Consider the following 57,699-nt stretch of genomic DNA (forward strand, 5'->3'; position numbering starts at 1 on the left):
CGTTTTGATGTCTCCACGCCGCTGGAAGCTTCACGAAAAATGCGTGATTGTCGCACATTCTTGTTTTGCCTCCCCTATATTTTCTCGAATATTCTAGATTGAAATGTTTTATTATTTTTTCGTCCCACATACCAGATACGGGACCCACGCAACTGAAAACGACAGGATACAGAAAACGTCTGTAAACGCAAACCTCAAATATATTGTTTGGGATGGCGTGTTATGGAACAACGTCTTTCTTTTCGTCTTGATTAAATCAAATATTACAGACGTATTATTTGATATATGTACTTCTATATTATTGTTATGGTATACGTTCTCTTCGTCTTGGCTCAACTGCCGGCATGCAGTGTGTTTTCAACTGAATATGTAAACTGTAAAATGGTTAGCGTTTCATTTTTAAGTGTTCAGAAAAAAATGTTTTCTCAATGTCCAATATGCAGCAAGCGCAAAAAATCGACCAACTTCCGAAGAACAAGCAAACTATGTCTCAAAATTTGCTTGTGACCGTTTTGTCCGGGTTAGGGCATGGGACCATTTTGTCCGGGACCATTTTGCCCGGGACCATTTTGCCCGGGACCATTTTGTCCGGGACCATTTTGTCCGGGACCATTTTGTCCGAGACCACTCTGTCCGGATCCCGTGTGGAACACTAGAAAACGCTACAAATCGCCATTTCATTCAATTTTAGACCAGTGCAGGTCCGCAATGCCACCAGTTCCGGCAGAAATAATTCTATAGATGCATGCATTTGAGAAGATCATTCATGTCTACGTGCTCCCGTGACTTTCGAAGGGAATCTGCTGCCCGCTGCCATTTTTAGCGTTCGCGTGTATGCATGGCGCGTACTGGACCAAGATTGAATACTCTTCCGTAGATTTATAAACCTCGGAAACGGTGCATCAGACAGCTCAGTTGAAACCCAGGGCGTGAAGAGTCCCCGACATCTCATTATCTCCCTTCAGCCAATCAGACTGTGGTATTAGCCGATAACAATCGCCGAGCAACCAATCACGAAGCGAGAAATGTGAATCAACATAACAAATCACGCCCATCGTTTCTTATGACTATAGTAATTAACGTTTTCGCACTGCACTCGCAGTGAGACGATCAGGACTATATACCGTCTACATCGCTCAATTGTCTGCTTTCCGAAATGGCGTGTTAATTTTTTTTTCGGTTGATTTCGTAAAATTCGATCATTGTACACACATAAGAAGAGACGGATACAATCGAAATAAAGGGAGTGACCGCAATATCCGTGGTTCGAATGCCGGGTGCTAGGTTTCTCCTTGAACTCAGTGCCGTGCGACATTCGAAGCACAAATTTCGAGGTGACTCGCGTTCGAATCTGTATGCAGACTGTCTTTTGTATCATTAGGAAAAAGAAAAATCCGTTTTTGAGTGAGCGCTTTGGTTAGCACATGTCAATATGAAGCCTCTCTAGGGATGTGTGGAAGCTCTAGAAATGCTGTAGTCTAATACAAATTGTAATGTATGAAGCAAATTTTATGTATGAAAAAGATACACCCGTATACACCCGTGAGCAAGAAATCTGAACAAATTCCTTGCTCCTCCACCCGGCTTCGGGCTATATGTCACGGAAGAAGACCAGTATTCGGGAACATATATACCAGTATGAAGCTTAGCATTTACTCAGGAATCGAGACTGTTGAATGTGCCATCCAGGCCGCAAAACAGAGTTCGAGCGGGCCGGGCGGAAAACCGAAAAAGGGGCTCGTGAAAATGAAGATAATAGAACGAACAAGGCGCAAGCGATCTCATGTGAGCAAAAATTGCGTCGCATCGCACCGCCGCGCGGAGTAACTATAGACGCTTTTGCAACAGTCGAATCACTTCACTCCATGCAGGTTATAGATTCGACTGTGTCCTTCTTCCCAGTATGGGCCTTTGTGGAGGCTCCTCAGAGCCCGCTGCAGTGGCTTGGTATCTCGGTAAAAGAGAAGGTCAGCATTGTCATGGGTACGATTCTTGCTTACATGTGTTTCACGCTTACCTTGCGCTGTTCGGGTTGCGAGGTCCGGATGGGGTAACGAACTTTGTTGTGGTGGGAAGCTGGGTCGTTCTTTTCTGAGACGAAGTTGCTTTCCTTGGCCGTCGACGACTAACTCAGTTGAACTTGGGGGTTACTTTTCAATAAACAATTTAATACTTTCGTAGCGAATAAAAATACATAAGCGACGCAAAACTGCAAAAGGTAACTTCCCCCGTACGGGCTTGGGAAGGAGACGCTCGGGTGCTACCTGATCCAAGCTTGGGAGTTGACTGACTCGTGGGATTAAGTTCCGATTATTGTCGCTCGGAGTCCCTCGACTGGGCTCTACTCCGGAGCGTTAATTCTCGAGCTCCAGCAGCCATTTTTGCAACGGCGTGTCACCATCCTGCGCCTCTGGGCACTTCGAGGTGTTGCTCGCCGTTTCGGCTGTACTGGCGTGAGCTATATACTAACTGGTTTGTCTGTTATCACCGCACGACGGTTGTTTTTCTTACCTGTTAGCTGGTTGAGGTTGCGTGCTGTTCGGGGACGGCGGCAGGGGCTCGAATTGGGCGAGGAAGCTGTACAATTCCACGATGAATTGCAGGTTCTGTTCAATTTTGGAAGCAATCATGCCGAAAGTATATGCGTGGGCAGTGGTGGGAGCTTGCCTGGCGGCCAGCTATCTATCGGACCTATTTGAATTCTCGCGATCCCCGGCAATGTTCCTTGGAAGCTGGCCGTTTGTAGCAGTGGTAGTTGAGGTCTGGTTTCTTCCATGCCGAGGCCTTCCAGCGCAGTTGAAACGGTGAGACCACCCCGCCCGGGGTAATCTTTGGTCGGAACAACCTAGACCTCAAGTTAAGTCTTTTGAACGTTGCCCGTCCGTCCCTGGACTCAAAACTTCCATCCAAACTAAACTCACTTGCTGCGCTTCCACTCAAAATCACTCGTTGGTCCTTCCGCTTTAAGTGGACCGGTGAATCCTCGACGCGTCGTCAGACAGGCGTTTCCCACTAGCCGAAGGCAGGGGCTTCCCCAGGAATTGAATTTAGGGGAGGGGGGGGGGGGGGGGGGGGGGGCATTGAGAGTAAAGGAGTCATTTCGAATAAAGGATGCCTTCAGAAGAACAAGAAGGGGGGGGGGGGGGGGGGGTGTAGGGAAATCAATAGCCGAAGGGCCACAACCAATCGGCTCACTTTCTCACCATTGGGAAATTGCTTACATTCCCGCGTGAGACCGGTGATCTGCGTACATCTTACGGCCAAAACTCAGGCGGGTTCGGATGCAAGAAAACTATATATCTAGAACTCGCATGGCGAGTCAGACAGCCGACTCGCATTGGATAGCGCAGTCTGGGCTACCCCGTCATTCATTCTGCGCGGTCTGACGTTGCCGTTCTACCGTGCCCTCCAAGGGCCCGTTCACACACTTGCAACCGAGTAGGACCGATTGAGACAAGACCGGTTTTGAAACCTCTTGCGACGGGTTAGGACATGCTCCGTAGCAGCGCATCTGGTCTTAGTCGGTCCTTCTCGGTTGCAAGGGTGCGAGAAAGACCGATGTAAACAGTGCCAGCCAGCCAGAACCACTGTGTTGTGAAGGTCCGCACGTTCTGACTCTCTGGGCTGAAAACGCACGTTCCGAACCTCGAGTCGTAAAGTACGCCTGTCTCTCGAGGTCGGCCACAGCACGAAGGGTTTACGCCAACGCTTTCCTTCTAGCCAAGTCCCTCTGGTGCTAAAGGACCACCCGCGAAGCCTTCGATTTAAGATCATGTGAAGTAAGATTGTTCGAGCCGAAGATAGGTCGCGTTCAATGTCGCTTGCCAAAATGCGAACGTTCACATTCAAGCTGCTCAGGAGCAGTAAACCGTTTTTGGGGTGCTTATTCGACACTTGGAAAAGCTCTCACAACTTCGTACGCTTCAATCTGAAAAAGTAGGCTCACATATACCGTAAACACGTGTTATAACAAACGTTGTGAATAGTGCTGCTGCGAGCATTTGTAGATTTGAAAACTGATTCAGGGAAGCCAGCGTAAAACTTAACGAAGTCGTTCACTGCAAAATAATTCTTCATATCATCGTTCGTTTGGATATAAGCGTGCTCGGTATGGCAAAGGCTCTGGACTTGTACGAGGCTTTACCTAAATAAATTCTCGAAAATGTAATTGTCGTTCAAATATATCTGAAAAAAAAAAAAAAAATAGAACCCAGCTGAATTCTAACATGGGAAACGGTACTCAGCGCATGATGCCCATCAGCGCCACAACGCATTGAAGCGTGCACTTTCCCGGACAGAACCCCCCTCCCTACCCCCCCCCCCCCCCCCACACACACACACACATACACAGACTCCCCCCGTACACAAATAGTAGTTTACAAGTTATAACTTATAACTCATTTCCTTCATCTGATCTGCCGGCATAGGCAAGAACACCCTTATAAACTCTCTCTTTCTCTCTCTCTCTCTCTGTCCCCCCCCCCCCCGCCCCCCTGGCCTGACTAGACAACTATAGGGCCAGAAGTCTCGATGTTGATAACAAACGTTTTTTCATCACCACTCATAATCGAAAAAAAATACGTAACCCGCTTTACGGAGCTACAAGAGCGAGCGAGTCACTTTGAGCTGGTCTGTTATGCACGCGCGCTCGTGAAGTGAAAGCGTCGCTCAGAAGAGCATTCTAGTGCCTGTAGCATTGGCTTCGCTTGCGAAGAGCTATTGGCGACGTGAGCGATCGAAAGCGTCGCTGTGATGGTTTTCCACGATAGGCCGAATACTGACTATGACGTCAACAAACGATTTCCCCTCGACAGAAATAAGAGGAATGGAAGAACTTCAATTTTGAAGGTGTTGGCAGTGTTGGTTTGAGAGTGCTATGATTTCAAGCTTCCACCATGCTTTTTACAAACAATTTCAAACTTGTTGTTCACAAGGTAATGACGTCACGAAAGGTAACCATAAGAGGGCGCCACCAAAACCTCCTTATCTTGGAGCATCATGAGTATCCACTTCCATTGTAATTTTATTTAACATCGGTCATGCCAAGTCTCACACCTGATCAGGATCAGAGGGATCGTGCAGGGACCTCTCTCCGAGAAAGCAACTGCAATCTCTCCGCAAAACTAAAATGCCTCGAAATTCTCGTTTTTCTTTTCTATCAAACTGTGGTACTCAGCGTCCCGATATATGGAAGCCTGTGCCTGCGACAAGAACTGTTTAAATTGACAACGGCTACCAGCGGGGATTCTGTATGTAATCTATGATACGACGACATTACTTGCTGTTTTCCAGTGCATTACCCTGGTTCACAACGATTGCTGATTGATTATTTAATTGAAGTAAATAGAACCACTAATCCACAGGTTTCACACTTCAGAGTTAATATACGTCCGACTACACCATGCAGGTGTGCAACCAACAGTATTTTGTGGGCCAAGAGTTCTGGGGAGTGTGTTTGCGGGAGCATAGGGGGTGAAAATGGTGTGTGTGTGTGTGTGTGTGTGTGTGTGTGTGTGTGTGTGTGTGTGTGTGTGTGTGTGTGTGTGTGTGCGTGCGTGCCTGTGTGCGTGTGTGCGTGTGCGTGTGTGCGTGTGTGTGTGCGTGCGTGCGTGCGTGCGTGCGTGCGTGCGTGCGTGCGTGCGTGCGTGCGTGGGTGTGTGGGTGTGTGGGTGGGTGGGTGGGTGGGTGGGTGTGGGGGAGGGGGTACATTTAGCCCGCGGGCCCCCAGTTGCCGACCCCTCCTCTAACGTTTCCTTCACGTTCATTCCGCTGTTTTGTGGACAGTGGACACACATGGTGTAGAATGTGATGTGAGCGTCAGCTATCAAGCAGACGACGCATTCCTTCTTGGCGATGTCCTATTCGCAAAAGAACAAAGTTCCTCTGGAACGTTGAGTATACTGCATGGTGGTATAATTTCTACACTTATTTCTAACGTCATCTACAAGACGGACGACGCATTCCTTCTTGGCAATGTCTACTCGAAAAAGCACAGGGTTCCTCGGGAACGTTGAGAACGGCGCAATGGTGCAAAGTACCGGCGGAATAGTGCAAATTCGCCATGGTCAAGGCAGCGCTCGTGGCAGATGAAGAGCTGCAGTTTCGACACATTCGATCGCGCACGCGTCGCCTCACGACTCGCGGACAAGCTGCGACTCCAACCGACCTCAAATACGTGACGTTAAGAAAAAAGATGCTCGCGCCTGTCTAAACGTGCAGCGAAACCTTCCGCGGCTTTTAGCAGCGAAAACGCGAAAGCGTTGAACAAGGAAGAAATGCACACCGTTATTTGGAGTCGCAAAAAGCTTCCATGTATGATCAAGGACAGAGGAGGAGTGCCTTCCAAGGCTCTGACCTCGCGCCTTTAGTCTTCAGTGCGCTTCACGCTAAGGTAATTGGCGGAATGGTATTTCGCTCGTGGTTGCCGAATTTCGTGGCCAAGCAACATTAATTTTACTTTCATCGAGGACGGAACAGTGTTCATTGCCATAACTTTGTGGACGGTAACCACGTATCATCATCATCATTTATAGATGACCACAGATAACCATAGATCATCATCTCAATATCTGCGCCCCGTATCTTGCAGTCAGGACAACTACAGTCAGTCCTCGTTCATCGTCATAGCATTCTGTGTTTGGCAGGATTATAACACGACACGTACAATCTCCCACAGGACCCATTCGCCGAGGCAGTTTATCTGGCTGCTGCGCTAAGCCTACTTTGGTCAGAGGTACTTCATTCTTAAGAGAGAGAGACCACTATGAATTTCGTTTATTACCGCACCCCCAGGGCATGTGGGCCGGGCCCAAACGAATACTGCACAGCCGCCTAATGTGACATCGTCAAATGGGTTTTTCATAGTGGTCGAGGCTGTACACGCTGTAAAGGAGCTATAGGTGGCCTTTTGAACTAAGCCCCAAGTGGGGTTTCAGATCCCGCAAGTTTGCATGTTCGGGTTGCATACCCTGTAGGCTATAGGCTTAGTCAAATGGGAATTTCGTTTCCTCCCAAACGTGCCACTAAAAAGAAACAAAAAAAAACATATTTTTCTTATTTTTAATTTTGTTGAACATTTGTTTAAAAGCACAACGGGCAGCCGCCTATGCTCTTTCCTAATGACCTCTGGTTACTGCAGTCTGGAGCGTTTTAGAACGGCGCTGCTGAAAAATTGCCCGAATAAAACATCGTTTTTCATCCGGGCTAAGGACCACAATTCCCGAAAAAAAAAAATAATACAGTGAGAAAGGAATGGTCGGCAGCAGAAGACTCGGCGGCTTTTTAGTGGGCCATTAAATTCGCGCTGCGCGGAATATTAACAGTCTTTGACTGTTCTCTTCTCCTTGGTCGTCTGTCTTCATGGAAACTTAGTTTTCTTCCCGTGGCATCTCCACCGTGCGGGCGGGACTGGTGGACGGCAAAGATTGGCGTCAGCGGCCTGCTCGGAGAGCGTCTTTTGTGTTCGCTCTACAAGTAATGGATAGGGGGCGTGCGCAACGAGACTGCTTGAGCGAGGCAGCTGAATCACCGTGCTCCCGTGTCCAATGAAGGCCTGAAAGCACCTGCTTTTAGGCAGCCCAGCCAAAGTCGCTGATTCGCTTTGGTTAATGGGGGGCTACAAGCAGAAGCGTGTATCGACCTTACTAAGCATTTTTAACTAATAAAATAGCGACTAAATATTAATATTTTTTATATGTTTAGTATTATATGTATATTTTCTAGTATAATATCATTTATACCATCCTAATTCATTGTAAGTACATATGCCTTTATTGAGCGATCTTTAAATATGTAAGTTCGTGTGATTTCTGGGTGATTATGTTCACAATTCATTGCTTTAATATTTTTTTTTTAGGGTGCCCCTGCGCAAGAAGCTGATGTCTTGCTCTCCGCATATAGGTTCGTATTTTCTTGGCGCCGGGCAATGGTCACGACCCGATGACTCTACTCTAGAGGGACATGAAGGTACTTCGGTTGCCCTACCTCTAGCACCAGTCCACTGTTGTTATATAGTCCCCTCTGCGTGTGCAGCGGTTGTAGACGCGTGTGGAAAAGGACAACCTTCTTGTCGTTCAAAGGCTATCAGAGCGATAATGCCTGCCCATTGCCCAAGCCCGGGCCGGGCTTGGGCAATGGTGAAGAACGCTTTGTAAAACGTTGAGAGGAATATGCTAACGCAATGATCTTTTAGATCTGAAAGAAACGAAAAGGCCGAAGAGCAAACTCGCTACGACATTATTTTAATCCAGGAGAATGGGGGCAAGGAGGAGAGCGCAACGCAAATTTCCAAACGTATATACCGAACACGTATATATACTGAACATTTCGACTCCGTCGTGACTTCAATTCATAGTGTATTGCATAAAATCTGTGACTTGTATATGTACTGTACACTCTCAAAACTTTTCTTCGTCTTTTGAACAAGTGCTATTTAAATATTTTTTTATTGACATTCGCATTTTTATGTCGACACACAACGTCTTGACAGCGTCTTTGATGCAAATTAGGCTAGACGAACCAAATGCGTCAATGCCTTCCCAAAGCAGCTTTGAATTTAACCAGGGTGTCGAACCGGAACCGAACCGAACCGAAAACCGGAACCGAACCGAACCGAAAATCGGAACCGAACCGGTATTTTTTCCGGAACTGAACCCGAATCCGAACCGTTATATTGTTATCGCGATGAACCCGAACCGGAACTGAACCGGAAAAAAAAATAACGGTTACCGGCTCATGTCAAAACGGTTCGGCCACGCGCTGTTGACAATGAATGTGCTATCAATGCCATTTGTTTTTTAAGTGCCGTCAACTGACACACACCTCGCTTACATATTTTTCTTCTCCACTCAGTCTAAAGGCCGGTTCAGACACTTGCGTTTGAGTGCATTTGACTGCGTTGCGTCGAGAACTGAAAGCGAGTCACCGGCACATCTGTGATTCGTATGAAGCGTGCAATTCAATTCAAAGAATCATCTTAGCACGCGATATAAGTAGCAAGGATGTCCTGGCTTCTCGCTGCTGCAACGCAGTCAAACGCAGTCAAACGCAACTGTCTGAACCAGGCTTTAGGAATATAAACGCTGCATCCATGAATCTTGACAAACGCTGCATCCATGAATCTTGACATAGGAACCAGTATTGCGCTGGTCGCGGCTTGCACGGAAAGAAGAGAATTGGAAGGCTGTGCAAAAAAAAAAAAAAAGATCGCGTCACGGGATTTCATTTTCCTACAATCTCGTAAATCCTAAATGCTGCTGCGTGCTCATTTCATAACACGTTTCTAGAACGCGCGAGTTCTTGAAGCTTGCTTCCATCGGAATGAGAAAAGAAAAGGCTGTGGAGTTTGATAATAATGCATCCGGTTTCGCATAGGCACTTAGAAGCTAACATATTTGTGAGACAGCGAACTCTTCTATTTTATTATTTATCCTATTACGTCCTTCTGGCGTTGCGGTCGGTGTAGTGTTTTTCATATTCAGTATCTTGTTTAATGAAAACTTCTTTAAGGGTCTAATTTGAGTTACCGAAGGCTAGTTCCAATAAAGAAAGCTGTATTTTCTCCCCACTGTTCCTTCAGTTGCTTACACGCCGAGGTGGCGGGATAGTTAGCGAGTTCTACTTGTAAGTGGGTTTGTAAGGAGGTCGCGGATTTTACAGCTACCGCGTCGGACCCAATTAGATGAAGTCCGAATGCGTAAACGTCGGTGAGGTAATCTTTGAGTGCACATAAAGAAACCATTCCTGGTAGAAATCCCTGAGCCTTACACTACGATGTATCCCGTTTCGTATGTGCTGATTTCAGATGTTTTATTTGTAATTTATTTTGATGTTGCAATTTGTCATTTATAATTTCCGAACCGGTTCGCGAACCGGTTCGCGGATCGAATTAGTCGAACCGGAACTTAACCGGAACAAAATAAATTTACCTGAACCTGAACCCTAACCGAACCCGTATTTTTTTTTCGGTTCGACACACTGAATTTAACGGATGAGGCACGCCTTCGCCTCTCACCGGGCCGGGCCCGGGCCGGGCCCGGGCCGGGCCAGGCCTCAAAAAGTAGACCCGTGCAGTGCTCTAGCTGAGATCATCGAGTTTGAAAGCCAAGACAGCAATTAGCGTCCTAAAAAACATTTTCTTTTTGTTTGTTTTTTTGTGCGTTTCGCCTGAAAACGAATTCATCTATTAAATTGTAGCGCGCCAAAAGCACAGCGACAGAAATGTTGTCGAGACGAGAAGACATTCGGACCGCTGCCCTTTTTAAAGCGCTTAGTCCAGAGAATAAAGATATTTTGATTGGGAATCTGAAACATTAGTTAGCGTTGCAGGAAAGGTCTGCTGATGCATCCGCCTGAAAACGAATTTGACGTGCTGTCTATTGAACGGTGGAGTGCCGGTATCGGCGTAGTACATCAACCGGTTCCGTCTCGCGCTGCAAGACGGCACGAAACATCTGAGAAGTTTGACAGTTTCTTAATTCCGTCAACAAGCGGGTTGAAGAATGTTTTTTTCCGTTTACATCCGAACAGCGTGCATGGTCAATAAATAGACTAGTGAAGGGAACTTTCGGCATACGTGCTCGAAGCGAGTCTTCAAACTTTTCAGGAACGTCCGTAAAAACTTCCTAAAGTCACCGTTTGCTGTTCTGCATAGACCTTAATTATTTTTATCTTCAAAATAATGTCGGCTCCTCCCACCCGTATCCACGAGATGCCGGGTCCGTCATAACCGTGCGGTCGGAAGTGGCTCATGCGGCTCGTCGAAGTTTCGCTGTGTCGCGCATTCTGTGCGCTATAACGGACATAGCGGGCTCCTTGTAAGGTTGCGGTGTACCCGAATTGTGGGGTACGTTTTAAGAATCGAAAATAACGTTTTTCACCAAAACGATGAAGTCGTTTACAAAACGTTTTGGCACGAGCCTTTTAAAGCACGGAATGTTTTCAACGGAACCCTTGATAATAGAAATTTAATATTATACTAATAATAATTTTTTTTTCGCGATAGTACCGGTACTCTGGGTGGCTCGCAAGGCTAGACAAATAGACAGGGACCCGTACCGCATGAACATGGACATCCGTCCGTCCGTCAGTTCGTGCATTTCCTCACTAAATTTAGCGGGATGATTAACGTAACGTCACATCGGGTATCATGTGACACCACGACATGCATGACTCCGTGGTGTCACATGGCGGGACCACGCCGTGAGACGCCAGATCACGTGACCTGACATCAGAATACGGGCTGCAAGTTCGTCTGCTTTTTGTGCACCTTGTGCGTTTGTTTACCCCCCAAATGCGCATGGCGCATTTAGGGGGGGGGGGGGGGGGGGGTAGACAAAAGCACATATATGTGCTTTTGTTTTCCCCCGACCCCAACGAAAGATGCCTCGACATCGCGCGGTTCCTAAGCGTTCTAAATGTGCCTTCTGATTGGCATGCTCCTCCTTGCGTTCCGACGCGCGAAAGACGCATTTTAGAACATTTTCTCGCCGTTTTTACGTCGTATGGGGTCACGGGATACCACGACTGGCACAGGGACCTCGATGCCCCGCTAAATGTAGCGGGAAAACTGACGTCACGGGACCTAATGTCGCGTGAAGTAAATTTCCTCGTTAAATTTATCGGCGAGATTAATAAACGTAATATTCTTCACTCCCTGACCGAAATGACTCTTTAATAAACAGATTTAAACGAGTAGTAGGAAAAGCGTACACGATCGTACCAAGAACCGATCGATAAGTGTCGCTATCGTCGGTGATCAATATCGGTTGACCCTCGCTATGTCACAGACGCCGTCACGGCGTCACGTGGCCTCCGTGACGTCACGAGGGTCAAGCGATGACCTCGATCCGTCTTGACGTCAAGAGGGTCATCCGATATCGATCAACGATGATGCAATACTTATGGATTGGGTCTTTGTCCGATCGTGTACGCTTTCCCTACTACTTAAACGATCGCTTCTTAAATGCTCTATTTCACGCATTATAGTACTTTCAAAATAGAACCCGCTTGTAATTTTTACTTCTAAAAGTTTCGAGGCAGCGGTCACGCTCGCCACAAACGGTTGACGCGCACTTTTGTTGTTGTCGCGTTATTGTTATTGTCGTTGTTGTTGTTTTTCGTCCCACTGCTCCGTGCAAGTGTGAACTACCACTCACATTTGACTCTTAAGGCCGGTTCCGACACTTGCGTTTGAGTGCGTTTGACTGCGTTGCGTCGAGTACCGAAAGCGAGTCACCGGCACATCTGTGCTTCGTACGAAGCGTGGAATCCAATTCAAGGAATCATCTTGGCACGCGATACAAGCAGCAGGGATGTCCTGGTTTCTCGCAGCCGCAACGCAGTCAAACGCAGTCAAGCGCAACTATGTGAACCAGGCTTTGTCTTTCATCTCGAATAAAAAGTTCGAAAGTTCAGATTTAGCAGCTCCCTCGCCAACACATTCCGTATTTGTTGTTGTTGTTTTTCTCGTCCCATTACTCTGAGTCTGTGCACATCCTTCGGCCGACTGGCTGCCGACCGCTGGAGCCAAGCGAGCGAAGCGGAGAAGCGATACGCGTGCGGTGGCGTCATCGATCTGCCGCCGTTGCCCCGGAAACCACGCTTGCTCGGAACTTCGAGGCGCTGGAGAGCGGCAGAGGGAACCGAAGGAGAAAGGGAAGAAGCGAGCGTAGAGTCATCGGGCCGTGAACGAGGGTCAGCACGCGCTCTCGCGTAGCACGTGGAGCATCACGTCGGGCCAGACGTCTCCCCGACGGGGCTGAGTTGAAACACCGCGGCGCGAACCAGAGCAGTTCGGCGTGCTCCTCGCACCACGCTCCAGATATTCAGTATAAGGGAAGACGGAGGAGAGAAATGGGAAGGAGAAACACGTGACCGGACCACCGAATGAATCCCCGTCGTTGAAGATACATCAGAATGCATGCAACGGCTAAACCGCCTGTTTTCTTTTTTGTTTGTTAGTTTTTTTTTGTGTTTTGTAGCGGGAAGAGGAAGTTGTCAAAGGGGGTGTAGTATTAGCGCCGAATTTTTTGGGTGGTGCTTGTTTTGTGTTCAACGGTTTCAAGTTCCCAACCCCGCAAAGTTTGTTTGCACATGACGTCAATCCGCCATTTTGTTGTTAGTTTGTTTTTTCAAACAAATTTACTACTTTGAAGGATTACATCGCAACCGTTTGAGATGATGTCAGCGTGGTAAGACATAAGCTTATGTGCTCTACGAATTTGAGGGGTCATGTAAATCCTTGGAATGCTCGAGTTTGTCACACGCCATATAGCTCACAACAACAAAATGGTGGACGAAATTACGTCAGTGAAAACGCCCTATACGTATATATGGGCGTTTTATTTCCTAGAGTCACTGAAAGCTTAAGAAACATATAGGGCGTGGCGAATCTCGAGAATATTATTCTTTTCCGCAGTCATTGAAGACACCGAAGAACAAATCATGAAGCAACACGCGCGAACATAATCAGCCACCGCGGCCTTAGAGCATCCATCACCCGTGATCGATGGGTACCTGCTACCAATTCAAAACTCTCGCAGAGCGTTCATGCTTACTGCATCATCCCCTAGATAATTTGATTAATCTGGCCTTGGCTTCTGTGTTGCTCTTCCTCTTCTTACGTGGCAGCGATTTTTAGGCCGGGTGTGAAGCCGACGGCACGGCGTCGCATAGTGACGGACATGGCCGCTTCCACGGGTCCGGCACGCGCTCGCGAGCGTGGCGATTTTCGCGAATCCTTCGTTGATTTTTCGGGCTGGGATAACAACAGCCGGTCTGATGATGAAGCCCGATCATCATATTAACGTGAAACGTTCTTTGGCTATAGGCGTTCAGCATTTCGTGAAGCCCAACAGTGAAGCCAGGATAAAAGCGTGGCCCCGTGGCTCGACACTGAGTAGCCGATGGGTGGCAGAGGAAGGGTGGGGTGCTCCGCGCCGATTGGTTAACGGGGAGGTCATGTGACTAAGTGTGGACTGAGGAGGACAGGTAGGCAAGGTTGGAGAGGAGGAATGGGTTAGAAAGTTCTGGAGGATCACTAGGGTTATCATTTCAAGTGTACACATGCCACGCGTAAAGTTATCCGATGAAGAGTGCCGCGAACGTTGGCGTCTGCTGAGCAGACTGGACATGCTGCTAAACGATGATATGAACGTTTGTGATGCAATAAGGCTTCACGTATCCAACACAATTGTCTAGCAATCTGACATGCACTTTTTTTTTTCTGATGACCTGTACTTCACGACACTAAGAAACTGCTTAGCCCAAAATGAAAAGTCAGTCATGAATAGTTGATTTGATTTTTGTTGGATAAACATTTTTTTTTGAGCTAGAAATTAGTATTTTTATGTAAAAATGGGAAACATCTCGTAAATTTCAAATTGTTTTTGTCGCGTTTTTTTTTTCTTTCTTTCTTTCGAGATATAGTCATATCTTTTCCCGGCTTGAACCCGTCTTTGCAAAACAATTCTTTGGCAAATTAAATACTGCGTTAGAATTCAAGTAATACTTGCAATATTCAAAATCCAATTTATTGAGCGTAATTTGTATGTATGGCATCATATTGTAAACCTAATAGTTTCCCGAGGAAAAAAAATATGCAACAATAAGTCACACAAAACAGTCATTTTCCCCCATGATCAGGAATGAGTTAGCTGTCAGGTACTAGAGAATGAAAATATTGTTATTAAGCAAAATAGCACCTGAAGTGAGACAAAATATTGTTCAGATAATGTTGTCAGCCACGGCGGATGTCAAAAAGCGGTTGGATAAAATTTTATCAAATGTTGGTTTTATGCTTTAACCATCACATCCCAGTCAGAGATTTGTAACCCGTCGTCGAGAGAAACTTCAAAAGTTATTAGACTTGAAAAAAAAATGTTATAAAACAATATTTACCGGAAGTTGTACACTGACCCACAATATAAGAGACCCGTTCGCCGAGGCAAGCAGTTGATGCGACGGCTCCTTTATTTCCTCACCTCGAGCAACACGAACGTGGTCAAAACAAATCCAGCACAAACGCTTGAAACTGCAGCCTCGTCAAAATGGGTCTCTCGTATTGTTGGAGACTGTACACGCATCCAAGCAGCCCTATTTGCGTTGTTCCGCGGGGCAGGGGAGATATTAGGGAGTTTTCGTAGACCGCGCTGCCCCCTCCGCTAAGCGTTCCGCAACGAAGAAGTTGCTACTGCGCCTGCGCGCCGATAGCCTTGACTGTGGAGTTCCCGCTATCGTAGCGGGTTGCGGAGGGCCTTGCGGGACGGCGAAAACGATCTACGAAAACTCCCTGTTTTCGCGTGTCGAGGGTTAGCGTTGCGAACGCTATGCGGGTGGAAGCTGAGGGAGAGGAGGAGAATAGAGCGCAGAGCTCTGATTGGCAGCTAGCTTCGCGTCTATTCTCTAATCATTTCGTCACAACTCGCGTCTCTTGAGTTGTCGGTGACTGTAGCTTAAATTGGATCGAGTGAGAAAAAAACAAAAGAAAAGAAAAAGAAAGGCTCTGAATTGTAAAGTTTATGTTTCTCTTCCGGTGGTCCGGCACGTCCGAACCCCAGGAAAGAACTGCCTTTTGGCAGGCTCCCAACTATAGCACTTTGGCGTAGATTGGCCGCGAACCAGACTGCTGCTGCCGTCGGAAGCTTGTCGTCGCTTCCCGTAACTGGAGATCATTTCAAATACAAACCAACTGAATCCGGCGAAAAATAAATACTGTTAAAATAATTTTAAAAAAGGGGAAAACCTTACGAATTCTTTCTTATTTTTTTTTTCTCGTTTTTTATCGACTTCTTGTTTGAGAAGAGTAGGATTCGGTCCTCATGCACGAACGTGACATCGCGTCGCAGCCTCTCTCTTTTCTTTTTCTTATTCTGGTTAGATGTGACACCAGTTGCGCCGGACTGCCCAGGGTTGTATGATGGAGCAAGTAACAAATTTTCCTTTCGTTCAACGACTTCGTTCTAGTTTGTCCGACGTCGCCGACGGTCAAAGTGAAATTTGTCGTTAGTCGTTTAGACAGCGGCGTGAGTTAAGAAAACCGGGACAGACTTCGTTAAAGCCCTGCACTCTTTTCACTTTGGAAGAGGGAACGCTGGAGAAGACGCGAATGGACACGCTTCCTTTTTTAGCGTTCGCTTTGAGTGGTTGCGGCACGTTAATAAAAGAATATAGTAGACAATTTAATTTGAGTTTATTTTTTTTTGTGTGTGGTTTTATTTCTACGGTTGTGTATTCCCATGTTGGATGTGACGAGATGGGGAGTAAATTTTGTGGGTAAAATAAATGCGCATATCACCGCTTTCCTCATGAAGTCCCTATAGCATCTTATTATCGCTCCACAACGAATCAGACTGCGGCATTGGTGGATATATAAGGATTCGCCGAAGAGCGAATCACAAAGCAGAATGCACGAAGGTCATTAGCCCCACGCCCTGCTGACTAGTATATAGAAGCACATGTTTCGTGGTGTTTCATTCTGTGGCTCCGTGGAAAACCGCTGCATTTCCAACTTTTTTTTTTTCTTTCCTCGAGGTTTTCTTCTCGAATTTAATGACCGGGGTTTTCCTATATATAGAACTTGGGTTGCAAAAGACTACGCTCAGTCCGTATGTTCGTATGCGCGTGTACGGTTTATTATAGTATATTGCACTTGGTAATGCGCACATTTTCCAGCAAAAAAATAAAAAAAAAGAACTAAAATGTTGATTGAGTTACCGTTTTTTTTTTGTTTTTTTTTTTTCAACAGCTGTTTTTACGAGGCAGCTTTTACCGTCGCTTAGTAAACGCCTTTTCCGACACTCAAAAACGAGCGTGAGGCAAAGTTGTGTTTGGTGTTCATTTATCGGCGTCACAGCCACGGGGATTTTAAATTCGCGGTCCCACTGCTGTGACATCCTACAAAAGGCAGTCCTTAGACACCGTCTGAGGCGTGTTTTAGACTTGGGCTAGGTGGCGCAAGCTACCGCCGCTCACAAAGGGTATAGCCATTATTAACATACATCCATTCATCGATCCATCCATCCTTCCTTGTATATCACAGCCCCGTCACGTTGGTCGTACACAAACTCTCTTTACACACCTTCAAAGTATATGCATATATGTACAAAGAACAAACATGTCTGTAACATGCATAAGGCGTGGTCTACCGACAATTCTGTCCTCATTTATTATTTGTTTATTTAGATAAATAAGTAAAGAAATCGTGTCTGCGACGATCCCCGCGTCTCTTGCACGATCGAGCTGCAGTGTGACTTCGTCTTGACAAAACTGGTTTTGCGTTTGAATAACGATGCCCATGATACTTCACCGGTACCTTTGGTCATGCATCGTATACCATTATCAGATATCGTTATTAAAGCGCAAAAATAGAAGAGAAGAACGATCTATGCCGCGATTAACTCCCTAATGATCTCACGAAACCGATATACGATTCGACAACCAGTCTTTTATTTATTTTATGCCTGCCGCACATCTTTTCAATGTTGCTGGCAGGACGTTCCACAAGGGCGCAGCCATGTTGAATGTCGTCAGTTCTGGTATTCGGTAAAACATCGGTTTGATCGCTCCACGCCGCTGGAAGGTGCTCACGAAAAATGCGTGATTGTCATACATTCTTGTTTTGATCGAATGTTTTATTATTTTTTCGTTCCGCATAACAGATACGAAACCCACGTGACTGGGAACGACAGGAAGCAGAAAACGTCTGTACGTATTTGTTGGACCAGTCAACTGTCGGATCTTACACCACGCGATCACGCTTGATACGCGTAACCTCGCGGAGGGGTTGGGGTCAGGGCCTGGAGCCTTGACAGAGGCCTAGAGCGTGCTCATTACGTGGGGTCCGGACAGCTACTCACACACGCTCTGTCGGCTGTCATCGAGGCCTCCGAAGCCCTTGAAGTCGCGAAGGATACGAGGGCGACGAGGCGAAGCCTGTATGCGCGGTCGAGCCGAGCTTGAACGGCCGAACCTCGTCGACCTTCCTCCCGTAGCGACGCCGCGGCAGAACAGATGGACAGGCACTCCATCGGCCGGTAACGTGGGACGTCAAGTCTGACGAGCATTGACGTCGCAGAAAAGCAGAGGAGGCGAGGAGGAAAGCCGTGATGTTCGCGTGGTTGGTGCCAAAACAGAAGACGCACGGGGGGGGACCAACTTTCATTTCGTACGCCGGAGTTGCGTCGCTTGACGCGTTTTGATGTGCTCCGTTTGGACAGGCCTTCAGGCGATGATAGGCTCGCGAAGGAGTGGTCCGGCGAGCGCGTAGCTTCTTCCAGCGACCTGTCAACCCGCAGCAGTGAATGGCGCTATACGAAGAAGTTTGTGAGTTAACTTGCCCGCAGAACACGGAGGTCGCCAACCCCGGCGAGAGATAAAAGGATCCCAGCAAGTGCCGCGAAAAATGCGATGCGCGCAGGGACGTATTAACAAGTGAAACGTCATGCTCATTGTTCCTATGCTCATTCAACTTTCCTTCTTCTTCAAATCTTTTCCCGAGCTTCGTCATTCGCTGGGGTCCTTCTACTGTCGGCCGTAATTGACTCTCTCCGCGCTCTGCAAATAATAATAATAATAATAATAATATCGGTTCCTTTTTTTTACATTGAGCACATACTAGTTATACGACGAATTGATTATCGGATTCAACGTCGTACAGAGCCTTTGGTTATACAACGTTGAACACAACAGAAACACCACCTCCCCACGAAGACTTAAACCACCGAGAAAAAGCAATTAACGAGCGACCCCAATTAATTTTTTTTTCAAACTTCCGTTCTTGTTGGGGGCGGAAGAAATGCTATTGGTGGGCAGCACGCTCATTTCCTGCGCAATCCCCGCACGAACAAAGGATCCAACAAAAGAGGAGGGATTTGACTTCCACCATCAGAAACGCATGGCTGACATTTCACACTTTTCTTTTTACATAAATGCCTCAAAAGGGCGCTTTAGTTCCTGTTGATATTGGACCTAATGACATCTATTTTGTTACCATTGACCCCCTTCACAACGGTGGTGCAAAAAAAGTGCTGCAGGTACTGAAAACTAAAATGAAATAAATTGATAAATAAACGCCACAATGGTGGTGACGCGGTGCGCGCTGAGCAGACGGCAGATGCCTGCTGTCGTCGGGGCAACGGATATTGCAGCGTGCAGGCTAGTGCAGGTCGCCTAGCGACCGCGAACGGGTCGCAGATTGGGGGAAGGGGGGGGGGGGGGGGGTGCAGCGAGACGACGGGACTTGCCGAGAGGAAAGGCCCCTGTGACGCGGAGACGGAACATCTCTCCGCTTTCATTGATTCCTGGCGCCACAGCGAGTCGGGGTGGAGGAAGCACTGTACACCGTTCAAACTGACAGTGCGGTGGAAGTTACATGCTCGTTGGACCGGTAATATCTCCGTGTTTCGCCCAAGTCATCGCGCTACTGCCCTTACTCGCGCGAAGACAGCGGAGCAGGGGAGGAGGGGGTGGGGGGTTGATTGGTCCGGCAAAACGCGTAGCTCTCACCGCACTGTCAGCTTAGGGATGAAGGGAATATGGGAGCAAGAGAACGAGAGACATCCGAAAGGAAGAAATTATGGGACCCCCCGGAGGGGAATCTCCGTCGGAGTTTCAAGGTCAAAGTTGTTGCGTATACATGCTCATACAGCGGAAACTCGGCAAGGTTTGAAATATGACGTCTTCTGTCATCGTCAAGGAAGGATAAACGAGAACGGTTTCCGAGACACGATGCAAAATCTTCGCGTGTATCCGCCCCCCCCCCCCCCCCCCCCCCCCCCCCTTTCTCTTTCAATTGAGCAACAGGGAGAAGAACGGCACTGTGACTTTCATGTTTCGAATGATCGAAAAGTTCTATAAAATTCCGTTTTTTTTTGTTTTTTTTTTTGCAGTGTTTTGTTTTGTACTTTTTCGCGTTTCATTTTTTTTTTTTAACGTCGTTACATTAATGCAGTTTCCGAAGCGCGCGCTTAACTCTTTGCAATCGATTCGCTAAAACCGCAGGCGAGACGATGAACTTTTAACGCCTTGAAAACCCGAGACCGAAGAACAAAAACCGAACCGATTGACACGAACAGGTTTGTGTGCGTGCATGCATGCGTGCATGTGCCCTCGGTCGCGAGTTTTCAAGATGTCGCGTATCACTGATTACGATGGTCTTTACAATCCGACCGTGTCCGACGGGACACAGCCGCCTTGCGACGGAACCTAAAGCCACGGTAACACTCTGCGAATGCATCTTACAAAAGACACTCCCCAGACATTAGGGAGTTTTAGGGAACCGTCTTCGCACACTTGATACGGTACGGTGGGCCCTCCGGTACGAATTGCGCATGCGCAGTTCCTACCGGAGGGCCCATCGCATATTGTATCCGATGTGCAAAAACACTTCCCTAAAACTCCCTAATGTCTGGGGAGTGCTTCTTTCTTGTGTAACAGTCACAATGGTCGTACAAAAAAAAAAAAGTCTGCAGAAATGTTTGAAGCACATATATATGTGTGAAGCAAACATACTTGGAAGATGCGTGAAGCGTGCTGCGGAATGTCGTTACATGCATATGTTTTAGAGGTATATAGGGTTTCGTGTTTTCCGCATATATACCGATAAACCCCGAAAATTAACCCCCGGGTCGTTTCTTTTTTTTTTTTTTTTTGTAATCAGGAAAAAACAGGGAAAAAAATGCTCCGACTTGGGGCTGACCTTGAATATGAATAGACCATTTTCGTGACAAAGGACAGGCGATGGCTCCAGCCTTTGACGCCCCAGAGAGCTTCCGAAGACTGTATACAGGTGAACGCCTGTATACTCCAGGTGAACGCCAGAAGAACGAAGAAGCGGCGCGAGATCCGTTCACTTTTTGTTTCGAATATTCTCGTAAAGCAACTTGTCTCCTCCAAGACCTTAAAGAGTACAGCCGAAGGCCCTCGTTTAAATCTCCAACTTTGCGTTCCGTGTAGCATTTATGCCTTCTAGCACTGGTGATCAGCTCGTCAAGCTTACGAAGACGGAGCGAGGCTGCTCATTACTTAGTAGCATCGTGCCTTACCTTGTTTCCATCCCGTATCGGTTCGGGGACGTTTCCCAAGTATTCGAGTCACGGGTATGTATGTTCCTTCCAATCCGGGAAATCCCATGCCCGCATTTTATTTTTCTTCGACCTAAACTCCGACTTTTTTGTCCGACACCAAAAAATTGCCACCGAAAAACTCAAAATCTCTGGGTCTATAAAAATACACGCCGTGCCCTTCTAAGTTTTTTCTTTAAATAATTTTTTTTTTTTTTGGGGGGGGGGGGGGGGGGCAGTGTTGGATGGAAAGTGCCCTGACGACACAATCGATATGTGGAGGTGAAGAGGGGACAGCTCAAAAGGGGCGGTTCGGGCAGCAGGCAGAAGCGTACAACTCTACGAGCTCGCCGGTGAAGGTTCTACAACAATAGATCGACTGCATAAAAATAAAGCGAAATAAAAGTGAATTGAACGTTGGGAACGACGGCGGAAAGTCGATCTGCGTTGAGGAGAGAGGGGTAAGAGAGGGAGGGCGGAACACGGTGGCTTTTATGGCGTTCCCATAAAGAAGTGAAGCAGGGAAACGTTCATTTTTTGTATGTCTGAAAGGTTTATAACAGGAAAAAAAAAACAAAAAAAAAAACGCTCACCTAAACCTTAAAAAGAAACACAAACATCACAAAATACCAATCACTGCAAAAAACATTAAAGAATCTGGAACACTGCCTTTAAGCTTTTCTTCAAAAGCGACATCACGTGATTACGGATGTCACCGCTTTGTTAGCTTCGTCGAGGGAACCGAGCAACCAACCATTCACGTCGGGCCCCTCGAGCAACCGCCCGCAAATAATTGATGGGTCGTACGGCCTCGAAGAAACTGCCAACGAAGTTCCTTTTCTGGGAACCGAGTGCGAACAGACCCAACTTGGTGCGCCAAACGTGTACGTCCAGCCGGGTAGCACCAATACACCGTACCACCTTCGGGAAAAGGCCTGCGCCCATTTCCACTCCGAACGTCATGACTAGTGAATCCGGACGCTCAGACCGGTGCTGACGACTGGTCGTCAACGGAACGACCTTCTATTCCCCGAGAAGAAAATAGAAGGCCTGAAAACCGTCCGCGGGGACTTTTCGCCCGGTCCCTGGGCGATCGTTGAGAACGCTGCTCTTTTATTTATTCGTTTTATTTTTCGACCGCTTACTTTCTTCTTTTATGTATGGCTCTCGATCTCCTCCCTTAAGTTGCTCCAATTTGCGCCTGCGGTGATCGACACGAGTAAATGGTCCAGCTAAAAACAACTACATAAAACGGAGAAATCTAAAGTGTTTCGTGGTTACCGCGGTTGAGTCCAGGGATCTGTAATTATTCGGCGCTATATATCAAGTTTCTTTTCTCCTTCTTACTTATCTTTAGTTCTGACCATTCTTTTGGGCATTTGCGTTCCTTTTTTTTTATGCGAAGGAAGGAAAAAAATAAAACGTTTGACGACGATAGCCGGCGCGCTCCTCATGCTTGAAAGGGGAGACGAGTCGTTTTTAGGGCCTTCAAAATTGCTTAGCGTGCGAACGAACGTGTTCGCCCGTCGTACCTGCTTAATTTAAGCACACGCGGTGCCTGTTCGTGGGAGTGCGAACTCGTCCGAGTTCCGGTGCGCCCCATACGTATGTGTTCTCGGGATCTACGCATCGCGCGTATCCGCTATAAATGGCAAGTGCGTGTCCATCTCGATCAGCCGACTGGCGTGTTTGAGAGCACGTAGAAGTTCCACGCGTGTTCTGCCGTTCGCGCGCGACCGGATCGTCTCGATATGGTGCCATTGATGATGTTCCGACAACTCGGCGGTGTAGTTTTTCTTCGAAGAAACTTTTGGAGGTTACCCACGGGGGGCTACGTTTTACACCGGGCGCGGTTAAACTAAGACGTATTTTTTGTTCAGTAGGACGAGGCGCGTAACAGGGAATCGCATATCTCAGACTTATTGGGCGTTACTTTCTGACGCTATTTATTTCGTCGTCACCCATACATGAAAACAGTCTCGGCGGAATAGCATTAACGCGACTTCAATATAGCATGCCTACAAGCACTCCTCGCAAGAATATAAAAGTCTCGATGTTCGCCACGTACTAAATATTCACGTTCAGTACTGCCACTTCCTGGAACGCACTTTCGTGCTCCAATCTTGTTCTAAAAAATGGCTCGGTAAAAAAGTACAACGCTTCGTGAACAGCGCCTGCGCGTGTTCACCCATCTTTTTTTTGCACGCAGCTGTCTCTGCTTGAAATGAGAACAGGGAGACCCAGTGGGCGTAGATATGCTTCCACTCAGCGCTCACACGAGCGTTTCGCAACAGTGGGTGTCCATTACCGCTGACCTAACCAGTCGGTACAAAAAAACAACGCGTTTTTTTTTTGTTTTTTTTTTTATTCTTCGCTGCAGCGGAGCAGGCTTTCCAGTCGCCTGTTACATCGTACACCATTTTATTTTATTTTTCTTCCCCCAGACGGCCATATCCGCAGAGGACACACACACACACACGCGCGATAACCAAAAATAATAATAATAATTAAAAACAAAACGTATTAAAGAAGAACGTTACACCGGTCATGCCTCTAATCTTTTTATCTTTCTTTTTTTTTTCTGACTTTTCTGCTTGGCTGCGGTCGTTTTGGTTTACTGGCTGGCTCGTGCATTATTCTGGCAACGGGACTCGCCCTGATTGAGCGGTTGGCGGGTCAGTGATGCTGTTCTATTGTTCGCGCAATGCACATTTGTGAGTTTGTACGTGTGTGCGGAAGAAAAAGAGCGATGTTGTTGACAGGACAGACCTGGGGGGCGTGTGTATGTGTGTGCACCGGGGGGGGGGGGGGGGGGCGGTATGGGACGGAGCAAGGTGACGCTTCGATGGAAAAAGTCAGGCCTATGTTTACCAAGCCTTGACGTTCTCGCTTCCTCTTTTTTTTTTTTTTTTGTCGTTGGGTTGCTAGAGATTCGCTTATTTTTATTGAGAGAGCACACAACGAGCGTACCTCCTCTTTGTGCTCTTAGCTTTCGTCCACAGGTTTATTGTTTCATTTCCCAATGTCGTTAACCGTAATCACCGAGGGTTCGTAACGGATGCCGTGTGTGTGACGTTACTGTATCACGTCACGTCATGGCGTCACGTGACCTCACAGTGTCATGCGAACACTGTTCGTCCTCCCCCCTCCCTCCCCCCCCCCAAAAAAAAAAAAAAAAGAAAGAGGGGGGGAGTTATTTGTAACTGTTTTGATAGGCCACGTACGTGAAAAAAGCGAAATATAAGGGAGTTTTAGAATAGCGCACGCTAAAGCTTTGCGTACGCAAAGAATAGCGTCGTCGCCACTGCGCATGCTCCGAACGCAAACCAGGTTTTGCGCTTTGCGTGCGCAATTTTAGCGTGCGCTATTTCTCGGAAATAGCCCGCGTACGCAAAGAGTCTTTGCGCTTCTCCAAGGAGGATTCGTGATGAGAAGTTGGCTAAAGCCAAGACGAGCAGAGTTAAAAAAATAGCGGCTCCCAGTATTATGTCGGCGGCTGCTTTGGCGGCGTCGTGAGTGCGACGTCGGCGGAATCCTCGCGACTGCGATTTTCAATACGAGACGACATTATACTCGGTTTGGCAACGGTCACCGGCAGTTTGATGCTTCTGACGCGCGAACATTTCTCGGCAAGGGTTTACGTTGTGCGAAGGTCAGTACACGAGACCTCTCTTGCCGAGGCGACGCAAGCGGACACGACCGGTCAACCGCTCGGCGCTCGCGTATCATTCTCATGTTTAAACAAATCTAAAATGATACCCTGGACCAAAAAAAAACTTGTTTTCTTTTAAGTTACAGCATTTCGTGCAATTTCGTGTGTGAAATAAAAATTGTGACTGTATCTTGGTGCCGTCGCAAGCGCGAGATGCTTGGGCTAGCTTTTGCGTCGCGACGGAGAAACGCTATTCTAAAACTCTCTCGCGTCGCGTGCGGTAATACAAGAGCTAAATTTAGCGCTAGCGTGGGCTAAAATTGCGTAAGTTATTCTAAAACTCCCTATAATTAATGACCCCAACGTTTACACCGTAGGAAGCACTGTAAATTCGGAGCGATTTCGTCTGCGTGTGCTTGCCGCCTCCCCCCCCCCCCCCCCCCTCTTTTTTCAAAAAAAAAAAGAAAGAAATGAAACAAGAAGCTTTTATTTGGAAAGAAACGTTACAGTGACGTCAAAAGAGAAGTCATTTTGTGGGTCTCCCATAGGCTGAAAGAGGCGCGCACGGGAGAGGTAACCGCGTTGGTTCGCGCGTACCACGGCGCACTCTACTATACACGCTTTGAAAGGGCACCCTCTTCGTTAGAACCTTTGCGCATCATTCAACGTGACGCACTGTATAATTGCATCGTTTCCGTCAATCACGCACTTCGTATAAAACCAAAATAAATCGTTCAAAACTTTTTTTTTTTTTTTTGCTCGCGAATGAACAGTTCTGGCTAAACTCGTAAAAACATTGGCGCGTTTGTCGATAAGCTCTTTTATTTTTGTTCGTTAAAACCGTTATCTAGCGCATGAACTCTAGAAATATTGAACTGTCGGTGTCAGATGGACTTTTCTCTATACGGTGCATCGACCGCATAATTCAATTTCTTATTAAAAAAGAAAAAAGAAAAGAAAAGAAGTGCGATCTTTATTGCCGGCGGAGATAAAGACATTGGTTGGTGGTGCGCCAAAGCAGTTCGAGAATATTTATAATTCGAGCCGGTGCTCGCGAATGAAAGCGAATTTCACCTTCTCCGAAGCAAGGGGATTGGTGTCGCAGTCCTCTCTATGGAGAAAGTTTATTATAACGCCTCCATCCTTCCCCTGTAAAGCGTGCTTTGCCTGCCGAGCTCCGGTGCCGCGGGGAAAGCTCGACGCGCGTTCGGAATGGAAATACGTATTTCCAACGATCTCGCACTCACTATTCTCCTTCGAGGAGTGCAGAAACTCGAGTCGCGTACACCTCCTTGTACCTGCGTTGAGTTCTGTATGATCTTCAGAAATTTGGTCGCGCTTAAGTTTCATATGCGCAATATATATAAATATTTTTTTTTACTCTTTAATTTTTTTTGGTCTCGTATCGAAGACCTCCAGAAAATCAAAGAAGTCACTTTTATTGTAATCGCAGTAAAATTTTAGCGATTGAAATATTAGGGAAAATATTTTGTATGCGAATTATTCGTAAAGACCAGACCCGTTTCCCTCTTTTGTGCCTATCGCGTTTTCTTTTTTTTTTTTTCTTTCCTTTAAATATCGGTTTTTGTTTAATTACCGAGAACATTTCACCTGGAACACGTGCGCGAAAAACCAACCTAAGATCACAGGAAATCTGGAATACGATAAAATACTCCTACGCTTTAAATTTTCCTCTTTTTTTATTTATTTTTTTTTTATTCAAAAACGTACAGTACGATTTCTGATAGTTCTGAATTCCATGCGATTTTAGGTTTGTGGTGCGCCCCATGTGTTCTAGACTTCAGCTCGATTTATCGTAGCCACCCTAATTAACGGTGCACATGGAACTATAACGTGCCAGTCTGATCTTCGGGTTCCTTTTTTAAGAACAGCTAATCAGATTTAAAAAAAAAACACTAAAAATTATAAAAAGATCACGATATGCATTACACGTACCGCCTATGCGTCCTACTAAGTATCGTACGTTAAAGCCGGCATCGGCGCCTTTGGGGTGCGTAATTAGAAGTAGTTGCGAGGGTCCGGGGCCCATCGCGAGAAATATATTCTAATGACTGGATCGCAAGGCAGGTGGCGTCATTAACGATGAACTGGTCGCTCGAAGCGCTATAGAGAGAGAGAGAGAGAGAGAAAGAAAGAGAGAGATGAAGGACGGGCGAGTGCTCCATTAGCAACCCGATGCTCAGACACCGCCCCGGCGGATCTGGGTCATACAACAGCTGCAAGGGTGGGATTACGGCCAGGCCCACGGCTCGGACACCCCCGAAATTTATGCTTTCTAGTAATGCTGTAAAAACACACAAGAAAAGAAGAAAAAGTATCGTTCTTTTTTATATGTAAAAAGATATTTGAGAACAGCCTATTTTTGAAAAAAAAAATGTAAAGGAAACCTTGTCGCTCAACCCCACAGTGATGTGGGCAAGGATACGGGGAACTTTAATGGCCGTTTGGGAGATGGACATGATGAGAAAAACAGCGCACAATGACCAATACACACTCACTCATACACACACACAAAAAAAAACCCTAATTGGTAGTTTGGAAGAGAAAAGGAAAGAATAGACATATTTATTAAGATGATTCCACAACTAAACGGTGCCATGGAGCGAGTTTCCGTGTAGGGTTCGAAGCGCAAGTTCGTCTGCTTCTTTTGCAGCGGTTGTGGTGACGTCAGAACCCCGAGCTCTGATTGGCTCTAATCTGAAGCATTGGGGGGTAGACCTCATGGCGGCTAGCATTGAGGTCTGCCCACTATCCTTCAATCAGTGCCCGCAGTTCTGACGTCAGCACAGAACCCCTGTAAAAGAAGCAGACAAACTTGCGCTCCGCATAGGTATTGTGCCCCTACGTCGAAAGTGGTCCCGACGTGGCAACATATGACGTCACAAAAGCGGAAGTGTCATGCTGTCGGACGGCGCGACCGTGGCAGCTAAGCGTACAAATTGTAATAAAAAAAAAAAATAACTTCACGAGGAAACGCGAGTATCACTGGCGTCGCGGCGTCCCAACTCCCGGCTGCCGAAACTTCCGTGCACTGTCATACTGGAAAGCGACCTCCGGCGGAACAGGCGTCTGGCGCATCCACCACTGCTGCTGCGACGCTGCCAGGATCGCGGCCGACGACATCGTGACACTCGGATGACGTCATCAGACGGAAATCGAGGGACCGCTGTTTTGGACGCGGTAAACGCATTAGTCGGAGACGGGTGCCAGGCCCGCACCAGGACGTCGGGTAGTTTGAAGACAGCGATGTGTCAGTCAGCACCATCGATCTCTATTGGAGTAGGCTTAATCGCGGATCGAGGCTTGTCTCGCTTGCGTCGAGCGGCGCCGCCCACCAGCCATCGCTCGAAGCCAGCTAATGCCCTGGGACTGTACGGGAAAAAGACGAAACAGCTTCAATTTTTTTACTTTAGTAGGTTGTTCTCACTTTTATCGTGTTTTCTGGGAATGGCAGTTAATATTATTGGCGCAAATATTAGAAGCGTTAGAATACCAATCTGTGTTTTAAATAAATGTTGCGTAGTTGAGGGTCAAGAATTGCGAATTGGTTGGGCGTAAACTGTGATGCGGTTCACTGAGACAAGGGTTGTTGAGAGTCAAGGTGGAGTCGTTAATGATCTCGAAGTCATCGGAGCTTAGCAGACGATGAATTAGAAGGCCATCACTGGAAATCTTCGCATCGTTTCGAGCGCTTGTGCAGAGTACTTTCTGGTGCAAGTTCTCGCTTTGAATTGCAGTGAGGGCTTCTGTAACGAACTAAAACTCAGAGCCTGTTGTCCATTTGATGAATGCGTCATTTAATTAGCAACCGAAGCAGGCGACGCCAGAACAGTCAATGGTACTCCGGCACATTTCATTTTTGTTTTAATCGGCGTTCCAACATTTGAGAAATTTCGATTCCATTTCTAAACACCCGAGAAGCAATGATCGCAGCACATCATAAAATGCTCGCCTTCGAGCACCGCGTAGAAGCTTCAATGTACTTACTCTTGCGTGTTTCTCCCATAGACTCGCGTGTATTGCCTGGTGTCAAGCAATGGCCGCCGGTGGCGACACCGACGGGCTTCCGATCCTCAATCCCGCCTACTACAACCGACAAGTAGAAGGCTAGCTGCATTGCAATGAGCCGTCGGAGACGTGTTTCTTACTTTGACACATATAAATAGTGGAAGCTTTTAACACGTTAACGACGGAAAGCGGAAACGAAAACAGCGCGCGCGAAGGCGAATCAGCAAGCTCCAAAACTGCTACATAGTTTTTTTCTTCTTCTTCTTCATACTTTAAAAAGAGAAGAGAACGAATGGCGTATCGTTCCCTTCAGAGATCTCTACAAAAGGAAAAATAAGACGAACATAAAATAGTTTATGTGAAACCGGCTCACATCAGACCGCTGCTCTGATCGGCGTTCAACACTTCAAGCCCCCATTGGAGTGCGCGAGTGGTAATTCGAACTGCCTAGCTCCCCGTCATATAGAGTCTTGGCAGTGCTCGGGAAACCCACAAATATCGGCCCTCTTTGCAGTGCTGAAGCTATAGTGATGACGCTGCGAGGTTCGAATCGAAGCAGTGTTCGCACTCCCCTATAACCGATACCTAAATATAAACTCGCAATTTCGGCATTGGGAGAACCACAACCCCAAGATTGAGATCAGCGTTTCAAACCCCGAGGAGCGTATACGCGGCCTGCAAACGAAGCAGATTACAGGTTTTTGGAACGGCGAAGCTATACTGCGCATGCTTACTGCCCACCATCGTGCCGCTCGTTAGTAAACGGGCGGAGGGAATGAGCAGAATGTAATCTGCGAAGTGGAAGGCGACCGCGCGGCGGCTTGGCCAACGGTACATGAACTGCCGAAGCGTGGCACCGTCGCCCACCGCACACGCTCTAACAGCACGGACACACGGGCGATCGACAGGCGACGGTGCCACTTGCCGCGTTGCATATGCACGCCGTTGCTGCATGCGGTCGTGGACGGTATACCCTTCCGGAGGCCCGTGGCTTTTCACTCGCACTCAAAGGTTGGTCAAGGAAAAACGGTGTCGCTGTCTTCCTGGCGACTGAAACGTCGTGTACGAAGAGCGAGCGTTCCATAATGTGTCTTTGGCACATCGGGACGCGTGGAGAGCATCGCCAATCAGAGAGCAGCGTAAAGAACGCGCGATGACAAGAGGACAGGTACACCGCGCGCCGTTGTTGGTTACGATCGCGGGGAAACAAAAGCTCGCGGGCGCGTCTGGGGGGGGGCAAGCAAACGGACGAGGGGCGCAACGAGCAGACGAACTTACACACCGTATAGTCGGGGACAGATTAGTAAAGAACCAGTAGAAGCTCCGCCTCCGGCACGTGTTCGTTGCTTTCCGCGACGAAGTGCAATCAAAGGCAGAAAGTTTTCGCTCGACACGAGGCATAGCTCACAACCTGTCACTGCCTGGTGACAGATCTAGCTTTTATTCGAGAGTTTTAATTAATTTTCTGAAAATTTGAATGAGAAAATGGCGGCCGACGGAGCTCCCCAATACATGGAGCTCAATAACTCGTTACCAAAAACGGGCTTTATTATTTATTTTTTTTTGTCTAAATTTTTAGAAAATCACTTAAAACTTTTGAATAAGATGACGGCTAGTTCGGAAACTTTAGTACCTGGCTTGGACCCGCTAAATCTGGGCGGAGAATGAGCGTTCAGCGATGCACAATTTATTTTTGCGATAAAAAAATCAATTTACGACTATAGACCATTCCGATCATTGCCTTCTGCGCGCTGCCATCGGGCTGTGGAACGCGATCCGAGCACACGCAATATATATATATAGCTCCCTTTCATAGACTGTCAAACTCTGCACCCGCGTCCAAAAGCCCAGTGGCTCAGCATGTTTCCCCTAGACGCTGGCAAGGCGCATTGGTGGCGCCCATTTTTTGAGAATTACGCCTCAGCACCTCCCAACTGCATTACCGGTAAAACTGGTCGATAGGGAAGGCCGGCGTTCGAGACAGGTACATCTCTGTATACTATACCTTCTCAAGTAATCGTTTTTTTTGTTTTTTTGTTTTTTTTGGCTGAAGTTTCGTGGATTTTTCATGTACGTCAACAAAAAACTCGCACCGCCCTCTCCTTGTCGTCGTTCCAAGCACTTGCGTGCCTAGTTTCGTCCCGCTCTCCCGGGGTGGCGATAGTTCGTACCTTTGTTCAAAATTCTGTGTCACGTCTGTGTAGTGTGCTAAACAGCTTCGCTGGTCATTCACCTTCACAGAGGCGAATGGCTCGTGATTTCTTTTAAATAAATAAGGTATATTTAAAAAAAACAAAAAACACGTAAACACAATATTAAAAAAAAAAAGGCCCGCAAAATCACAGTTGTGCTCGTACATGTGAGGACGGTGGACACCAACAACACTGTTTACAAACAAGCCCTCCTTTGCCCACACCGCGGGTGTGGCGTTCACACTCCTCGCTTCGCGATTGTTTCTTGGATGTTTTTTTTATTGTTATTGGTTATTGGCACGGGGGAGGGGGGGGAGGAGAGGGGGGCATCGGGGCTCGTGCCCCCCCCCCCCCCCCCCCCCCCCCCCCCGTGCCCGGACCATGATCCTTACCAAGGCGCTGTTTACGTGCCATGTAACGAGCTTCTAGTAGTGGCATGTAAACAAAACAATGCCCACGTTGCCTTTATTGACAAAATACATAAAAAAATGGAATACCAGCGTGCTTCTGGGGGGAGTTGGGGGGAGGGAAGGCGGTGCTTTTGCGCTTGCGCGGAAAATGGGCTGAGAAGGTTGATTTCTCCGGGAGGGGGGGAGGGGGGGTGATTTTCCGCTTGCGCGGAAAAGCGCCCCCTCCCCCCCGGAGAACTTCTCAGCCTTGCCCTCCTCCGGGAAAAGGGAGAGTCTACGCCGCTGGGCGTCACCTTATTACGACAGGCGACGGCGGAGAGCGAACTGCTCCATCGAATAGACAACAAAGCTCGGCGGTCCTACCGCGGCGATCAGTTATCGAATGGAGCGAGAGAAGGACCTGATTCCCAATCTTCTTTTTGCCTCGTGTTCTTTTTTATTTTTTTTTGGTTTGGGTGTTTGAGGGTTGCCCAAAGAGTAATGATAAATAATGGCCTCTCGCAAATGCAACTGCCCGAAAAAGAAAGGAAGAAAGAAGAAAACTGTTCTCGTCGGATGGTGACTGTTCATCACTCGAGAATAAGCCTACGTGGCAGGAACTCAAGATGTCTAAAACGAATCACTGAACTTCGGATTGTACGAGTACTTCTACGCTCGTTTCGCTCTCTACCTTGGGTTCTTTGTTGCCGCAGGAAAGTCACGTGGCAATTTTAATTTCAACGTGTTTGTTAAAAACAAAAAGCGGAAGATCAATGCGGTATGTGCAGGTGAGTTATATGACCACCGAGACATAGTGTAGGGTGCCATTCCTCGCGATAAGACAGATAATTAACTAAAACGTGTTACTTAACTTGTTTTAACTAGTGAAAATAAACCCAATGAGAAACTTTCTGAGCGTCATCGAAAGCCACGAAATCAGTCAAATGTATAAAGATTTGAAGCACGTGGTAAGCGCAGGAATGGGCTAAAGTTTCCGCTCGTGTAACGGAGGAAAGCTGAGCTATCATCGAGGCTATTGTGCGAACCAGCGGCATTTCAGCGGCTGGTCGATTTTTGTCCTTGCTCAACACTTGATCAGCAAACGATTGCTGAGTCGACGCCGATGGTGTAGTATAGTGTTCGGTTAAATAACATAAAACCGCCCATCGTCATTTACCTCGCCAAATTATTGTCAAACACCCGATCACTCAACGTAGGGCGATCGGGTGGATTCAGCCAAGCTTGATTTCGCCTTTTGTCGCGCCTCTATGTTCGGCGAAATCAGAACTAACTCGGCGTCAGCTAGTCGAGCGGGGAGTGACGACAAAAACTGAACAGCCACTGAAGCCCCTAAAGTGATTGAGCTTTCTTCTAAACGCAGCAGAACTTATATAAGCCACGCTCTCCCCTGGGCTTTTTCCTATCTTTCGGCAAGCTATGGTAGCGGCACGCGTGTTCTTAGCGACCAGGGGCCCTAAGCTGGACACTTGGCGAAAAAGTCGGCGAGAAATCTGGCGGCTATGATTGACCGGCGCCAAGGTCAAGTGACGCCTTGGCCAATCACGGCCGCCAGATTTCTCGCCGACTTTTTCGCCATGTCCAGATTAGGACCCCAGAACTCCCTCTTGTAATTATGCGTCTTGTGATTTCCTCGCGCTTCCGACTTTTTGAGAGGTTGAACTTCTACCAAAATGCAAAAGTGAGAGGGAGGGGAGGGGGGGGGGGGGAGTTATTTGAAAGTGCTACAATACCAAAACTACATCTACTACATTTGTTTCTCTAATTTTTTAGTGTTGGAGGATAGGACAAGATAATTCAGAACTTTTGGGCATGGAGTTGAAACACCAGTTTTGTTTTGCTTGTAGTCGTACGCTGATCACCTTTGCATGGCTGTTTTCAAGTAGGCGAAGTTGATGGAAGGAGGAGCGAGAACAGTTTGGGAAAGATCCATAGGAAGCCAATAATTTGGCGGTGGTAAGATAAAAGACTTTGGGCAAAACAATCATCCCTCCAAGCCAAGCCAAGCCCCGAAAGGTCTAGGCAATCACAAACTTCATTAATGAGACGGTGCAAGCACAGTATCGTACCGTTGATGAGACGGGGCACGCACTGTATTGTGTATCGCTCGGAAGCGTAAGTATGTATCTATTTCCAAGGAACGCTTGAAACGTTGCAGTCGTTTGTAACAATGCGATTGTGAACATGGGGACAACGGACGGACGTGGGAGCAACCCGTGCTAACTAGTACACGTTCTTCTCAATCGATGGGCCTATTCTTGGAAATAACACGGTGCAGCCATGGTGCAGCACCGGCGTTGGAAGAGGGGAAGGGAAGAAAGGGAAATCCTCCCCAGGATTTCACACACTTCCAGTCAGCAGTTCTGGGGAAGAGGCTTACGACCGTGCCGCACAGCACCAATGGCGGTCGTAAGCAGCTTAAAACCCCGTTTTGCGTTTTGTTGGACTTGGTCGTAGTCAGACGCTAAAGTGTGCGCCAGACTTAATTTGGAGACGCGCTCCACCGAGGGCATCTCGAGAAGAACACGGCGGTCGCTTTTCCCCGCAGAGATGGCGGGCGTCCTGAGCAGGCCTCGGCTCCTCGGCGGGTCCCGCTGAAGACCTGCAAGGCGCAGGGAAGGAGCGGCGCCTCGCGGGGGCGGCGGCGGCCCATGTGCTGATCGGTCCATGCTGCAGCAGGCCTCGGGCAGCAGCAGCAGCCCCAGCAAGGTCTACCGGCGTGCCGCCAACGCGTCGGGATCCCCGGGCGCGTCGAGCGGCGGCTGCGACGCCTGGGAAGACGCCCAGCACGTGCTATGGCAGGGCGCTCAGCTGTGCTGCGCCGCCGCCTTCCTCATCCCGCACCGGTTCGCCGTCAGCTCGCTGCTGTTCCGCTGGCTGCTTACGCTCAGCTTCAGCATGACCAGCATCTGGGCCGGCGTGGTGGTATGCGCGCCGGACGTGCTCGCCTGGCACCTGACCTGCCTGCTGGTGAACGCGTCGCACGCCGCCTACCTGGCCTGGCAGGCGTTGCCACCCAGGGTGCCGCCGCTGCTCAGGACCCTCTACGAGCGCCTCTTTCTGCCCTACCTGGTCAGCAAGAAACAGTTTGTGGAGCTCGTCAAGACGGCCGACGTGTGCTCCATCGAGGCCGACCACAAGTACGCCGTCGAAGGGTCCACGGCGGCAGACCAGAAGGTCTCCATCCTGCTCACCGGCAAGTGAGTGGCACCCCGGGCTCTTCTTTCTCACGCGCCTATGTTTCTTTTGTGCCTAGGCGCTTGTCACACCTCAAACAGAGAGAGAGAGAATAAATGACGATGGACTGCTCCACACACCGCGGACAGTCTTCGCTGTTGCACAAATGCGGGTGTAACTGGGGTGTAGTTTGCAAAACTTCTAACCACGCTTAACTACGGTTTTGGATGCCTGTCGGACAGCCTTCTTTAATCGCAGTTAAGCCTGACCTCAGTCACACTTGACTGTACCGTGTAACGAACACTTTCCACAAGTCTGGATAACAACAATTCTAAAAAAAAAAAAAAAACGGCGATTTTTTGTTTGGGTTAACATTGTCGTGTTACTCATTACAAACTAACTCCAAACGTTTGCACTTCTAGACAATCGCTAGAAACGCTTTCCTACTTGTCCGCGCAGATGCAACGTATTCCTTCTCCCCGTAGCCGTGGAGAGGAAACAATACAAAAGTCGTTACATGCTGGCAGCCATAAACCTTAGTGTCCGAGGATATTTTGTAATCTTGGGTTGGAATCTAAATGACGCTGCTAACATTATGCCTACTTCCTCATTGTGCCACGATACAATACACGATACGATGCAACCATTTCAAAGGTGCCTGATGATCGTGGATGGCCCTTTATGATGTGTTGTTCGATATCGTCTGCACACAAAATTACCAACCTTTGCATTAGCTACTCGAGTTTTTACTGTGCACGCAAACCACAAAAAGAAAGAAACATTGATCGCGACACGCGATAAACTGCGGTTCGTCACGCATACGTTTCGTGCCTCACACGATCTGCCGCGGTTGCGCTCTGGATTTCCTGCAGGATTCATTAGTAGAATCCAAAACGTGCGACGGGGCGACTTGAGCGAAAATCGACGGCACCTATGTGGCCAACCCAACGATTTCACGGCAGATTCTGTCGCCGGCTTCCACGAGTGGATCAAATATTAACAGCGCCTGGCGTTCCCAACCCGAAGCTGTGAAACTGTCCGAATGCACGCGGCCGCGAGTGCGGGTAGTGCGCTGATGCCGTGGTTTCTTTTGGCGATGCAGGATGCAAGTTTCCTGCGAAGACGTACTGCTCCACTACATCCACCCCAACGAATTCATCGATTCTCCGGAATTCGAGTCCTGTCCCATAGGTAGCGACAAATTATTTCAGGTGAGTCCCCAAAGCGAAAGTCGTATTGATCGCCTGGTTTTTCTGTCGCGTTCAGTCTACGCTTGTTTTGGCGAGTTTGCGCCGAGCCTGGATACTTTTATTTTTAAAGTTCTCTTTATGGGTGTTTTCATCTCAACTCAGGCACGGTTTTAATATCGAATTTTTAATTTTTATAAAAAAATATATATGTATGTTTTAGCAGCATTCTTGAAATGAACGACAGTGTAAACGGCAAGCTTGGCGGATTTTTTTTATTTTTAAGTTATTGGCCAGTGAAGCCGGCGAGACGAAAACACGTTTCTTTAGCCTGTTGGAGATGGCATATTTGACCACTCGCTATTTTGTCACTTATCAAACTAATAGACTAAAACTCTTTGGTGACAATTTCAGTATATTTTTCACTGTGCTATTAAAATTAAAAAAGTATACTTTAGAATATTAGAAAAAAAAAAGTCGAACTGTGTCCCTTTGATAATGTTTGGTAGTTTGATCATTTTTTACGCGTTACCTATTTAAGATATTTTAATGAACTTGATATTATAAGAAAGCCGAAAATTAGTTCTCTCATTCAATATAAACTGAATACATATATTTGAATTAACCAATGTTTAAAAAATCTTGCGAATTCGGGATAGATTTTTTTCAACAAACCCATTCTTCATTTGCTCCATTTTTTTTTTTGTAGTAATAAGGCATGATAGTGGTTTATCATAAAATATAAATAGAAAGTGTAGTATATTGTTCGTATGTCCACAATGAAAGCTTGAATCTCATGAAATATGGCTTGTGAAAGCGCCTTCGCATGGATGCTGTTATGGCCAATATTGTGGCATGAATGTGAATAATGATCTAATATTAATACTCGCTTTCACATGTAGCGTGTACATAAGGGGAATGGTGCATAATGCGGAGTATAAAAAAAATTCGGTATTTGTAAGTTTGCTCGCGCTACACCTAAACTTCCTGCTTAAATCGTGGCGCATTTCTTTCGAAGTAGACACCACTTCTCCTCAGTGTTTCCTTTCCGGCTCCGAGTTACAGATGGTATAAGTTAGACGGCCACCTGGTGGATCACGCCATCCAACCTCCGCCGGTCTGCCGTCAGTGTATCCAGCGGACTTCAAAGGGGTCTTTTGCGTGTGGCCTATCTCAAGAGCACGTCGTAAATAGAACGCTACCAAACTCAAAAAGAAAGTTTTTTTTTTTTTATGCAATTTTTGAAGTTGCAAGGCACGCTGGACAGGTCAAAAAAACTCAGAAGAGAAGTGGAGATTTGGGCGACAGATGACCCATGCGAAGTAGAGTGGATGAAGGCACCCTAATGCGAAGGACATCCAATTGACAAAAAATAATGTGGCTCTTGCTCTAGCCTCTTACACGTCAGACGCTACGGACTGCTCAAGGAAAAGTCCGATTAAGGAAGATGTCGTGCGGCTTTTCGTTGACGGAAAGGAAGTCTACGTCACGAAGCGGTTCATGATAAGATCGATGAAGGAAGCCTACGGAAAATTTAAAGCGGCCCATCCCGAATCCGAGAAAGGCGTAACGAAATTTTACTTTCTTCGTCCTAAGTGGGTTAAAAAAGACGCCCACTTCACGAAGAATATATGTGTGTGTACTGTGCCAACTTCTCATTTTTCTTCGCATCTCTGTCAAATGCCACCGAAAAAAAAAAAAAAAAAGACCACGACACGAACTAGAATTGACATTGTGGGAGCCTGCCTGGTGGGGACGTGAAGAGTTAATAAAAATTGATTTGGGGGCGACAGCTTTATTCAACCAGTTCAAGAAGTGGACGACGAAATACATACCCCACTCTTACATCAGACGCGCTCAACGAAATGCCACATGCCTCGAAAACGCGAATGTACAGTGCGCCGCAATATGAAAGACCCACTCGGAGCGCGTTGCCGAGCTCTCCGAGTGGGTCTTACATATTGCTGCCTGCGCACTGTACAGCCACGTGCCGTGATCTTACTCATCGATTTCGCCGAAAAGTGGAGCGTTGTTACCAAATGTGCCGTGCAAGGTTACCACTGCAGAACAAGATGGTGACGATCTTCACTCGCGTAGCCACAACCACAAAGGGAAGCGATGACATTTGCCACGACTCTGCACACGCGCTCTTCGCACTCGTATTGATCGAAGAACGACTTAAAGAGCAGCTGCTCCTGTTTTCTTTTAATGCAATTTATATTTCTGACGGGGCTCCGAGCCACTTCAAGTATCGTTTCCAGTTATACGAATTTGAAAAGAAGGCAAATGTCACCAAGTGGATCTACTCAGCGTTAAGGCCACGGAAAAAGCACTTGCGAAGAAGGAGCGGCGCATCAACGCATAATTTGAAAACAACGGACTTGAATTCTAGAACCGACGCGCGCACTTTTGTCGACAAACAGAGCCATAAAATATCGGGAGAGTACTTCTTCGGAAAATGAGTCTATAAAATCAAAGGGGTAATGCTTGCTCGAATCGCCCAAGAAGAGCCAACCCGTTTTCGGGAGTCGAAGAAGGGCTGGGAGATGGTCAGGACGTCAAGGGGCATTCAGTCCTCTCACGTGTGGAGCAAAGCAAAGGATCGAGGGGACCATACCGTCATATTATAAAGAGTTTGTAAAACTCCAGAGCAGCGGGAAACATATTCTGAGCATGGGACCATGAAGAAGACAGACAAGCGTGTTTCATCAATAAATTCACTTCGCCCCAGTGGGCTCTTGGCAGAGAGACGGCCGCGTTCAAGCCTTCAACAGTGAATTGCCTTAATTTTGACCTGTGCGAACGGTAACTCAGTATTGTAGTGAACTAGTATCTAAATACGTGCTTCCTTCTAATAATCTGCTGTCATTTTTTTTTTTTTTGTGTGTGTGTGTGTGTTTCTTTCTGTTTCTTTACTCACCTTTTCGTGTTAAGGCCCGTTCACATTCTTGCGACCGAAGACCGAGAGAGACCAGACCGGTTTTTAAGCCTCTTGCGATCTCTTAGGACCAGCTCCGCTGCAGCGCATCGAGTCCTAAGACGTCTCAAAAGGCTTGAAAACCGGTCTGGTCTTTCCCGGTCTTAATAGGTCGCAAGAGTGTGACCGGCGCTTTAGAGAGAAGCGCCTGTGTACCGCTTGCGTTCTGTCCCACGTGTGTTCTATCAAAAACGCACTTGAACACGAACTTAGATAGAGCCCTGAGAACTTGAACGCGGGCAGTAAAACATGTTTTGTGCGTTGAAACCACGGTGCGTGCTTTGAAAACATTTCGACACAGTTGTACAATTCTGTAGTATTTCTGTAAAGAATAAAGAAATACGCCAACCAAAAAGTCGAAAAATTGTCCCAACGTTTCGAACCAGTTCGTTTCTTCCTCAGGGGCGACTAAACGGGATAATAGCTTCTTTGTCTTTCTTTGAACTGGCTATCTCTTCTTCTTCATTGTCGATTGCTGGTTGTCTTCGTTTTGCCTGCGCCGTCTTGATTGTATCTCGTAACCCATGAACATATAAACTGGGTAAGGTGCCTAGAGACCTATTGATGTTATTTGCGGTGTTTTGAATATGCCAGGATTCTATCAGCTGTCTTCTGCGTAGGTTCGTCTCAGTACCCAGAATGCTTGCATCTTCAAATCCGATACGGTGGTCATTAACTTCACAGTGCTCCGCCAGAGCACTGCGTTCGCGGTCGAAGTTGCGTACGTCATTTTTGTGTTGACGGAGCCGTTCTTGAAGTTTTTAGTTTCTCCAATGTAGGAGGCGGGACACTGGGTGCAGGATATTTGGTAAATTACACCCTGGGCCCTTTCCTTGGGTGGACGACTTTTTGGCCGAGGTAGAAAACGCCCGAGTGTGGTCACAGGCTTATGGGCCACGGTGACGTGTTCTTTTGCAAAAATCCTGGATAGTGTTTCACTTATCCCTTCTGTGTAGGGTATGCTGATGCGTGCAATCGGTTTAGGACGTGCAGTCCCAGTAGGTTGCCCGTCTCGGCGACTGCGGTTTAGACGGTGAGTGATCTGGCGAATGAAGTTACCTGTGTATCCATTATTTTTTAGATCACGGGTGATCGCTTGCTCCTCTTTCCTTTTGTCTGTTGCAGATGAACATATATTCTTTGCCCTCATCAGAAGTGTCGAAACTACTGACGCTTTGTGACTTAGCGGGTGGTTTGAATCAAATTGGAGGTATCGTCCCGTGTGCGTAGGCTTCCTATACACTGTAAAATTCAGTGCCTCACCCTGTCTTTTGATTAGCACGTCAAGGAAAGGTAAACAGCCGTGCATTTCGTGCTCCACCGTGAATTGGATGGCTGGTTCAATGGAGTTCAAGTGAGCCAGGAAGTTGTCCACTTCTGACGCTTGCATGATACAGAAGCAGTCGTCGACGTACCGCAGGAATATTTGGGGCTTGGGGTTGAATGATTGTAGCGCCTTGTGCTCAATCGCTTCCATTGCCAGGTTGGCCATTGTGACTGAGATGGAAGCGCCCATTGCCGTTCCGCTGGTCTGTTGGTAGAACTCCCCCTTGAAGGTGAAGTAGGTGTTCGAGAGACAAAACTCAAGTAGGCGACATAGCTCATCCCTGCTGAGGCATGTCCGGGTGTCCAGGTCCTCGTCTTTCTCGAGAGCTTCCCTGGTTGCAGCGATGGCCAAGGGAACGGGAACATTCGTAAAAAGGGAAATGACGTCGAATGACACCAGGGGGGCTATGTTGCGCTTTTTCCACTCCCAGGAGACTAGGGAGAGGGAAGTGACGTCAACGACACAGCAAACGCAGATTGGGTGTTGATTTCGTTTTCTTCTGTCAACACCCAATCTGTGTTTGCTGTGTCGTTGACGTCACTTCCCTCTTCCAAGTCTCCTGGGAGTGTAAAAAGCGCAACATAGCACCCCAGGCACTCGTCATGGCTGACATTTATCTGTGATATGCGTTCCACGAACTCACACGAGTTTCGTATGTATGTTGTAGTATTTCCAGTGAGAGGAGATAGAACTCGGTGGAGATAGTCGCATAATGCTCTGAGTGGTGATGTTGTAAAATCTACGATAGGTCTCAGGGGAACGTCAGGTTTATGAATCTTGGGGAGTCCGTAGAATCCCGGTGCGAATCCATTTCTGCAGATGAGGCGCAGGTAAAGGTTCTTCGATTCCGGGTGTTCTTTGAAAATGAGCGCCAGGGCCCTGTTCAAGTTTCTCTGTATTGCTGATGTTGGGTCCCGTTTGAGTTTCTTGTAAGCCGAGCAGTCAAGAAGCTGGTTGGCTTTATCTTCATAGGTTGGCTTTATCTTCATAGTATTTCTACATCTGTCAAGCATTTAATTCATTTCAATACAATTCACCGACTTTTTTTTCTGAAGGACAATTTTACGCTTTTTTTTTTTGTCAACTTAAAGCAAATAAGTCTGTCATAATCTCTCCCAACCGGTCACTTTTTTAACTTGACTGTGTACAAAATTTTGCTAAACATTAACTCTTTTTTTTTTTTTTTGCTTTTTGTGCTTATTCGGCGCGAAACGTTACGTAACTAGCTCTGATGTGCGTTTTATAGACTGAATAAGTAACATTGCTCAAATTTTCTGGTAACGAGTCGAGCATAAGTTCTTAACATCAAGCTTGATGACTAAACCTACCTATACATGTAAATAAAATTCAATACCTTGATCGTCTAAACGGCAGTCCCCAGAGTGCAAACGCTTACTTAAGTTCTAGGAACTTTCGTAAAGTGTGACTTTTACAAATATTTGTGTTATCTATTATAGTGGTGTTTCACTATCCTGTAGGGTTATGTTTAATTTTACCCTTTGATATGTCCTTTTATTTGTCGAGCATTTTATGCATTGAATTTTTGTTTTTGTTTTTACATAGTGTAGTAGTGTGACAGCCTCATATAAAAAAAAAAGTTGTTACGCAATACGTATTATTATAGCCCCATTTATGATTAACTTTGATGCTAAGTGTTATTATTAGGTTATTAATCATATCGATACCACAATATTGGCCATAACAGCACCCATGCGAAGGCGCATTCACAACGCACATTTTAAGAGATTCAAGCTTTCATTCCAGACATACAAACAACATACTACACTTTTTATTTATATTTTATAATAAACCACTATCATACCTTACTGCTACTCAAATATGAAGGAAATAAGAAAGTTTTTTTTTTTAATTTATTCCGAATTCCCAAGATTTTTTGAAATATTGATTAATTCAAATGTATGTAGCACATGTTTTCGTTTACATAAAATATTAAATTTATTATGAATGGAAATAACAAAGTTTAGGCTTTCTTATGATATCAAGTTAATTACATTACATTAAATAGGTAACGCGTAAAAAACTGCCAAACTTTGCCAAAAATGACTAAATTAAGAGACACATTTCAACGTTCTTTTTTTATATATATATATATTCCTAACCATAAAATTTATTTTTATTTCAATAGCACAAAAAACTATAATGAAATTGTCACCAAAGAGCCCTAGTGCAATAGCTTGATAAGTGAGAAAATATTTTCTCACTTATCAAGCTATTGCACTAGGGCTTTTTGGTGACAACTGTCATTTTTTCAGCCTGTCGGAGACGGCATGTTTGACCACTCGCTATTTAGCGAGTGGTCAAACATGCCATCGCCGACAGGCTGAAAAAATGACAGTTTTCGCCTCGGCCGCTTCAATGGCCAATAGCTTGAAAACAAAAAACCCGCCGAGCTTGCCGTTTACGCTGTCTTTCATTTCAAAAATGCTGCCGAATTTTTTTTTTTTTTTTAATCAAAATCAGCGCTTTAAGCGAGCATTCGGCTTTGGGTTTGACGAGTCTAGAGCCCTTGCTGGCAGTATTATCTTTTTTTGAGCAGAAAAATGTAATTCCTGCGATGGCGGCTTAGGAATAGTGAGAAGGCTACCAGAGCCCTTTTTAGGATGAGTGTGTTCGACAGCCCTGCGACAGGAAATCATTTTCAGGCTTCTTTTACGAGCCAGTTTTAGTACTCCCAAAAATTTTGTTACAACCGCCAGTAATGTACTACTATTGCAAAAGTAGGATTATTTGAGTGGTTATAGAAGCTAATACAAATTACCTCCTTGCACAACCTAACTGGTCCTGAGCTACGTGGTCTGGTTTTAAAGTCTCCCCATTTACCAAGCATGGCACGTGAGAAGAAAGGCAAATAAACAAAACTCAATGTAGTCAAAAAAAAAAAAAAAACGAAAGACGCAATGTTTTTTTTTAATATTTTTTTTAAGTCAATGACGTCCAATATTACGCGTACTGTGCCGTAAAAAATGTCTATATAGGGACTCTAACCAAAAATGTAATCAATTTACCCGACTTTCGGGACCAGTTTGGTCCCTTGTTCACGGTTCACGCGCCTTTGCTGTTTAATAATATAATAATATAATATTCAGTTTATTTTCCATCAAACGATAAAGGGAAAACCGAAAAAAAAAATCTGTAAAACAGCTTGACAGGTCCTCGACTCCCCACAATAGCAGATGACACAGACTTTTTATTTCAGACTTCTATGCACATACATAATGGCACTGATAGACTATTGGACTTGCTTTCCGATGGCGTGCACTACGTATATGCGCCCCACGTATACTGGAACGAAAATAGGGAACTCTATCGCTCGGTTCATTGAGGTTCAAAAAGCGCATTGCGCCGGAACTGAGCGCCATTTGGGGGTTTTAGTCGATCGCTTTGGCGCTCCGATAACGATCCGCCGCACGCGTGAAGACGCTAGAGAAGTATAGAATATGATTATGGAAGTTATATGCACGATCTACTAAAGCGTCCTCGCATTGACTGCCATCATCACTTGATTTTCGACCGAACGGAAGCTGCGCTGAAACGTCTTTTTTGCGGTACGTTCCCAGCCTGGTTCTGCTACAGCGCTAACGCTAACACGGTAAACGCAGGGAGCCTCTTTCGGATCTCCTGCATGGGCTCAATGCCTTCCGTCGTGCTTCGGCTGCTCGTGCGCTCTTGAGGCTTACTATATGCCTAAGTGCTACCGAAGGCAGGAAGTTCGCGCTTGAGACGGTAAGCCGAAAGATCTCCTAAACCAGGGGTCGACGACCTTTTGCTGCCGCTGGCCAAATTGTCGCAAAGCGGAGACAGAGCGGGCCGGATGAACATCCGGGGGCGGAGTGAACGGGACGATATCAGCCTACGAAAATAAGATAAAACGCAACGTGATCTGTTATGTTCAGTGCTGCAGGGTACATTTTGCGCGACTCTCGAAGCTGCAGGTTCTGCTTCCGTCATTTTCGCCTCGCAGAGCCACACAGTTCTGATTCCAAAGTCCAATTACCGAGACAAACTGAAAGTCACCAAATGTTACCATCCAGTTTTTTTTTTGTTTTTTTTTTAATACGGTTTATATGATTTTTGCTAAACTTCTGACCAGTCGCTTTGCCAGAATCAGTGATGGAAGCGGTATTTGACCTTTCGTAGCAGCTTCTGTAGCAGGCAAAGCATTGGAGCAATCACTGATAGTTTTGGAGAAGATGCCAACACCTGTTAGCACATCACTTGAAAATGAAAAAGTAAATAGCACCACTAAATGAGTTCATCTTTGATAATGACTGAGGGTTCCCCTTTGATACTAAAGCATATTACTTATTACCCTTTGTAATAAGAATAGATAGGACGCCAAAGGAATACAAAGCGCTCTTTTTAGAAATAAGGTTCTAATTAGAGAATGTTCCATTTACAATGGGTACTAAACATTTGACGAAAAAATGAATCATAGCGCAACACCAGTTGGAGTAAACCTCCTCTTCCCTGGCACTTTTACAACCGGTATTTATTTAGCCTGTATATATATAAGTTTTGTAAAATGCATGCAAAAACCAGCTCATCTATCAACAAAAATGACTCTTGAGTTTTATGAAGCTACCAAGCTCGAGACTTTAATATTATGAACTGCCAAAATGAACACTGTTCCCTAGCGGCGTTGGAACCATAGTGAAGTCAAAGTTTGCTGTTCTTTCGATCGACAGCTGCACAGGAACAACCTTGACTATCATTTATTCAAATACAGACCCGCATTTTTTTTTTTTTTAATTGAAGGTTAATTACAATTAAAGCGGTGAAGCTCGACACGTACGCGCTGGTGAAAGGCGCCACGGCACGGAGGCATGCGGCTCCTTTCCTCCTACTTCTCTAAACGTTAAAATCAATGAAAAAAACAGTGAGTGCGCAGGCGAACTGCTGGAAGTTGATCATGATGTAGAATACCCGAGACTGGTAAAAGCTAGGAAACTTGGCCGAGTCCCCCGTCTTTTTCTTCGACCAACTTTCCCACGTTTTACCACAGTATCGGGTATTCTACATCATGATTAAAATCAACTTTTTTTTCCTCTTTTTTTCTTTTGCGTTGCTTATTTTGGCGCAGGTGTAGCGCAATTTTTAGCGAAAATGGCACTTTGGCGTAAGATGTAGCAGAATTTCGTGCGCGGTGCAATTTGGCGCAGCACTTCCATCACTGCAGAATCTTCATAGCGGCCCCTGAGTGCGACAAACACTGTTGAAATTGACAATGTGAACCGCGATTCCGAACGAAAAGTATGCTGAATACGACGACTAGGGTATAAGCGTAACCGTCACACATTCTCGTTTTGCTTCCCCTCTATTCTTTTTTTTTCCTCTTTTTTTATTATCTGGAGGTTGAATAGTTCGATTATCTTTTCGTCGCCCATACTGGATACGCCTATGAGGTGACTGGGGACGAGAGTACACGAAAAAAAAGGTCTATAAAGCACCAATCAAGCAGCGTCAAAAATGCAAGTCACTGGGCCTTTTCTGTTTATGATTGGTGCAGCAGCAGAAACATGACGAACACCATGACGAAGCACTTTTTACGCTGTTTGATTGGTGGTGACTCCCGTGAACTCGTAGCGTACGTCGGCTAAGTATAGCGACAAAGTTGGAACGACATCCAGGTGACGATCACGGCGATCGAGCCGTGCAGCTACCTGTGCTGGCCCCGGCGACGCCTGCACCAAGTGCTGCGCCTCAACCCGGCCCTGACGGCCATCGTGCACAACCTGGTCGGCCGGGACATCGCGCACAAGCTGTACTCGCTCGCCGAGTTCCACCGGCTGGGCACCGACAGCGTGCCCAGGCCCCTCAAGGACCTGGCGCTCGACTGGTGGAAGACGCACCTGCCCCGGAGCCTCAGCGTCGACGCCGTGTACACGGGCCCGCGGGGCCGCATGCGGTCCCAGGCCTGGCAGGCCGCCAACGACGCCGGCAGGCGGAGGCCCTTCACGGACACCACGGGCTCGCACCTCTTCTACGGGGCCGGTGAGTGCCTCCTCGTCTTTGGCACGCCCTTGCGGCAGTGAACCACGGAATGCTCGCGACATAGTCCTTGTCCTGGAGGACCAGGAGGACCTTTTACAAAACCCCACCAAGAAAAAAAAAAATGGTGGTTGCATTGAAGTCGAAACCTGAAGGTCAATTAAAGGGATACTGAGCCGAAATTTCGAGCTCACAAAACAGGGCTAGAGCGATAAGCGGGACGCTGCAGAACTCAAGATCACCATTCATACAGTGATATCTCTAACGGATGGCCGTATCTCTGGAGAAAAAGAAATGCGCGATTGAACACGGCCGACGGCGACGAGGCCGACGAGAGGTGTGACGTCACGATTCTCATTCCCTCTGCTCCTCGCTTCGTCCCCTCAAGCAACATCTCGAGCAGGTGAACCGAAGCGAGCAGAGGAGCGAGGTCGCTTCCCCTCATTCTCAACTGATCCAAGAGGATCATGACGTCAGAGTCCTCGCCTTGATCGCGCCCTTCTTTTCCAAAAATACGGCCATCCGCTTGAGATATCGATGAACCAATGAAATCTTGGAGTTCGTATCGTGCGGTTCAACGCTCCTGCGACCTTATTTTGCGAAATTAAAATTTCGGTTCAGCATCCCTTTGAAGTTCGAGACCCAGCAAAGGGCGCAGGCAGATTAGCATTGGAGGCGCGTAATTGTGTTGCGTGTACGTTTAGCCAGCGGGAAGTCCCGTCCGGTGCCTCCACTGTAAACAAGCAGTTTAGCCAGTGCAGTACCACTGCAACGCCGTGCTGCAAATTAGGAAAATCAGGACAAGCCGCTCCCGCAAAGCCCTCCACTCTGTCCACTTTCTAATCCTACAGAGGAGGCCAGTGGAGAGGAGGAAACCACCAATCGTGGCGAGCAGAGCTCTTTGTGGGCGGGGCTTGTCCATCCCGCAGTATGTCGAAAGCATTCCGTTCATCGGGGATTGTTCGGGAGGACTCTTTACAAAAACCCCATTCGGCAACGTTTGACAATTAAAGGCCCGTTCACACTCTTGCGACCGAGTACGACTGAGAGCGACTTCTTAGGACCGGATGCGAGGCAGCGGAGCTGGTCCTAAGAGATCGCAAGAGGCTTAAAAACCGGTCTGGTCTCTCTCGGTCGTACTCGGTTGCAAGAGTGTGAACGGGCCTTAAGTTTGAAGGACCGGCGAAGGATCTCCTCACTCACTTGAGGTGAGAGAGAGAGAGGCGATCCGTAAATTGAAATGTGACCAAAGGCTGCCTGCGTGACATGCAAGTTTTACAACATGTGACGTCACTCCACTGAAAAGTGCGGGGAAATTGGAATGTTGGTTTTGACTGTTGACATCACTTTCGTTTGCCGTTTTCCGAACTATCTAAAATTTACCTTGTTTCAAATTTAATCTGCTCTTTTACTTTTCTACACAAAAAAATAGAGTATAAAATTAAAAAAAACGTAGGCAAAAGAAAGAAAGAAAACAGAACTTTGGTCTGTTTACTCAAAGTTTCGGGCGACTGCGTTTGCACCTGTCCTGTATACTTCTTGTCCTTGTCTTTTTTGCGCTATTTTATATGTTTTACTAAGATGAACCAACTACGTACGTACCTACTTCCTCAGTGTCCCAACCGCGGCTATCTATCGTGAGTGTTACGCTTCGGTTCCCGCAGCTTTCGCGACAATTGCCGCAAAATGTCACCGTGACCGAGCACGTCTTGCATGGCTGCGCTCAGTTGGCGACAGATGGTTCTTTTTCGCTGCGCTGCTGACCCTCTGTTTTTCACGCACCCTGCCACAGGCAAGGACTCGGTTCGTCCGTACGTGCGCAAGCAACGTGACGAGCCGCGCTTGCCGGCCATGAGCCGCTGTGTCGTCCAAGCCAGCGCCAGTGGCAAAGCCACCACCAGCGTGCTTCCAATCACCGCTGCCGTGTCCGAAACGCCTGTGTAGCACGCGCGCTTGAAATGCTGCCGCCGCTGCTGACCAAGTTCGACGCCCGCAGGACGCTTCTTACGTTTGTGCCCGTGCAGTTTGTGTTGCTCATGCTTGGCCAGCGACGTCGCTGACGCTTCTTCCAGATGTCGGAAATTACATCCGGGTGTCGTGAAGCCGCTCTTTTCGGTACCAGTCTGCCTTTATCAGTCCCCCAGTCTGGTACTTGAAAGGAGCGGCCTCGTGCGTCACCATAAAAGCCGATTGAGGCCGACTCACGCGTACATCGCAGCGCTAAATCGGCGCTAGGGACAAGACTGAGGCAGCGCTGACTCGAACGTAGCTTAGCACCGACGCAGCGAGGTCTCAGCGCTGCGTCAGCAAAGTCAGTGCAGTTTCCAGTGTCGACTAAATGGAGCTGAAATATCGCTGTGGTGTATATGTGAACAACAGGCAGGCTGCTGTCCAAATGCTGAAATCTGCATATCCATAGTTTCACTGTATCTAGGCAGACCCTCTAAGCTAGATATCACTTCAACGGCCAATATTTGAAGGGTACCAAGTAACCTCGATCAGAGCCACTCATGGATATCAGCTGTACATGCGGCCCCAAGGTAACAAGACAGGCTCACCGCTAAGTTTTGCCTGTATGTTTTTATGAGGGTTTGAGGGGGTGCAGCAATGCTCAGCTCTCCTAGCCCAGTAGAGTCAATGCGCATGCCAAAGCTTGCATGTTTGTTTATGCTAGGCAGCTTGGATTGGCCTCTCGGCTTAGCTGTACCGCTTAACGGCTGACACGAATGTCGTCTCAGCCTTTACAAGAATGATTGATGCTCTAGTGTTGTGACTCAACGCCAATTGTCTCGCCACACAAATCGATTTATCCTTCCAAAAATTATAAGCCATAAAATCAAACAGGTCAACAGTGTAGGCACTCTATTTGCTACTGCTCTACCGAGTAAAGATTTGAAAGAGATTATGGCTATGCAAAAGAAAAAAAAAGCCAAAAGCAGTTTTTTTTACCAACATATTGGGCACTGGAAGACCTTAGGAAGGGAATCCAAATCGTCGCAACTAGTTATACGGTCCATAGAGGTAGATTTGTGGCAAGCAGTTGGTTGGAATCTTAGCTCAATATTGTGCACCGTGCACAATGCTGTACAGTAGTAGTAAATAGTAGTTCTTTTGTAATACAAGCATGCATGTGTAAGCACTGAGACCCAGTGCATCTGACCCGAACCCCGTTAACCCAGAGTTTTGCCCTTAGCAACGGCCCAAGACGAACGAGAACGAAAGTCAAAGCCCAAGGTCGCCGTGCCCGGGATCGTCCGTCTAGAGGTGGCGCCGGTAACCTAGGCACCCCTCCCTGTTTACAATACTGCTGTCAACGACCCTGTTCTGTGTTCGATGTTATGTTGCCAATGGGAAAGAAGCCACCACACGTTTAAGGTTGTCATTCCACGCGTCCTGTGTCTTAGTGAATTCATTTCTGTGCAATGTGCCCATCCTGCAAATGCCACATTGGCTCCAGGGGTATTCACCGTCGTCCGTCAAGCTCTACGCCTCATTCGCCGCATCCCGAAAATTGGTCTCCATGAAGGGATGCAAGACTGTCACTCGATGAGTTGGCATAAGGACTAATTGGCTGGAGCTACGTAGCGTCGGAAGAGAACTCGTGCCATCTACGGCACTAGCTAGAGTTGGATAGCTGTCTTCACCAGGATTACCACAATTTTGCAGGTTACTGAGGCGTCGGCTCTCCAGCTGTCGTGTGACCCCATATCTTACCAAAGATTGAAAGTAGTTCACTCTTCCAATGTCATTCACACAACATACTAGGTGAGAAGCGGATCACCACTGCGCACACACTTAATTAAGCTTGCTAGGGGTACTTTTAGGTGACGTTTGGATTATAAAGCAAACAGCCAACTCATAAGTCAAGGGATGACCTGATATTCCGCCACTAACTCCATTCCCATCCAAGTTAGGGCTGCTAACAATGACAGGTGGATTATCTCATCTTTCTATCTACCCCACCATGTTCCAGGAAGAAACCATTCACTTGCTGAGCCCTCACAAGAGCAATGTCTCGTGTGTGATGCTTTCTGTATTTAAAAGGAACGAGTTGTGTGTATATATGTACATTATTTTGTATGTTTGTACATAGATATATGCAGGTAGATGAGCAGATGCCATTAAAAAGACTAATAAAATTGTTTTCATGCAGCACAGGGCTACTTGCAGTGTTTCTGTCTTCTTTCTAGAAAGTTAAAAAAAAAAACACATTCTGGGTGTTCGCACAATTTTAATAATGTCGCTGATATCCCAAACGGTAGCACTGGTGGAAATTTTGTCTCGAAATAGCACTTAGAAGTTGAAATTTCTACTAATCAAATTTTAGCAAAATGTGATTAGTAGAAATCACATTTCTGCTTGTTCCTCTCCACTGCTTTGGAAAGGTGAGTACAATGCAATAGTGAAAAGGAAGGGGAAAAAAAGCGAGTGAGCAGACTTGAAGGTGTTTGATAAATCGTGGAGTATTTCTGGAAATGGCTTAGCAATGCTCATTCCTGGAAGCAATTTATAATTTCTTTGATGTTGCATGGTTGAAAACGAAATTACCAGTTCAAAGGCAAAAAAAAAAGAACTTTGCTAAAGGTTTTATTAAATTATTTTTTTTTAAATGGGCAGTGAAATTTTAGTTGCACGGCATCTACTCTGTGGCAACACTGTGTGAAATCGAGAGTAACTCGACCAAGGTTCTTCACTTGAAAACCACCAAGCCGTGGCTACCTACGGCACCTACTTTTTCTCAGATCATGTGGTTTTTTTTAGCAAAGTCAGATCGCTTTATGAATACATAAGACCTTCTACCGTAAAATACCGGGCAAACGCCCACTCAAAATTGAGATAATCGTAGAAAAATGGAGGATAGGCGCTTGCCCGGTCAATTTTACATATAAATGTATTGGGCATATTTTTTCAGATCTTACAAATTTGGGAGTGGGCACTTAGTGTGGAATGGGCGGATGCGCAGTGCAGGGATGGAAGCAAGCTTCAGCCTTTTTGAGCAGGTCTGGGAGCAGCAAAGATGCCCCTTTGGAGCAGTAAAAGTTCAGCTTTGGAGCAGCTCAGGAGCATAAACAAAAATCGTGTTTCGTAGCAGTATAAGCAAATCTTGGAGCTGCTTGGTGCTATAAGCACAGATGTGTTTTTCTAAATACAAAAAGAAATATAAATAAAAAAGCATCTCCATGTGACGTTCCAGAACCATTTCCAAACATGATCTTTCCTTAAATATATTCCAGCCCATAGCAAAAAAGATATTTTAATGGCTGCCGTTGAGAACTGTCCTGGTGGTAGCGTGTTGGTTCCTCTCATGAATTTACAATAGTAGGCATAGGCAACTAAAGAAAAACAACTTAAGCCTCATGAAAACAAGACATATTCAATGTTTAACAACCTAAATCGCACGTTCCATAAGTTAAAAATAAAACCATTTCAAGCTGCAATAGTATGGTATGAAATAAAGTCCACTATTGACTACAGTTCATCATTAGAAAATACAAATGTTTCAAGTCCCTGTTTAGCAAACCAAAGTATTTCAATACTCTGAACAGAGTACAAATCAGAAGTATTCCAATACTCAACAGAGTACAAATCTACTCTATCTGATAAAAGTACAAATGCAAAAAATTGATAACTTCATACCACCTATACCATTCCTGCTATACATACACACTTAACTAACCCTTACTAAAATCAAAACCAATCACAGCTCGGCGCCGTTCTGAAGTCACTGCTTCTCCTGTACAAGAAACAGACAGCTTGCCCTCCGCATTGCTTGGATGCGTTCTAGAACAGCGGTTCAGAATTTGCTTCGCTCAGCAGGACACTCCCACTGTTCTCCTCGTCCTCCTGCCGGCTTGCTGTTTGGGTGCCAGCAGGTGTATTCGGCCACGTACGTCATTTACAAGAAACTCTACAGATGATTGAGGCAACCAATTATCGCTTTTATATGTTACGTTTACTACACGAATGAGGAACGCGGAAGCAATCTCAGCAAAAGCACCCCAAACACGCAAAAATAAATATATATTATGCCAAATCTTCTATAGAGTTGTTATTGCTTGCTTGCTTGTGTGTGTGTGCGTGCGTGTGTGTGCGCGCGCGTGCGTGCGTGCGTGCGTGTGTCGGCCCCCCCCCCCCCGACACGCTTATGGCCTGAATGTCCAACGAGACTGAATGTCCAACGAGCCTGAATGTCCAATCGGTCACGTGACAGGCGAGACGGAATGTCCAACGAGACGAAAGATCCAATCGAGACGGAATGTCCATCGAGTCTGAATGTCCAACGAGACGAAAGGTCCAATCGAGACGGAATGTCCAACGTGCCTGAATATCCAACGAGACGAAAGATCCAACAGAGACGGAATGTCCAACGAGCCTGAATGTCCAACGTGCCTGAATATCCAACGGATATAGAATGAACCTTGCAAAGAATTTAGAAGACATTTCTTTGTTGAATTGTAGGACTACTGATATAGTTACGGCGGTGAAAAATGCGTTCGATGAAATGGGGAACCGGACATTTCGGTGCGGAGATATCGGTACGCGATCATTTCGGTATGTGGTCGCTTCGGCACCGGGCTTTTCAGTACCAGGATTTTTGATGCACGGCTATTTTGGTATGCCGCTGAGCTTGTCCCACTGACGTTGCCTCTGTGAAGTCCCCAAAATGAAATTAAAATTATGCTCGTATATTTTGTAGACTTCATAAAATCCCCAAAACAATTCATTTATTGTTCGTCTTATATATCGAAATATAAAGATGATATCTGTAATTTAAAAAAAAAAAAAGATGTTTAAAAGGTCACACATGCTACAAGATCAAAGGCCGAACTCGTTGACCATTGACAACCTGCCACGCGTTTGATTTTAAAAGGTCGTACCTCTGGAGCGGAAACAAATGTGGGACCCACGAGCGTCCTTAGTCACCGTTTTTCCGTATTGTACGAGTTGCTATATTTTTCTTATTCGTGTCCCTACTCCCGCAAAGATGATGTCCTTCGCATGGGAGAAAAGCGCCTGATTGAATTTCAGTATTATAATTATTATTAGGTGAAGTCGGTGTAGTATGTGTAATTACTCTAAATTGCAGTTTTTTTTTCTTTTTTACAGAACGAACGTGAAAATTTTAGACATTTCTGATTGGACTTCTCGGTCCCCAGAAACAAAAATTCGATCCTCATATCAAAATCAGTGATAGAATACAACGGTCCTTCCATTAAGCCTTTGTGCAGCTAATCTCCTCAATTGGTGAGCTTTTGTCCGGTGATTGTGCGTTGACGCTTATCGCGACGATTACTTTCGCATGCTTCGGCCACCAAAGCAATTGCTGTCGCAGTGAACCATGTATTAAGCAACAAGTAGGTAATATTAATAATTATTACAATACTTTTTTAGGGTTGGCTTCCGTCGTTTCTGCCTTTCCTGGTCACGTGGCATGCAGCAATCGCACCGATACGCGCATAGGTAGCATACCAAGGCTGCGATCGGATTTCAACTGGTTCTAACTCTGTCACAGAGCCGCTGCGACAGTGCGACCGTTATTTATTCATATGCGTACATTACAAGTGCACATATGACCACGGCATCAGGAGGTCAGCCCCTCGCTCGGTCTTCCCAAATACCATAAAGCTAGAGTTACGAGTGAACATACTCACGAAGAACCCGACTTTTATCATTTTGAATAACCCGGGTACGATTCACCATCGGACCCTTGCCAATTCTAAGAGCTCCATTTGTCATCCTCTCTATTTTGAAAAGAAGGTCTCACTGTTGACCCCCACTGTCACCGGCAATCTACACACCCAACCCTAATCAACTCTTTTCGACAGTTCGACAAACGGGGACTTTCGCCCCATTCTTCATTCTGCGAATCGGTTGTCCAGAGACCTCTTTCCAGTTGTCCAGAGACCAATGGAATTTCGACGAAGTGACCGGATTCGTGGTGCAATACGCTTACCCTACAAGAATAGAAAGCCACATGGAACAATCTATTGTTATATTCACACATGATGCAGGCTATTAGTACATCCGGGTGTGAACCTTCTGCTGCACGCCGAGATGGATGCGTTCGCTTCCTTTATCAGCAGTCAAGCTCCCACCGACCAAGACGTCATGAACTACCTCGACAAAATGGCGAGCTTTGGAGTGCTTCCAGAAGCCAGTTAAACTACATGGGCTTCTGAAAACCACTACGCATGTCACATGCAAAAAAAAAAAAAATATGCGTACTGTGTGATATTAGTATTATCGCTCTACTCACTGACATACAAACGTATTGGTAGGGAATGGATGCGTATGTAAACTACAGACAACTGCAGTGTACAGTGAGTAGTTGTCTGTTCCAAAGATAAACGAACAAAAATAAAAATTTCTGAAATTCACACAATTGTTCCGCATTTACTCAAGAATTGTCGGGTCACACCAGCCACCACCCCCATGCATTTACAGGCGCGTTAGATGTAGATTTTATTTAAAAAAAAAAAGATATCTATATTTTTTTATTAGTGGGAAATTACGCTTGTGGAAACTCTTGATGCCTCGCAGCCACAGCTCCCAAAGCTCCTTTTAAAAAATTAAATATTGACTTTCCGCAAAGTCAGTGGCGCTGGCGGGCGGTCATGTGTTTGCGATGAGGATCTCCGTATGTAGCTCATCTATAGATCGAAACGGGCAGGGATGAGGACTGAACTAGAAATTCCTGGGTTCTGAAGCGCGGCTTTTATAGACGTCCCCCAATTGCGATCCACGCGAACACCCGTACATTGCATCCCTATTATGTATTTCAAATTGGCTGACCTATGTCATCGGAATATTCCAAACATTTGAACTGTTAATATCAAAGGAGCGTTTGGCGTCGTACAATCGACACCTTTAACCGATTGGTACCACCTTGATCACAGTTAGCGGGAACGCCGGAGCGCGTGGCAGCGGGCACTATCAGAGCGCTCTACCGGACTGGCGCGCAACTGCTGCGCATGCGCATCGCGCGTGCGGCGAGATTATAGACCTTTTCCACAAGCGCGCCGCCATCTTGAATTGTCGTCACTTCCAGTATGGGCGAAAACATAACTTTTCCGTCGCAGCGCCAATAGAAGACATTTAGTATATAAGCCTAAGTGTCACACATTCACGTTTTGGCTCCCCTCTATTTTTTTACTGGTTACAGGTTGAAACGTTTTACTATTTTGTCGTCGCCCATACTGGAAGTGACGACAATTCAAGATGGCGGCGCTCCTGTGGAAAATGTCTATATTCTCGTCCGGCGCATCACGTCATATGAGCGCTCGTCTTTCGTCTGCTACGCGCGTCGTCTGCTACGTGTATCGTCTGCTACGCCTGTCGTCTGCTACGGGTGTCGTCTGCTACGCCTGTCGTCTGCTACGCGCCTCGCCTGCTACGTGTGTTGTCTGCTACGTGTCTTGTCTGCTACGGCTGTTGTCTACCATGCGCATGCTACTGGTGATAGCGAGAACTTTGGCATACCCGAAAGGTGGTGAACCCTAAAATGAAAGCTCCTCCAATGTGCTCATCTGCTTTCCTGGTTTAGTTTCAGTATTTTTTAAAGCAAATAAACATTGTGACTTTTTTTTTTTCTCGCGTCAGTCTGCGCCAGCTTCGCCGACCCCGCTTCCTGTGAAGTTTAGAGCTATCTCGGGCGCGGTGATCATAAACTAATTGTCGGCCAGCGCGTCTGCATCATTAATTAACGTGGTCCTGACTTTGATAACTGCATTTATAGCTTGTGGTTCTTGTCGTCCTCATTGTTATTGCCTTTTGGCCTGTGATGGATGTGTGTTGGTGACTGTGGGGTGCAGACGTCTAAGATTTCTTCCCATAAGGTGGAGAACGTCGATTCGTCTGAAAAGACACCCCGGCCCCAGTCATCCGCCGTCCACGACGCATGTCCCATCGCAAAGCGGAGCCTCGTTTCCTTTTTTGAAGGAAATAGCAGGGGCTTCTGCGCTGCCATGGCGCTATGCAGACCGGCGCTTGCCAACCTCCGACGAATTGTCACGTCCAAAACGTCCAATTCCAGCTCCTCTCGGATTTCCCTGGCCGAAAGAAAGGGGTTTTCGACGACAGCGGCAATAATGTAACGGTTCTCATCCTCGGTCGTCGCTCTTGGGGGAGTCCCTCGAGGTGCGTCGTGGATCCGGCCTACATAACGGAAAGCTTGAAGGATTTTATTAACCGTCTTTAGAGGCCTTTTTACAAGGGCCCCGATGGCCCGCTGCGAGTGCCCTTTCTGGGAGAGCTCGATGATCAATCGCCTGTCCTCCTCTGGAACTCTGGCCATGACGAGGTGCAGCAATCGTTCTGACAGCAATGCAAAGGCGCCTAAATTTATCAAGCACACCGCATGCGGGGGAGGGGGCCTCGAATATTTTATTAATAAAATATAAGAAACAAAAAAGGTATGATAATGAATCATGCATCAAAATATTCGCTTGCTTGTCGCATGCCCGTGGGCTGATAAGTTCATCCACACGCATTTTAACCCCGGCGCTTCCATGCGACATGCTTCGCGTTGAAGACGACGCCCGTAGCAGACGACGCGCGAGCGCTCCGATGACGCGATGCGCGCGATGAGAGCATATTCCCTCAGCAGGCGCGATGCGCATGCGCTGGAACTTGCGCGCCGGGCCGTTAGGCTGCTCTGATAGTACCCGCTGCCACGCGCTCCGGCGTTCCCGCTAACTGTGATCAAGGTAGTACATAGCTGCGCATCGGCACTCAGCTAACTAACCATCAAGCCTTCCTATCGATAAAATTATAATATTTGTGTCTGCTCTGTTTCTTTGTCGGTCCGTCGACGTCGGCTTTTGTGGCACGACATTTTAGTATGATGTAACTACGGCAATGCCGGCAGGGACGCGGACTAAATATACACACAAGTCTGTACATTTAAGAGGGCAAATTATTCTAGCACGTGACAGGCGAGACGGAATGTCCAACGTGCCTGAATGTCCAACGAGACGAAAGATCCAACCGAGACGGAATGTCCAACGAGCCTGAATGTCCATCGAGACGAAAGATCCAACCGAGACGGAATGTCCAACGAGCCTGAATCTCCAACGAGACGGAAGATCCAACCGAGACGGAATGTCCAACGAGCCTGAATGTCCAACGTGCCTGAATATCCATTATTGGATCTTTCGTCTCGTTGGACATTCAGGCTCGTTGGACATTCCGTCTCGTAATCCCCCCGACACTACCAAATTTCACCGACGCTACCAAATTTCACGAGCGGCTTGATAGCCGAGTTGTACAACTTATTAAAATATGTAATGTAAGTGTAACTGACTGCAAAAAAAGTTATCGGTGTTTTCTAGGCTCAACTGGAAAACCTGTGTGTTTTTTCCCTGTAGACTTTGATACATACTTTAGCTGTTGAATACGTTGTATCGCACCGTCATCAACCCTTTCGCAAAGGTTGGGGTAGTCAGTTCGACGTCAGCGCGCTGTACATCCAACTGATGTTTTGGGGTGTCGTATATGTGACAAGGGGTGTAACGTCTACACCCCTTTTTTTTAGAGTGTACAAGCCACGTGCAACGAAAACTCTTCAACTTCAAGGTTTCGTGATTAACTATCACCAGGTCGCCTGCGCACTCACTGTCTTTTCGTTAGTGATACATATCGCAGACACGGCGAACTCGCGTGTGCAATAAGTATGTGGGAATTC

General features: G+C 46.8%; 1 protein-coding gene across 2 annotated transcripts; it reads left to right on the forward strand.

Annotated features, from left to right (window-relative positions):
* The first annotated feature begins 33,885 nt into the window (after window positions 1-33,885).
* On the forward strand, window positions 33,886-50,179 carry LOC8053546 (blood vessel epicardial substance). 2 transcript variants are annotated; one of them, XM_042291789.1, is made up of 4 exons: window positions 33,886-34,539; window positions 35,619-35,727; window positions 45,656-46,019; window positions 47,809-48,556. In XM_042291789.1, exons 1-4 carry the CDS (start codon window positions 34,007-34,009, stop codon window positions 47,958-47,960), a joined length of 1,158 nt encoding a protein of 385 aa, XP_042147723.1. In that variant the 5' UTR covers window positions 33,886-34,006; the 3' UTR covers window positions 47,961-48,556. The 2 variants fall into 2 exon arrangements, with proteins under 2 accessions (XP_042147723.1, XP_042147724.1); XM_042291790.1 differs by lacking the exon at window positions 47,809-48,556 and adding an exon at window positions 49,210-50,179 and having other exon boundaries at window positions 33,887-34,539.
* Window positions 50,180-57,699: the final 7,520 nt, after the last annotated feature.

This window comes from Ixodes scapularis, unplaced genomic scaffold (assembly GCF_016920785.2).
Source record: "Ixodes scapularis isolate PalLabHiFi unplaced genomic scaffold, ASM1692078v2 PGA_scaffold2__306_contigs__length_199485367, whole genome shotgun sequence".
Classification (NCBI taxonomy): Eukaryota; Metazoa; Arthropoda; class Arachnida; order Ixodida; family Ixodidae; genus Ixodes; species Ixodes scapularis.

Bases quoted from the DNA above. Each gene is read 5' to 3' on its own strand.
- LOC8053546 (XM_042291789.1), top strand. From the start codon at position 34,007: ATGCTGCAGCAGGCCTCGGGCAGCAGCAGCAGCCCCAGCAAGGTCTAC. The intron at 34,540-35,618 runs GTGAGTGGCACC...TTGGCGATGCAG, and splicing joins TCCATCCTGCTCACCGGCAA to GATGCAAGTTTCCTGCGAAG. The intron at 46,020-47,808 runs GTGAGTGCCTCC...ACCCTGCCACAG, and splicing joins GCACCTCTTCTACGGGGCCG to GCAAGGACTCGGTTCGTCCG.